The sequence below is a fragment of the Toxorhynchites rutilus genome, chromosome 2, assembly GCF_029784135.1.
Source record: "Toxorhynchites rutilus septentrionalis strain SRP chromosome 2, ASM2978413v1, whole genome shotgun sequence".
Taxonomy (NCBI): Eukaryota; Metazoa; Arthropoda; class Insecta; order Diptera; family Culicidae; genus Toxorhynchites; species Toxorhynchites rutilus.
This window is the reverse complement of record NC_073745.1, coordinates 258,675,067-258,739,992: the sequence shown is the minus strand read 5'-3', so window position 1 is coordinate 258,739,992 and position 64,926 is coordinate 258,675,067. Positions and strand designations below refer to the sequence as shown.

The 64,926-nt window shown below is 37.6% G+C and overlaps 1 protein-coding gene across 9 annotated transcripts; it reads left to right on the top strand.

Moving 5' to 3' along the window:
• Positions 1–19,489: 19,489 nt before the first annotated feature.
• On the top strand, positions 19,490–53,699 carry LOC129770073 (troponin C, isoallergen Bla g 6.0101-like). Of its 9 annotated transcripts, none has more exons than XR_008742028.1 (7): positions 19,506–20,016; positions 20,190–20,214; positions 26,061–26,327; positions 45,166–45,297; positions 45,371–45,391; positions 45,877–45,986; positions 46,039–46,250. XR_008742028.1 is itself a non-coding variant. In XM_055772691.1 (6 exons), exons 1-6 carry the CDS (start codon positions 20,005–20,007, stop codon positions 53,646–53,648), a joined length of 483 nt encoding a protein of 160 aa, XP_055628666.1. In that variant the 5' UTR covers positions 19,490–20,004; the 3' UTR covers positions 53,649–53,699. The 9 variants fall into 9 exon arrangements, 6 of the variants coding, with proteins under 6 accessions (XP_055628666.1, XP_055628669.1, XP_055628671.1 ...); XR_008742026.1 differs by having other exon boundaries at positions 19,507–20,016; positions 45,866–45,986; XM_055772691.1 differs by lacking the exons at positions 45,877–45,986; positions 46,039–46,250 and adding an exon at positions 53,623–53,699 and having other exon boundaries at positions 19,490–20,016.
• Positions 53,700–64,926: the final 11,227 nt, after the last annotated feature.

The window sequence follows — 64,926 nt, the reverse complement described above, 5'->3', positions numbered from 1 at the left end:
AAATGAGGTATATAGTGTAGGATATAACAACCATCTTCATTTAAAAGACTGGCCATTTGAACTTTATTGTTGTGTTCAGACGCGAAACATTCAAAAAACTAAAATTTCAGTGTTTCATAACTATAGAACCAGATGGAAAAAAAACTAACGTCAATTTCACATGAATTACGATAAGTTTCTAATTCGTAGGTCATCTGTATTTCTCAATCAGATCAAACAACCCATTCGGGGTGGTTTTGACCAAGTTGCGCCATGTTGTAGTGTGTATCTCGTTCTACGCAGAGGATATTCCTTGTTTAAGCTCTTCAAATCGCTTGTAAGCTGCATCTACTATTCATACGATCATTCCTCATAAGTTCTTGATAGGGTTTTGATCTGGTAAACAAGCTGACCAGTCCAGAATCTGAAGCCTCCATCAATAAACCATGCCTTGACTTTACGGATATTGTGAATTGATGCCAAATTACTCAATTATCACGGTGTTTTTGATGCAAAAACAGAAGAAAAAGACTTTGAAGTACTGCATTGCACTTCTGACTGTACATTGTTGTTGATGAAAAAGCTATCTGAACCAGGCCGTTTTGAAAATATTTTCCTCAAACCATCCAACTGACACTTGCAAAGTTACGAGTTGAAAAATTAAATGACACGTCCCGTAAGTCCTTCTGGTGTGAAGAAATTCTATTCAATTTGGATTTTTTTTATTGGAGAAGTTCTCCTGAAATAGTGAAACCCATGGCTTTAGCTTCCACATTAGTTTCGGGACCCGCAACTTTGAAAATGGAATTTTTATGGTTTGAGGAGAATTTTCTCAAAAAGGCCTGGAAGTGATCTGATTGAGAACTAAAGATGACCTAAAAATGAGAAACTTATTGTAATTCATGTGAAAAAATGACGTTAATTTTGTAAAAAAGTGAGAGTTTTTCCATCTGGTTCTATAGTTATGAAACACTGGAATTATAGTTTTTTGAATGTTTCGTGCCTAAACACAACAGTAAAGTTCACATAGTCAGTCTTTTAAATGAAGATAGTTATTATATCCTACACTGTATATCTTGGTTTGCCCGGTTCAGGGTGTTTTCACGCAACTAATAAATGCAAATCGATTTTTCTACATGAAAATCATATATAATCAATACATATTTTGGTTTGTTGAAAAGTTCCAAGTCTCTAGTTTCTGATACTACCATAAGCCGTTGAAATTACTCAAATGTTTATGTTTTTTAACGATTTTCCTCAAAAAGAAATTATAATCATGGTTTGTCCACCTCTGATCATGGTTGCCCAAAAAATGATCATGGTTTGTCCGGTTTTAGAAATCACCATTCTTGAATGGAAAAAAATCGAATTTTCAAGTAGATGTTGTATTCATCATTGCTTGAGTTTACTGTCATCATATTGATCCATTTATAGTTTAGTCTTTCTTCAGAATATTGCCTTTTATTGGGCATTCTAGAAGTGTTCAGCTCAACACACTCAACACAGAGAAACTTTATTTTTGCTATGCGCGAAGGATGCCATAAACAAACTGCAGTGCGCCAAGCGGTTGCCATAGAAATCATGCGGACAAAACAACATTAGTAAAACGGACAACTCATGATCAAAATTGAGGTCATCGAAATGCATTAACTACATGGTTTGGCTATGTAAATCTGATACAAATGGTGTGCTAGCATGATGTTTAATTTTGAATTAAATTTATCATGTTTATTAAACGGTTTTATTTAGCTTGCCCTGTAAACTGTTTGTATGTTTGTAACATGTTTGTCTGTAACGCTTTACCACATTAATAGAAATTTGAAACCCTTCCTGTAGACCGATTGATCTGAAATTTGGAACACACCTTTATCTCTGTAGTCATTATAAAACTGCGTATTTCATGATCTTGAAAATCCAAGACGGCGACCGCTACAAATGGATTTCCATTATCCACAATTTGCGACTTCATCATATGTCCCACGATTTTATTTCAGTCTTATCAATGCCCTGGACTAATGAAGGAGAGGTGTGATAACTGCTAACTGCTACTTGCCTAATTATTTTCTAGCTTTTAGTACATTATTATGTTTAATCACAATTAAACCGTTGATCTTAAAAAGTTTTTTTTTCACTTATTTTATTTTTTGAATTATTGTTCATCAAAAAAGGAGGGGTAATTTTTCATTCAAACAAACATATCTCTGTATGGAAAGGACCTACATGAACGTTGTAAGAATGAAATGAAAGCTGTTTGGCAAGGTTAATTAAATTTGCTATTAAACTGGTTAGCAAATTTTTTTGTAAATTCATGAAATTCCTGTAAAAACAGAAAGAAGTCGATTTTTTATTCCTTTTCAATATCTTTGTCCACTACAAGGAAACTTCGATATAGCGTACCCTCGTTATAACGTACCCTCGATATAACGTCACTCGATATAACGTACACATCTCCAAAGTGTAAAGGAAAATTTTTTCCAATATTTTTTTTTTTGAATGACTTAAAAGCATGATTCGCTCTCGTATGCATTGAATATTTGACATGGTTAACAACTCAGGCTCCACATTTCCACACAGAACTGTTCCCCACACTTGCCAATATCCCAAATACAACTGGAAAACTTATTGATAAATTTTGTCAACGTACTCACGGCTGTATTCACCCACTCCAACCATTTTAGAAACTTTGCAGTGCCTTCGCGCTTTTGAGGAAACCAGATGTGCGGCGCCTACCTCCGAATGCTAGACCTTCTTGAAACGCTTTCGGTTTGCTGAAACATAATTGTCGAATAAAAACTTGTCTTTCCTGGCTCGTTTAATGTTACTGACTTTAGAACTCTATCTGATGTTGTACTTTCGCATAATTGACTTAATTAACATCCCTTGAACCGCGTCCTCAAAATTCCTGAAAAAGCGATCCAAAGAACAACTGATCGCTATTCCCCCAGAAAAGTCATTTCGAACTTTCGGAGCCATTTTCACTGAGTACATTTCATATTAATATTAAACTTAAATCAATATATCACAAACAATGCAGTGCTACCAACATCCAACAATGGAACAACATATTGACACTGAATTTTGAAATAACAATTTGTACCTTTATTCATTAATACAACTGTACACATATTTTGAAACATGCGAAACACGAGATTATTTTTATGAAAATTACAACGCCCAACGGCCACTAAATGATCTCTATGAAACTGTAAGACCGACAGGATTATTTAATTAAATGTTAATGAAACTCTAAGTATCGATTCTGAAGTAAATTTCTATACATTGAAAATTTATACGTTATATCGAGGGTGCGTAATAACGAGGATACGTTATATCGAAGTTACCCTGTATAATTTTGTATAAAAAAAACTCTATATATCATAAAGAGTAATTAAACTAAACTGAATGAAACACTATCAGAAGGTCTTTTACTTTTTTAAACGGATAAGAACTAGAAATATCTACTTCCGGCTCATTCAGACTTCACGCGAACAGATTTTGAGTGTAGTTATGCGTATAGTTTGTGTGTAGTTTATGAACCCTAAAACATGTAGAACCTTAGACAACACTGTTCCTGTTATTTTTACTAGACTATGCTTTTTGAAAATAGTATTGGTCCATCTTACCCCGTCATGGTCTGTTTTACCCCACGGGCTTATCCCGCCAGCAAAATAAAGAGTAATTTTTTATCATTTCGAAAGTTAATAAAAAAACGTCAAAAAAGTTATGCAATCAACAGTTACACATGTTTTTTAATAGTAGATTATTATATACTCAATGATATGCAACACAACAAATAGGGGAAATCCTAGAGGACGTTTAACTAAAATAGTTTTTCTTATGGGGGCAGCCTTATTCCGTCTTCTCCTACTGCAAAATTGATATTGATCCGCGAAGCATCAAAATTTTCGCAGAATTCATTCAAAATATTCATTTAGTTGTCAAATCATTCTCAGCGTGCACATCGCTTTGCATATAACCTATGGAACAGGTCACAAGATCTGAGGAACGAATTATAAAGATTCCATATCTTCCAGGATGTGGAATACTTATTAAATTATTGTATTCAAACAAACTATAATGAGCAAAACCAATATTTAAAAAAAATCACAAGTTGGTATTAACCATGCAGAAGATGAGGAGAATAACCCCAGCTTCTGTTTTCACTGTTAATTTCATGGGAAGAGTATCAACTTTATATAGAGTAAAAGAGTCGCTGAATCATTAATCTTAATAACCCTATTTACAACTATTGACAGTTCTTTGTATACTTTGCACAACGCTCAACATTGTTCGGAGCTATGCTGTAGCATATTTTTTATACTGACATTTACGTTGGGTGATGGATGATTATGAGCATCTGATTAGCCTCAATTTTCGTAGATAATAATTCGATGAATGTGTAACACAAAATGTTGTCAAAACATACCTTTATGAGAACGTTCCTTCATGGCATTGTCATCATGCCGGTCTTCTTTCAAGGGAAAACGTAATAAGATATTTAATCAATATTCGTATTAAATGTGATGATTCCGATTTTCGACAATCTAAACGTGAGAAGAATATATGGCGCAATAGAATAAATAATACTGAATAGGATAGGAGAAACAATCAGAGCTACTTAACAAACTTTCCAAGTGTTAGGAGGATCCGATGAAGGATAAATAATGATGATTTCACATCTAATAAAAACCACTTAAACTTAGTCAACGGGTCCAGAAAAACCGATAAACCGAACCTCTAAAATGCATTCCTTATGTAAACTTCACCAGTTTAAGCGAGGCGAAAAACATATTCCACAGCAATTTCATCGGAAAGTTTTGCTCTTTCTTCCAGAGAGTGAAAAAGGGGGGAATTTCCTTCCCAGATCGAAAGGGGGTTACGAAACGGATCAAAGGTAAAAAAAATAATACATGAATTTTGGGTTGGAGCTCTAGGAATGCTAGCGATGCCGTGGAATACAAAAAAGCAAATCAAGCAGAATCCCAGCCCACATTTCGGTCGTCCCCGTTACCATTCCCCATTGCCAGCCCTTATGGAATGGTGGTCCAATGGAGCGTGTTTATTTTAGATTTTCACGCTAAATTGGCTAACCAAGAAAACATCTTCAGTTGAATGGTTGTGCAGTGATGAGCGGAAGTGTGGACAGGAAGATGGGGGATGTGTAATTTCGCTTTTTCCCCGCCCTCTCCCATTCAGCTGGATGTGGGCAGATCGAAGTAAAATGAAAGCGAATTTTTTTCCGGTCGAAACTTATGGGAATAATAACCTTTGAAGGTGTACTTTTTGGGAATGTTACATTCATCGAACGATTATACACGCTTACTGTGGAATGTTGATAACTGCGAAAGTAACTATAAATGTGATTTTCGATTGATCTTTCTGAATTCATTTCCTATATTTTCGCTAATATATTTGAAAAGCTAACTGATATGGTTTCGAGCTTCTGTGGCGGAGACCTACCTAAAACCTAAGACCTTTCTATATCAAAGCATCTATATGCGTTGTTGGTGTGAATCGTGCCACGCCTGAGAAAGACACGGTGTACGTAGGATAAGTGTACCAATTATGGAGTACATATGTCATCAACTTGCAGAAATTGGCGAATACAGGTAAACTTCGATATAACGTACATTTCACTTTCAAAATTGTACGTTGTATCGAATTGTACGTTATATCGAAGCATAATAAAGTACTCACAAACGTAGTCTATAATACATTATTGTGTTGCTGTTTTAGTAATAACTGAATAACTTCAATCAGAAGACGAAGCCAGCCTTTCACATGATGTTTCCCTTCGTACTGTTGATTAAAGCTTGATTCATTTAGAATCCGGAATAACAAAACCAGCTGTATTTCGGAATTGATTGAAGATACAAAACTTGTTTTAGCATCATAATACAGATAATTAATTGTTCTATCAGAACAAAAATATTGAAAAAAAATTTTCTTTACAGTTTGGAAATGTGTACGTTATATCGAGGTAAAATGTACGTTATATCGAGTGACGTTATATCGAGGGTACGTTATAACAAGGGTACGTTATATCGAAGTTTCCCTGTAAATACTCTATTTTAGTTCAAAAGTATACAAAGGTTTACTTTTTCTAGCAGTTTGAACTCTGTTTTTGAAGATTTTCACTAATATTTCGATGATTAATCGTTGTATAAAAAACATGCTTGAAAGTGCCACTTCCATGTACCCATTATGGTAATAGTGTTCCTGGAGTTTCGCAATATGTGTACCTAAGAGTACCTATTATAGTCGGTGTCACATGGATTTACATTTTTTCCGACACGGATTAACACAGGATTCAAATAATACTTCAATAAAGATTTTTAAATAAAACTATGACTCTAAATCTTGTTCCTAGTATGCAATACTATGTCGTTGATTCTACAATCGACAAAAATTATGGGAACGGAGCGTGAAATCGAAGTTTTTAAGTGATTTTAGAAATGCTGAAACTTTGTGAAAAACCAACGCATGAAGATAGTATATTATTTTAAATATTGATATATTATTTTGAAGCTTCATTTAAAGCTTCAAGTTTTGAGATGTAATACTTGAATGCTTCTATCTTTTTGTGTGTAAGTGTAGTGGATAACAATACTGAAAAGAAAATTTCCCTTTTTCTAATGAATACTTTTTCAATAATGCGATTATTTCCAAATCAGAAGGCAGTTTTGTAAATTCCAATAAATACTGTACAAGGTTCATTATTTATTATTCACTAGCTGACCCGGCAACTTCGTCCCGCCCAAAATTGGTTTTTTATTATCAATACCTTCAAACATTCAGGTTTTCTTACTAAGCGCAAGATCATGAGTCCAATCGCAGAACTGTTGATTGATCTTCTAATCGACCCCGTTGAATTTACCTATTATTAAAAAATTCCTAGTACTTCTACCAAAACTCATCATTATAATATCAGATTATTTTTAGACACAATTCTCGTTCAAGATTTTTCAAAAACTTGCAAATAACATGTTTCTCCGTTAGGGGAAAAGGGGGGAATTTTGACCACCTAAGCAAATCGCCTAATATTTCCAAACCAATACGGTCTAAATGAAAAATGTTACATTGTATACTGAGCTATACTTGTTTTCTCTCAATAAATAATGTTTAATCATTATATAAAGCTTCAATCTACCAAATATATCATAAAATAAAAGAGATGATTTCTGGACATTAAAATTTGATGCGGGGTGATTTGGTCCAGTGTGTATTGGCCAGATTCCAGACCAGAAAAGTTGGATTGACACCATCTCGAATTCTGCATGAATCTTTTCACTGTTGGTCGAGCATTTTCAAACACTTTTGATGCTTGGTCAAAGAAAATCCGTTCTCGATGGCCTGTGTTGCTCTTTCAAGCTCCTCCTTCTTCCAACGTTGTCTGTCCATCCTCTTTTTGTAATTCAGAGGCATCTTGAATCAATTAGACCAAAAAAGTCTCAAACATGTAGGACCAATTCACCCCACAGAAACGTGACCATGTCACCCCACACAACACGCAAAAATTAAAATGCAATTAATTTCATTTATTGTTATTAAACTTACAGTTTCGCTACATCAAATTGTTCCTCTTCTGTAGACGAACAGAACTGTACTGCACAATACATGAAAAGTTTGTTTAATAAGCGGGAAAAACCCTAAAACCACTATCGGAAAACTCACATTTTTTGACGATCAAAGTGCTTGACGTGTTTATGCTACCGTTTACCTCTACTTGTGAAGTTTTACCAAAGGTTTTTTACTTTAGGTACATACGGTTCAACAATAGAAGGAAATGACATTATAAAAAATCCAAGTTGAGCTGTAATTTGAATAATATTAAAGGGGTGATTTGGACCACCCCTTTATACCAAATCACCCCGTGTTACCCTACATGGAATAAATGTTTGATACAGAAAATATGATAGAACAAAGACAGACCCCTTCCCTCTTCTCCCCTTAGAGAGGGAGAAGGAGTGTCTATTCACCATAGAAACTTTTCGTGCCCCCTAAAATCTTCACATGCCAAAGTTGGCTCCTTTTGCTTGATAAGTTTTCGAGTTATGCAGAAATTTGTTTTTCATTTGTATGACAGCCCACCCATAAGAGAGGGGGAGGTGTATCTAACCACCGTTAAAATATTTATTGCACCCTAAAACCTTCACAAGTCTAATTTGGTTTTATTTGTTTGATTAATTATCGAGTTATGCAGAAATTTGTGTTTCATTTGTATGGCAGCCCCCCCTTAGAGAGGGGGGTCGAGAGTCTAACCACCATAGAATCATTTGTTGCACCCTAAAACCTCCATATGCCAAATTTCGTTGCAGTTGTTTGATTAATTCCCGAGTAATGTAGAAATTTGTGTTTAGTTTGTATGGCAGCCTCCCCTTAGAGAGGGGGAAGGGTCTCAAACTAGCATGAAAAACTTCCTCGGCCCCAAAAACCCCTACATACCAATTTTCATGTCGATTGGTTCAGTAATTTCCGAGTCCATAAGAATCAGACAGACAGAAATCCATTTATATATATATTAGGCTGTCAAAAAAGTCCTGCGGTATTTTTTTTGAATTTTCATTTATTCATAAAATTAGTTACAATCATCTGTTTTAAGTCAAATATGCGCCGTTTTGTTCGATGACTTGTTCCCAACGAGATGCCAACTTCATAATACCCCTGTTATAGAAGCTCGCTTCCTTATTGGCAAAAAACTAGGATAGCCAATTTCCCCGGGCCTCTTTTGTGGCTAACTTCTGACTACCTAGCTCGTTCGCCATGAACAAAAACAGGTGGTAGTCACTTGGTGCAAGGTCCGGACTATACGGCGGATGCAAAAGAACCTCCCATCCGAGCTCCCGGAGCTTCTGGTGCGTCACCAAAGAAGTGTGTGGCCTGGTGTTGTCCTGATGGAAGACAATACGGCCTCTGTTTATCAAAGATGGCCTCTTCTTCATGAGTGCTACCTTCAAGCGGTCCAGTTGTTGGCAGTACAGGTCCGGATTGAGCGTTTGGCCATAGGGAAGCAGCTCATAATAGATTATTCCTTGACAATCCCACCAAACACACAGCAGAACCTTCCTGGCCGTTAATGAGGGCTTGGCCACCGTCTGAGCCGCTTCAGCGGGCTTCGACCACGACCGTTTGCGCTTCACGTTGTCGTAAGTGACCCACTTTTCATCGCCAGTCACCATCCGCTTCAGAAACGGGTCGATTTTGTTGCGATTCAGCAGCGATTCACATGCGTCGATACGGTCAAAGATGTTTTTTTGCGTCAACGTGTGTGGCACCCATACATCGAGCTTCTTTGTGAATCCAAGCTTCTTCAAATGGTTAATAACGGTTTGATGACTTATCCCCAGCTCTTGGCCGATGCTACGGCTGCTACTATGCCGGTCTTTCTCGGCTAATTCAGCGATTTTGTCGCAATTTTCGACGACAGGCCTTCCGAAGCATGGCGCATCTTCGACGACCTCTACACCAGAACGAAAACGTTGAAACCATCGTTGTGCGGTGGAAATGGAAACTGTATCGGGTCCATAAACTGCACAAATTTTATTGGCAGCTTGAGTGGCATTTTTGCCTTTGTCATAGTAGTACTGTAAAATATGTCGGATTTTTTTCGGATCATCTTAGATTTAATTTTCAACAGATTGGATCAAACAAATATGCTTCGATCGGACACGCTGAGTGCTATTTCACAACACTACTGAGCGTTCAAAAGCGTTCTATGATGTACAATTGCACAGCGTGAAAACGTGAGATAGGGGAAGATGGGGTTAGACCGTCCGGCGTGGTTTTATAAGAAATCCTCAGTTTTTTGGCGAATATGTTACGTAAGAAGCATGATTAGCCTATTTCTGTAGTTTCGAAATACTTGGCAACACTTGAGCGCACGAAAGATCGAAATTGTAAACAAAGCAAAGTTCTCGTCCATTGCGGTTGCAAGCGATCTAATGTTCAAGGCAACCAAAATAAGGATTTTTTCAGCAAAAACTGTGTGTTCAGTTAATTGTCAGTGTCCCAATCCTACAGTAGATTGTTCCGGTTCTTTCTGCGTTAAAAGGTATGTAAAATGTAAAATAAAATGCGTGGAAAGTGTAAAATAACGCAAAAGGTGCTCTGGGGGGAAGACAGACCATTTTCGATGGGATAAAAGCGCCATACGTTGTGATATTGAATGATTTTCATATCAAATAAAATACCATCTTTTTGCTCGTCTCTTTACACACAAATGCCACGAAAGTACATAAGAAAGTTGTCGAATAATCGTCCTTTTAGATTCCGATAATTTGGTAAATTTTTCACGAATATTTGCAAAACTCTGCACGTGGAATATTGATGGCCTTTTCAGAAGTTTGTGTGTAGTTTATGAACAACCCTAAACATGTAGTACCTTAGACAACAATGTTCCTGTTATTTTTACTAGACTAAACTGTTTGATAATAGCATCGCTCCGTCTTACCCCGTCATGGTCCGTTTTGCCCCGTGGGTGTTTGTACAAAATGTTTGTACCGGAATTGAGACATTCATAGTTACACATGCTAAAGAAAAGATTGAAATATATGTCGTTCATCTTTTTTGTTGTTGTTTTTTTTTCATCTGTCAACAATATCATTTCTAAATAACTGAAGGTTCGTGCAGCCACACACTTTTTTTTGGTTAAAAATGGTAAAATTGGGCTTACGAAAAACGTTCTGCAGACATAATTGATGTTTTGCTATAATCTAATTTGCTTAGAAAGTTGTTCGTTTTTAACATGAAGTTGATCTATTTATATAGTAACTAAACCATGATGTAACTTGAAACAAGTTGTTCTAATTTTTGAAATTAAATACAAAAACGCAAAAATCATACAAAACTACTAACGTTAAAAACGTCACAAACTCTTATGAAACATGAATGCTTTATTCAAATGTCACATACATTCTGTCGAACATATATCAAGAATTTGTGTTTTTAGAGAAGATGCTTTATTAAATGTTTAAATTCATATGATCGACTTCAAAATAGGCTTTTTCTTAAGGAGTACATTTTTTACCAACGAACAGTCCAGTCATCGAAAAACTTTTTATTAGTGTATTCAGGAGTTGCCTTCAGTTCACGTAGTGAATTTGTTTTTATGTTCTTAATGCTGTCAAAACGGGTCCTACGAAACGTTTATTTAAGTTTCGGAAATAGAAAAATGTCACACGAGGCCATATCTGAAGAGTGCGGAGCCTGCTCAATCACATTTCTGTCATTTTGATCAAAAATTAGTTCACAATGATCGAGTTGGTACATAATAGTAGTGCAGTTATCCTTCTACAAATCTAGCCGTATCGAGATAAGAAAGTTAGATTTTTTATTTCATCGAAAATGTTGGTCACCCTTTTTTTGGCAACATGAAAATGAGCGCTCTATTATAGGTAACAACTTTGTCGAAGACAGTTTTTGTCTAGAGAATAACTATCGAGCTCTAAATGCTAATTTCCACTTAAATGCATCTCCTGGCATCTCCTTGATCGTATTTTCTGAGCTCATCAAATGCACAACAAAAATTATGTTTCGAAAATTTCACAACTGGTCAAAAAAGCTTCTAGAGAAAAGAAATCGCAACAAATTTCAATAAAGACTCCAATCCGAATAGAACATTCCGTAGACCACCTCCGGCTGGTGTCACAGGTTGAAGCGGAAACAACAACAACCAGAAAAACTGAGCCAGACAGATCGCGCGTGGTGTGTATTTACGCTCCCATCGCAGACTCCGCCGAGCGTGCACAGGAATGTAAATTTTCAACGATGTTATCATTCGTCATGGTCGGATAGTGTCAATAAAATTCCATTCCGCCCGTAGAGCTGTGTGGACACCGCAAGAGAACCTTATTTCTTTAATAATCTTATTTCCGGCGGGTCGTTTTAGCTCACCGAAAATGTTTGATATTGGATGGGAGTGCATTATACGACAGCTGTGTTCGTATTTGACCATCGAGGATATTCGCCTGATGAATGGAAATAACAAATTAGTGATACCGTGATCGAACTGTCGTTTGATTGTTTGAACTGTCGATTGTTTTTTAAGAATGAATTTTATAAGGATGATTCTATGGATGTGATGATTTGACAAAACACTTTAGAAAAGTGAAATTCTCGCTAACTAAAAACGAATTAAGATTGAAGTAACATTGACCGAAAAGAGTTTTTCAAAACATTGTATATACCTTTTTTTCCTCATACATCTTTGAATACAATATTTACGGTACCTTTGAATGGGTCTTGTAATTTTTGCCGGTATAAATAAAATATGGAAACGAACACTTCATATCGTCTTATACTGTTATATACTTATCAGTTACCAGAAAACAGCAACGAACAAGCAACAACATTGCACGAAAAAAAAAATCCAGGGTAAAAATCCTCGTCCCTCGTTATCACAGATGTGTGATAACCATTGTCAAGTGTCGCATATCGTTTCCCTTACTAACGCCCCTTATCATCCCTGGGATATCCCCGTGAGGGCTATAAAACCGGTTATTTTGCGCTTGTCGTGCGAAAAATGTCACTCACACTTAATATGTGTTACCCCGTGGAGGGAAGCGGTATAAATGACATTGGATTCGAATTACGACAACCTCGGTACAGAATTTTACTGTTTTTTAACTGCTTTATTACTAGAAATGAAAATAGCGGTAATTGGAATTAAGTTTTATGATTTTATACTTCTATCATAATTCGTTCTGAATCTGTTATAAAATTATTATCACATTCTTCAGATTATTAACCCTTTGCATTTGAGCGGCACCCAGCTGATTTAACAATAAACCTACTAGATCGGTCAAATGACCCCTTTTATTATTAATATATTTATTTTTTTATATTTGTTTCATTTACTGCTCGATTTTTTTCTAATCTCACCCCTTAGAAGGGGTGAAAATGGGCAAAAAAAAGAATATTATTTTCTTTCAAGAATTATGTTTAGAAAACAATTTTTCAATAAGCTCAAGATAATTTGACAACATGTGAGTGTCTTAAATGATTATTTGAGTTACGAAAATAGTATCAATCTACCTAGAAGTGCGATGGAAATGATTACATTTGAAGACTTTTATTAATTCTACCGACGGCGATGTCTTCTGTCGTGATACCGGTTCCTGGAGGGATATCAATCTTCTTTCGTCGCCTTCGTGTGCCGCCTTCTTCAAATATATCTCGTTTTGCATTGAGGAAATCCGGTGAACTTGGAACGTGGTGAACTTGGAACGTGTAAGATGCTCTTTAGTAGTGGGTTCACGGTAATCGGATAAATGCCACATTTCTTGAATTCCGAAATCAAGTTGCTTGATTGTCTTTGAGACCTTTAAGGATCTATTAGCGGCTTCAGCAATCCTGGAAAATGTGAATTCTGTAAGGTTGTCGCTAAGAAAACGCTTTTCTCCCTATACGTGCAAATAATTTGCCTCCAATTCCTCTTTAAAGGTCCGAAAAAAACCACGTCTAGGGGCGATGTAATGAACATTAAATTTGGAGGATTGCTACTAATTGTGAGTCAACTAGTAAATTTTTGCATGTACATTGCAGCTGTTCAAAACAACAATGATTCATCTAGACAAGGTATTAAAGAATCATTCTATGAAATGTTTTACCTTGTAGGGTAGAGCAGGACTAGTTGGTCATAGGGGTAAGTTGGTCAGTGACGACATCTTGAAATCTGGGAGTTCAAAAAATTAGAGAAAAATAGCGAATTGCCGATGCAATAGAATAAGCAAATTAGAAAAACTTTTTATTAAGTAGGTTAAACAATACGAATATAGGGTCGATTTTTGTAAAAATTATTCACGCCGCAAGTGTGACCATTTTAAAAATGGTTGATTATCATGAAAAAATTGGTTCCAACGTAAAACGAAGGTTTTTGTATGAATTAGTTTAAATTGTTAATCGAAATCGATTTCAAAATATATTTTTATTGACTTTTCATGAATATTGTTTATCATATATGGTGGTGCTAGTTGAGCATATGAATATCACCGTTGTAAAAATTGATCGTTTAAGAGCAACGCATATAAAATTTTCAGGGATACCGCGTTTCATTACACAAGCTATGAACAAATAAAGAAAGCATATGCTTTACTGCTAAACCCTGTGTATAAATGATGATGATGATGATGATGGCCCACCTCATACCCCTACAAAGGTTTGAGCAGGACGATTTATCTTACAGATAATAATTAAGTTTAAAAATATCAAGAGAGCAGTATTATAGAAAAAACAAAGCGAACTGGATCTGTTGCAGGCATAAATATCTATTAATAGAACAGTAAAAATAGGCACAAAAAAAAGTAATTGTTTATTTTTTTTCCTCATTTTGGATTTCGGTTTTGAGGATTCCGACGCTTTGCCTTGGAGCGCTGATGCTTCGATGTGTTGTTGTGGGGTTCGAAGAGACAGACGATGGTTCCTCATGAAGCTAGAATCAAAATCTCCTCCTGCCAATTTTGCAAATTGCTGGAGGTTGTTGCCTTCCGTAAAATCAAACGCCAGACGCCGTAAATCTTTTAGAGTCATACCATATTAAGCTTTGTCCAGTGCCCTGCAGTGATCCGCCAGATCCTCAGACTGCTCACTCGTAAATACCTATCTGAACCGCCCTAGGTGCCCGCTGACACATCCTAGTAGAAGTAGAAATGTCAATAAAAGAAGATTCAAATCGTAAATCACTATCTGATATGAGCCTCTTCCTCATAGCTGATTCAGAAATACCGAGGTCTACCGCAATCCGACGCTTCGAGACTCCCTCCCGAAGCCTCTGTTGGTAATTTTTTAATCGAATCGAATTTTACAGTACGGTTATTTGAACATTTCTAGAGTGCATTTCTTCAAATCAGCTTTCTTCTTGTGGGTTAAACATTTTTTTGAAAACATTTTATAATTTTTTTTCAGAGCAAAACGCTAGTGCAAACTTTTGCCCCACAGCCAGTACGTACCTTTGCCCCATAAGCAATTTTTGAACTAATCGACTTTTTGAAAAAAGCTCTTGAACTTTTCCACAAAAACGAATACGCACTATCATCTACTATAGAATGAAGATTTCCTTGACAGTGTAGTTTCGAACTTTCCAGTTATTTCAGGTAAGTAAATCGTCATCTCCAAAACTGAAAAAAATAGATCAAAACATTGCAAAACTCTTTTTAGCTCATAACTTTTTGCCACTTTCATGAAATGTATCGTGTTTATATGTGTGAGCTGCTGGTGTAATAATGTATCAAACGAATACACTGTTGTAGAATTTTTGTGCTCGTTTGCTTCAGAAAGGCCAATGCGCACTTTTGCCCCGTGCGTACCTTTGCCCCGCACTACTCTACTCGAAACGGAATACCAGATTCAGGTTCCTTGTTTTTCATCCAAGTAAGATCTCTCATAATCATGAGGAAGTATTGAACCTGATGACTTCCGGGAACGGCTAGCCATCCGACGTTCAACTCGGTTGAAAACACTGCGTACTGGGAAATTTGTAGCAACGAATATTGCATCAATATTCAATTTATCAAAATGATAAATCGACCTTGTGACCTGTGACCTGTGACCTTCTCAAAACGAGGGTTCTCGCCGGGTCCTTCGTCCACATTAATTATGATTACTGGTTTCATTATTCATTTATGCAGAATTGTCTCAAATTCAGGCCCATTTGAAATCGATCCCATGAGAGAATACCCCTCCCCCACCCCCTTCACGCGTTACTCTATTTGTTAGAGTATTCCTATTCTATCGATGTACAACACATGTCGCCTTTTTTCGGCGTAAGATTATTCCTATTGTTGGAATGTTCACAGTTGGGCTATATACACAGCGTGACTGTTAATATGAGCCTTCCATTGTTATGCTACAAATAGCACTAACTACCGATGCAGCAGACCTTGATGTGAGCGGTAAGGGACTGGTATAACCGACACATGATGATTGTTGCGAGGACGTAGTATTTAGCTAGAATAACACACAAAGATACTCAGGTGAGGGTCCTGAGTTATGAGCTCATGATTGTTTGCTTAGTAGCGGACACGCAACCAATTAGGCTACCAAGACCCCCTATTGGTACAACATTTTACAAATAGACCCCGTTCTCGCTCATCTCTCCTAGACCATGGCGTCCAATGACGCGCTCATTGATGTTGGAGGTAATTTTTGCGTTGCAGTCGCCTAGATGAAATTGAATGTCATCATTCAGAATCTTCTTTACCACGGTGTTCAACTGACTGTAACAGCTTTCTTTCTCCTATTAATCGAAAGCATCGATTCGCGCAACACAGGACCACAGTGAAGTTTCTAACTCGTGCTCTAATTCTTCCGACAGTTATTCTTTCACTAGCTGACCCGGCAAACTTCGTCCCGCCCAAAATTTGTTTTTTGTTATCAATACATTCAAACATTCACGTTTTCTTACTATGAGCAAGTTTATAGGTCCAATCGCAGAACTGTTCATTGATCAATCTTCTAGTCGACTCCGTTGAATTAACCTTTTCTATAAGAATATTTTTTACAGAAAAGCCCTAAATCGGACAATTCCTTCCTCGAGTTCTGCTCCTATCAACACATTTGGCGATACTTTTTTATTGGTATAGATAGAAGACGGTATAGGAGTGCGTTTCATCACATTAAAATCCATTTCCAGTTTCGAACAAAGGTCAATTTCGCTAGCGCAAACATCAAATGGACTAACAGCACTTGTCACTATGTAAATGTAGAACATATGGGAATTTCATTTTCCGAATTTTCCCTTTTTCCTTCAGAGTTTTCCTAAAATTTTTAATTGTCATGTTTGGTTGGAATATTTTTGGTTGAAATATGTGTAATATTTTTATGGGACCCCCTCTCCATTCCAGAGGAGGGAGGGGTGTCATACCATTATAGAAACATTTCTCATACGTAGAAACCCTCACATCCCTGATTGTGCTTGATTAGCTTTCGAGTTATGCAGAAATTAGTGTTTCATTTGTATGACAGACGCACCACCCCCCCACCCCCCTTTAGAGAGAGGGGTGGAGAGTCTAACCATCATAGAAACTTTTATTACACCCTAAAACCTCAATATGCCCAATTTGGTTTCATTTGCTTGATTAATTCTCGAGTAATGCAGAAATTTGTGTTTCATTTGTATGGAAGCCCCCCCTTAGAGAAGACGGAGGAGTATCTAACTACCGTAAAAACATTTTTTGTGCCCTAAAACCTCCACATGCCAAATTTGGTTTTGTTTGCTTGAAGAATTCTCCAGTTATGCAGGTAGAGGTGGAGAGTTTAACCATCATATAAACATTTATTGCACACCCTAATACCTCAAGATGCTTAATTTGGTTTCATTTGCTTGAATAATTCTCGAGTAATGCAGAAATTTTTGTTTCATTTGTATGGCAATAAAAAAATTCCACGTGTTTGAATACAATAGTCATTACTGCAATTGCAGATTTTCCATAGCAAACAGGTAAAAATATCAACAATTGATCTCACCATTCATCACAGAACATATTTGGACACCTATGCTGAATGGAAATAGCAATCAACGCCCGTAAAACTAATGCTAAGTAGATTATAGCTACCGTCTCGCAACATCGAATAGGTGTGAAACCGACGGTGAGAAAATAAACTCGAATCAGTTCTATTTACATCAACCGATTCTGTGTATTAAATGAGGAGGGAAATCATTCGTTCTCACTAATCCGGGGGAAACACAGACAAATAGATGAATCAACTGGAAAATTCTCCCCGGCTCTTCTCCGACTAACAACTCTCCCATGGTCATATTCTTGGTAAACCAAAACAACAACATACTATGTGGTATGGAATCGGCGGAAATTCCTCGAAGCTTTTCTTTTCTTTGGTTTTCCCCGCCAGCCCACGCGACGGCCCATTCTGCCTACTCCGTCCCCGCGCCCCTGTAGCATTGCATTGTCATACCATTATAGAAACATTTCTCATACGTAGAAACCCTCACATCCCTGATTGTGCTTGATTAGCTTTCGAGTTATGCAGAAATTAGTGTTTCATTTGTATGACAGACGCACCACCCCCCCACCCCCCTTTAGAGAGAGGGGTGGAGAGTCTAACCATCATAGAAACTTTTATTACACCCTAAAACCTCAATATGCCCAATTTGGTTTCATTTGCTTGATTAATTCTCGAGTAATGCAGAAATTTGTGTTTCATTTGTATGGAAGCCCCCCCTTAGAGAAGACGGAGGAGTATCTAACTACCGTAAAAACATTTTTTGTGCCCTAAAACCTCCACATGCCAAATTTGGTTTTGTTTGCTTGAATTCTCCAGTTATGCAGGTAGAGGTGGAGAGTTTAACCATCATATAAACATTTATTGCACACCCTAATACCTCAAGATGCTTAATTTGGTTTCATTTGCTTGAATAATTCTCGAGTAATGCAGAAATTTTTGTTTCATTTGTATGGCAATAAAAAAATTCCACGTGTTTGAATACAATAGTCATTACTGCAATTGCAGATTTTCCATAGCAAACAGGTAAAAATATCAACAATTGATCTCACCATTCATCACAGAACATATTTGGACACCTATGCTGAATGGAAATAGCAATCAACGCCCGTAAAACTAATGCTAAGTAGATTATAGCTACCGTCTCGCAACATCGAATAGGTGTGAAACCGACGGTGAGAAAATAAACTCGAATCAGTTCTATTTACATCAACCGATTCTGTGTATTAAATGAGGAGGGAAATCATTCGTTCTCACTAATCCGGGGGAAACACAGACAAATAGATGAATCAACTGGAAAATTCTCCCCGGCTCTTCTCCGACTAACAACTCTCCCATGGTCATATTCTTGGTAAACCAAAACAACAACATACTATGTGGTATGGAATCGGCGGAAATTCCTCGAAGCTTTTCTTTTCTTTGGTTTTCCCCGCCAGCCCACGCGACGGCCCATTCTGCCTACTCCGTCCCCGCGCCCCTGTAGCATTGCATTGGCGCATCGTACGCAATTAGGACACGACTCGGAAAAGCGACGTTGGCACGTATAATAAAATTCCTCATCGATACCGCCATTAAGCCGTGGGGCGACGACGACGCCCGTAATGACGACGCGGACGAACACCGGCGACAACGGTCGCCGCAATCGCAACCGCGATTCTACACAGGAGCAATCCAGCGCGGGGATGCTTTCGCAGGGTTGAACTCATCGCGCCGAAAACCGGCTTTTTCGCATATTTTAATTAACACGTTATATTCCATTCCAGCAGCATGGCGGACCACCCCCAGGGGATTGAGACTCTGAATGTCCGACGATCTGGGTCAGCTCGTACCACGGCAGAATAACGCCAGTCGATAGAGAGTGTGTGTCGCGTTTTGGCCCGCATGTGGATCATCTCGCAGGATCGCGCGCGTTGTTGCTGCTGCTGCTGCTGCCTATCGCCGCGGAATCAATTTCGCGATTTTTCTTTCATTTCAATCGTTCTTTTTTTCCCATTTACTGCCACTTATGCCATTGGAAATACTCGTCGGCGGTGGCATTGCTCGGCTGGTCAGGTCTCGGTGGTTGAATCCGGCGTTTCGGCGGATTCTGCTTTGTTCGTTGGAGTGGCGCACTGTTTAATCCCGGATTTCCTCGACGCGAAAAATTCCTGCACCCGTTCCGCTCATCGATCAACACTGGCAGTTATGCGCCGTTTGCTGGCGCAGTTGCTAGTTGGCTTGTGATTTAAAACAAAATTAAAATAGACAGCATTACAATTGATCACAGACGAGGAGCAGCGCGAGCGAACGTCGCGTGGAAATCGCGGACATTTTTAGCAATCAATTGTAATTCGCGGCTGTATCGATTCGAGAAGTGCAGAAGGGAAAAAAGAGCAGATTCGGCGACAAAAGGCTAGATCGCGTCTGTCCCAACGATTAATTGATTTCTCGCCAGCGGCCAAGTCGTGCCCAGAAGAGAAAGGAAAGATACACTTGGCGAACGGTGGCGGAAGCGGTGAAAAGTGATTGATAGTTGTGATTGCTTGGTCGCCATTCGCTAATTGAAAGTTTGCACCTAAGGATCTATTCGTCATGGAGAAAACGGTTAGTATCTGATATTGTCCGGTGAAAAATGTGGAATTGGATGTCGCCGTGACGCAGTTGGCGCGACGGCCAGGTGCATCCTATAAATAATATTTCCAACCGCGCGTTATAAATGTTCGCACCAAGTGCTGCATTATTTGCTGACATTTGTGTCTCTTCTCTATCATCCACAGGAATTGAGCAAAGAACAGCTGAAAGGTACAGTCATGAGCCATTCGCAGTTACCATCAAATACCCGAAAAACACATTTTTAAACAACAAAGTGTCAAAAAATCGCGTCCACCAGAACCCCTTGGAAGAGAACGAAACTCGAAGAAAATGAACAACAGGCAGTCCAGTGGTCAGCAATTTGGAAAATTGTATCAGTGGTGAAAAACACGCACCTCGCTGGTACCAGTGGAAAACAAAAAAAAAACCCAGCGAAAATCTATAAAAATAACACTCGTTAAGAAGAGAGAGAGTGAAAAAAAATAAAAATTCCGACATGAAAAAAAGAACATAAGCCGCTTATGATAAAGTGCTTCGATCACGGTTGCGATGGTGGTGTGATAAATGAATAGCAATATAAACTCTGCCCACAGCTGGGAATGTTGAGTGAAGTGAGTGACCTTCGAAAGTTCGTTCCTGAAGGGTTCTGGTGTTTGGGGTGGGCCGGCCACAGCAATAACAACCGTATCTACTGGATGCTGGATATGTTGCGAATGCCTAGTGTTGTTTTTTGTTTCTTTCTCTCCCGACTGGACAGTCAATTATTTAGAAATAGAATGAGGATAAATGAGGTGCGAAATGTCAGCGTGACCATTGAGTGTGCGCTGTGTCCACGAATTCTATGCGATGCTACATTTGTGTTACCTTTTATTATGTCTGGAATAGTTTGATATAGAAATATCATTTATGACACATGAGTAAAGCTTTTATGATTGATAAATGCAGCAATTAAAACAACAACGTGAAGTAACATAAATTAGCTGACCTTCCAATTTGAATGAATGGTTAATGTATGCAAACCTGCACACATTCGATGTATTTGTTTTTGAACGTGTAATACACTGCGTTTCACAACTATAGAACCACTCATATTTTCTGAGTTTCCAGAGATATGTAAGAAGTCGGTTGAATTGAAGTATATAGTGTAGGATATAATAACTATCTTCATTTAAAAGACTGGCCATTTGAACTTTATTGTTTTATTCAGGCGCGAAAGATTCAAAAAAACTTAAATTACATCGTTTCATAACTATAGAACCAAATGGAGAAACGCTCACTCTTTACTAAATAAACGTCAATTTCACATCAATTACAATAAGTTTCTAATTCGTAGGTTATCTTTAGTTCTCAACCAGATCAAATAACCAATTCGGGATGGTTTTGACCAAATTGCGCCATGTTGTAGAGTGTATCTCGTTCTACGCAGAGGATATTTCTCGTTTAAGCTCTTCAAATCACTCATACTGATTGTAAGCTGCATCTACTATTCGTACAATCTCTCCTCACAACTTCTTGATAGGATTTTAATCTGTTAAACAAGAATTGACCAATCCAAAATCTGAAGCCCCCCATTCAATAAACCATGCCTTGACTTTCCGGATGTTATGAATTGATGCCAAATTACGCAATTATCACGGTGTTTTTCGGGCAAAAACAGAAGTAAATGATTCTGAAGTTCTTCATTGCGCTTCTGACTGTACATTGGTGTTGATGAAAAGCTATCCGGACCGTTTTGAAAATAGTTTCCTTAAACCATCAAACTGCCGCCTGCAAAGTTACGAGTTGAAAAATTACATGACATGTTCCGTAAATCCTTCCAGTGTGGAGGAATTCTATTCAAGTTGCATTTCTTGTCAGAGAAGTTCTCCTGAAATAGTGAAATCCACGGGATTAGCTTCTACATTAGTTTTTGGACCCGTAGCTTCGGAGATGAGATTTTTATGGTTTGGGGATAATCTTCTCAAAATGGTCTGGTTTAGGAAGCTTACTATCAACACGAATGAATAGCCATAGGGGGTCTCCGTAGCCACATTGGTTGCACGTTCGCTTAGTAAGCGATCGATCGTGAGTTCATAACTCAGGGCCCTCATTGACCATCATTGTGTTGTTACAGAATAGCTACGTCCACGCAACAATCATCAGCGATGGAGATCGATCCACGGTCGAAATAAGATCGATTCATCCATACAACTGCTCTGCTCTGCCAGACCAGACACATCGGGCTACTGTTCTATAAATAACTCAACAATGATCAATCAACTGTCTCCGCTGTCCGGTGGTCCAACTGGATAATGGAAGAACAGAAAGAATACTCTTACGCCTAAATGGCTACTGTGTGAATGTACCATATGTAATGGTATAGAAGGAATACTGGCGAATGGCAACTGTGTAATGTGCTAATTATAGATATGATAACCATGTGACATGTACACGATTAAAATTCGGCTCTGTTACAGCTAAAATGCTAATGAGCCTAAAATAAATAAATGGGATAAAAAAAAATGAATAGCCAGAAATGCAATGAAGTACTTCAGAATTATTTACTGCTGTTTTTACATCATAAACAATGTGATAATTCGGTAATTTGGTATCAATTTATGAAATCCAGAAAGTTATGGCATGGTTTGATGAATAAGTGCTTCGGATTCTGAAATGGTCAGCTTGTTTAACAGATTAAAACATTAAATAAATGAGTGATTTGAAGAGCTTAAACGAGTAGTATCCTCTGTGTAGAACGAGATACACACTACAACATGGCGCAACTTGGTAAAAATCACCCCGAATGGGTTATTTGATCCGATTGAGACCTAAAGATGACCTACGAATTAGAAACTTTTTGTAATTGATGTGACATTGACGATTATTTTGTAAAGGAGTGAGCGTTTCTCCATCTGGTTTTATAGTTATGAAACACTATAAAAAACAACAACAATAAAGTTCAAATGGCCAGCCTTTTAAATGAAAATAGTTATTATATCCTACACTATATACTTCAATTTAACCGACTTCTTACCTATCTCTGGAAACTCAGAAAAAATGAGTGGTTCTATAGATGTGAAACGCAGTGTATGTATAAAATCAATAGTTCGCAATAATTCGAACTCTAAAATTATAACATTGAGTGCGTACAGACTTATAGAAGGAACCAAAAACAAGAAGAATAGACAAATTTTTGCCAACTTTGAAGTATTCTAACTTCGTCACATTCAGTTCAATTCAATTCTTGTGGCGCAATTTAATTGGAAAATCCAAACAAATTAATGGTCAGGTACTATTACCACTAAGTCCCAGGGTTACCATATCTACAGAATAATCTGTATCTATACAGATTTTTCAGTATTTTTGAAACCAAGAATCTGTAGATACAGATTACAGATTTGTTTGCTTACCATACAGATTTACAGATTTCTCAAAATAACGATCCTTGATTATGGCTTGATTTCAATAATATCTTTTTCCCAACTCATCAATTTTATTTATATAACATTCGAGTCAGTCTGTAGATTTTGCATCTAAATCTTATATATAAAACAACATACAACACATACGTCATCGCAAATTATAAATTGCTTTTTATTTTCTACCAGCTGACCCGGCAAACTTCTTCCCGCCCAAAATTTGTTTTTTGTTATCAATACCTTCAAACGTTCACGTTTTCTTACTAAGCGCAGGTTCATGAGTCCAATCGCAGAACTGTTCATTGATTGATCTTCTAATCGACCCCGTTGAATTTATCTTTTACAAAAAAAATTCGTAGTATTTCTACTAAAACTCATCATTATGATATGAAGATTATTTTCAGACAAAAATTCAAAATTTCTCAACCACTTGCACTCAATTTGCTTGATTAGTTCTCGAGTAATGCAGAAATTTGTGTTTCATATGTAAGGCAGACATAAAACACCCCCACCCCCCCTTAAGGGAAGAGTGAAGTGTCTAACCACCGTGAAAACATTTATTGCGCTCTAAAACCTCCATATACCTAATTTGGTTTCGTTTGCTTTATTAATTCTCGGGTAATGCAGAAAATTGTGTTTCATTCGTATGGCGGCTCCCCCTTTGAGTGGGGGAAGGACTGTCTAACCATCATAGAAACATTTATTGCATCCCAAAACTTTCACATGCCAACTTTGATTTCGTTTGATTGATTAATTTCCGAGTAATGCAAAAAATTGTGTTTCATTTGTATGGCAGCCCCCTCTAAGAGAGGGGGAAGGAGTATCTTATCACCATAGAAACATTTATTGCATCCTAAAACCTCCACATGCCAAATTTGGTTTCATTTGCTTGATTAATTCTCGAGTAATGCAGAAATTTGTGTTTCATTTGTATGGCAGCCCCCCCTTTGAGTGGGGGAAGGACTGTCTAACCATCATAGAAATATTTATTGCACCCTAAAACTTTCACATGCCAACTTTGGTTTCGTTTGCTTGGTTAATTTCCGAGTAATGCAGAAATTTGTGTTTCATCTGTATGGCAGCCCCCCCCCCCCTTAGAGAGGGGGGAGGGGTCTCAAAATATCACGAAAACCTTCCCCGGCCCCAAAAACCCCTACATACCAATTTTCATGTCGATCGGTTCAGTAGTTTCCGAGTCTATAAGAATCAGACAGACAGACAGACATCACTCCATTTTTATATATATAGCTTTAACAAAATTAACACGATGTGCGATGCTAAAACGATCCATATTGTAAAATGGCAGACATTCAACTAACGATATGACGCTTTGATTGACAGCTGTGTCAAACGGTTGTCAGCGCAGGGCTGTATACTTTCGGAAGCCCGAAATGGAAAACCCTGTATTATTTGCATTATACCAGTATGTACTAGTTTATTGTAGTTCTATTGTCATTTTCTTGTTCTGACATCCGAGATCAATTCACAATAGAACAAGTTTCACAGAGCAGCATAGTTTTCAGTAATGTTTTGTCTTTATACGGAAGAGGAAACTGGAAAGAGAGATTTGCGATCAATATCTATGTTTTGCAATAATTTGAGGAAAACAGCGACATAAACATTAATTTGTCTCAGATAATGTTCCTTCAATACTGCAGAAAGGGTAATGGAAACCACTGACGCGTTCGGTTGGGGATTATCCTCGCATGCATTCCCCCTTTGTATTGATGAGACAATTTGTCAAACTTGGTCTCATGCCGAAAGTCGGAAAAGTTTTTCCTGGCAGATAGAATATCACGTTCAATTTTGCATTTATTGCTGTTGTACTTTGAAGCTCAAAGTTATTTTCAGTAAAAATAGGGAAAGCTTTGATGAAGGGAACATTCTTCGAAAGAACAACACTTCGAAGAATGCTTATAAAATTAAACATGTCCAACATGTTCGGACAGAAATACAATTATACTATCTCATTCTCGGAAACTTTTGATTTCTTTTATGACTAGAGTGAATAAATCAGAATTAATTGAGATGTGTTTTTTTCACTACCCTTCAAAAAAGTATATAAATTTATAGAAGGAATATAAAATACTATAATAATCATAAACACGAATCATGTTTTCAGGTCAATTCACACGTCCCAAAAACAGTTTATCATTTATGACACATCATGCAAAGCCACACCAAATTGCACCATTCAGAATGTGCGGTGGGAAACTGCAAATGAAACTCATTCCGCTCGTGCACGTGCTCTAAGATAAAGTTAAATTGCGTAGGCGTTTCAGTGGCACTGAAACTAGTGCTGCAGGTGAAGGGAATAATGAACGGAACGTCAAGGACGAAGCGTCTTGCATTTAAAAATAATGATTATAAAAACGAATTTTAATTTCGATACTTATTCGTCTACGTTGGTATTCATCGTTTTACATGGAGTTCCCATTAACTATGCGAATAAAGTAGCAAAATGATGCATTTATTGGATTGAGATTGTTGAACGTAAAAGAACTGGTGGAACCAATTTTACAGAAAAACACACTTTGCTACAAAGAATATTTTCATTAGCTTTAATACAGAAAAAAAACTTCGCAAACCGTTTAAGACTAATAAATATTTCTTCTTCGTTTTTCTTTGTGCACACGGAAAAAAAATAATAAACCACAGTCCTGAAAGAAGCCTTCGATGCTTTCGACAAGGACAAAACGGGCAGCATTCCAACCGATGTCGTCGGCACAATCCTGGAGCTGCTGGGCCACACGCTGAGCGAGGAAGAGCTGGAGGAGGTGATCGACGAGTACGACGAGGACGAGTCGGGACAGCTGGAGTTTAATGAGTTCGTGGAACTAGCGTCGAACTACGTCGAGCCGGAGGAGGATTACGATGCGCTAAGGAGCGAACTGCGCGAGGTTTTCATGATGTACGATAAGGAAGGTAAGTGAAAAAAAAGTTTCGGGTTTTTTTTAAATTTTTCTTTGACTCGTGCTCTGCGTTACGTGGGAAATTAAGAAGCTGCTGAAATATTCAGCGTGGTGTATAATTAGCATTGGCTGAGGCTCGCAGGCGAAAAAATGGTACGATGAGAAGTTGTTTTTATCTGTTCTTATGGTCGTGCAAACAATCTCGGAAAGGTTGTTGGATTCAAAAAAAACAGTTATAAATTATTCTACTGAAAGAAAAGAGATTCTATTATTCTTAGTGGGAGCGACCTTTCGGTGATTACCTTAGACAAGTCCATGAATCGAAAACTCCTTGATATAAATACACCGCGAAGACATACAGGTAGTGACATGTTCTAACATTATTTCATAGACTGTTTTCATCATGAGAAACGATTCAATTTTCAGTTTTATAAAAACTTCAAAATATATAGTTTTTTAAGTTTTGTTGAAACATTTTTTCATACGAGTGTATCCTACGGGGCATTCGGTGGTTTCTTTATTTTAGAGGCTCTTGTTAGACGTGCGATAGGAATAACATCTGCGACTGTTTCGGTTTCTATGAGAGTTGATGTTCTCTGACAATCTCTTACTAAAATATAATGTGTACGTGGTTTTGAGTGAAACATGTTTCAAATCCTAAAAAAATACAGAAAATAAAAATTCAGCCACGTTGGGTGCCTCACGGTGTTGCACACACACAGCACACTTGCAACACGGATTCATCGATAAAAATGCGACTTTATGCAAATGACGTAGGCCACATAATTGGACTGATTTATCTTGTGCGTCATTTCGAAGCGACCTACCTAATAACATTCTGGAAAAGGTAATATAATATTTCATCTACGTTCTTCGCCTGAATACATGATAAAAAGAGGCCTTTTACATTGGCAACGAGAACGTTTTTGATAAATCATCCAAATTTTTCATAATGCTCATTGGGGCTAGAAAACTTCATTTTTTTTAGTTTCAACCGAGAATTCAAGCCTGCGCTATTTTCGTAGGATTATTCTCGTTTTTAGGCAGCTTGACATTCGAGTCGCGATCAGATAATATGCTCGATATTGTATCAGCCATCATCGCATTTACATAGAATTGCGGCCTCTCTAATGGTAAAGAGATGCTCATGTGACGTGTAGTGATTTGACATAAGCCAGACACTTGATGATAGCGTAGAAATGATTATGTGTAGGTGATGCTCCAGATTCTCTGCCAAATAACCAATGTGTACTGATGAGGCGATACATGCAATTATTTCTTACTATCGAGCGATAGGAAAGGACGTATGCTAAGGTATTCATGGGCCTTGGATTTCCTACTGTAACTTAACGACAGCAAATATAAGAAGCTTCTTGATACAAAACGATCCACGATAGAATCCAAACACAAGGTTTTTGGATCTGTTCTAAATAGAACTAATTATATTGGAGATCTGGCATTCTTACGGATTCAAAGCTCACGTTCCAAGAACATGTTTTATTCGCATGTTTCTAAGCATTTAAGGCTCTTGGTTCTACAGTGGTAGACATTCGTTTAGCCGCATCATATTTATCCTCAATATTTTTAAAAATAAGTCAATTCTTTGTACAGTTTTGCTCAGAAAAGACGATTATTGTTTATTTTCATCGAATTCATTCTAAAAAAAAAAGTATAAATTCACTTTTTGTTTTCTAAGTAATTCAAATATGTGGAATCAGGGTGGACATTCGTTTAGCCGCATCCTAAAATTTCAATAAAAGAAAATTTGTGCGGAAAATTTCGAGTTCAACCGGTAGATAATATTAAGTATGTTCACCTCCATTTCGGATCACTTTGAAAACTCGATTTGGCATCGAGTCAGACAGCTTTTAAAGTATTGCCATTTTGATTATAGCCCTACATTCCTGCTGAATTACTGCTTTGAGACTGGAAATGTTGTCAAATTGTCATCCGTTTGCATAGACCATCTCGGCCAAGATTCTCCATAGGTTCTCTATAGGATAGCAATCGACCGCCAGCAGGTCATTCAAGAAGCGGAATGTCCTTCTCGGCAAACCATGCCTTCGATTGCTTGGAAACGTGGATCTATGCATAATCCTGCTGAAAAAACGACATCCTCGGTAGCGTTATTCTCAATATGGCCAATCAAAACGTCTTCCAGTAATTGAAAATACTTTTCGGAGTTCATTCGGGTGAAAATGAAACAAATGAGAAGATGGCTGTGATAGGAAACGGCTCCCCACACTGTCAAACTTCCGCCCCCAAAGTTTCGCTTCGATCTCACGACATGCCGTTGACTTAAATTGTACCAATAGCAACTGTAACAGCAACCCGGAAAACCCGCGTCCGACTTCAATTCGTACCGCCCAATAGCAATGCTGTCTTGTATACGGAAATTGTTGGAGAAAATGATCTTGTTTCGCCTTGATCGATGGGTTGAAACGAATGGCCTACTCTCAGATACACAATATGGGTTCCGCAGGGGCAAGGGGACGAATGATTGTCTTGCGTTGCTTTCTTCAGAAATTCAAATGGCTTACGCCGGAAAAAAACAAATGGCTTCAGTATTCTTGGACATGAAGGGGGCCTTTGATTCTGTTTCAATAGAGGTTTTGACAGACAAATTACACTCTCGGGGTCTGCCGCCTCTATTGAATAATATGTTATATAACTTGCTTTGTGAGAAGCATTTGAACTTTTCTCACGGAGATTCGGCAGTAAGTCGGGTCTCTTACATGGGCCTCCCCCAGGGCTCATGTTTAAGCCCCCTTTTGTACAACTTCTATGTAAGCGACATCGACAATTGCCTTACACAAAATTGCAGCCTAAGACAACTTGCAGATGATGGAGTGGTCTCTGTCGTAGGATCAACAGAATCCGACCTACAAGAACCCTTACAAGATACTTTGAACAATTTTTCAACCTGGGCCATTGGGCTAGGGATCGAATTCTCCACGGAGAAAACAGAGATGGTGGTTTTTTCTAGGAAGCATAGACCAGCAAAACCAAAGCTTCAACTTTTGGGTAAACCGATCACTCATGCTATGTCATTCAAGTATCTTGGGGTCTGGTTCGACTCCAAATGTACTTGGGGGGCCCATATTAGGTATCTGAGTAAAAAATGCCAACAAAGAATAAATTTTCTCCGTACAATTACCGGCACCTGGTGGGGAGCCCATCACGAAGATCTTATAATGTTGTATAGAACAACTATTCTCTCAGTGATGGAGTATGGCAGTTTCTGTTTTCAATCAGCTGCCAAAACACACCTCATTAAACTCGAGCGAATTCAGTATCTTTGTCTCCGTATTGCGTTGGGATGTATGCCCTCAACACATACCATGAGTTTCGAGGTTTTGGCAGGCGTACTCCCACTAAAAGATCGCTTCAATTTATTATCTCTTCGGTTCCTCATCCGGTGTAAGGTTATGAATCCATTGGTGATCGGAAATTTTGAGCAATTGATCGAGCTAAATTTTCATTCTAGATTCATGAGTTCATATCATGAATTCACCTCTATGCAGGTTGTTCCTTCTTCGTATATTCCCAACCGTGTTTGTTTTCCTGACTACATCAATTCCTCTGTACATTTCGATCTGTTCATGAAGGAGAAAATCCATGAAAATCCAGATTATCTTAGATTGGGGTTCGTTCCTACAATCTTCAATGCAAAGTATGGGCGTATCAATTGTGATAATATATACTTTACTGATGGGTCCTCTATGAATGAGTCCACAGGATTTGGAGTGTTCAACGTATTTTTTAGCACCTCACACAGTCTTCAGAATCCTTGCTCGGTATATATTGCTGAATTGGCAGCGATATACTGGGCGCTGGACAGCGTCGCCTCACGACCTGTTGAACACTATTACATTGTAACGGATAGTCTTAGCTCTGTCGAAGCTATCCGTTCAGTGAGGCCGGAAAAGCACTCGCCGTACTTCCTTGAGAGAATACGAGAAATTTTGAGTGCTTTATCCAGACGCTGTTATGTCATTACCTTTGTCTGGGTCCCTTCACATTGCTCAATTCCGGGTAATGAGAGGGCTGACTCATTAGCAAAGGTAGGTGCAATTGAAGGCGATATTTATCAGCGTCAAATCGCCTTCAATGAATTTTACTCTTTAGTCCGTAAAAATACCATCGATAACTGGCAACGCAAATGGAACGAAGATGAATTGGGCCGGTGGCTTCACTCGATTATCCCTAAGGTTAGCCTCAAACCATGGTTCAAAAGTCTGGACTTGAGTCGGGACTTTATTCGCACCTTCTCCCGACTCATGTCCAATCACTGTTCGTTAGACGCGCTACTCTTTCGTTTCAATCTGGCCGGCAGCAATATCTGCGTTTGTGGCCGAGGTTACCACGACATCGAACACGTTGTTTGGTCGTGTGAGGTGTATCTTGTTGCCAGATCGAATTTAGAGAACTCCCTTCGGGCTAGAGGAAGGCAGCCCAATGTGCCGGTGAGAGATGTGTTGGCTCGGTTAGACCTTGATTACATGTCCCAAATATATGTTTTCCTTAAATCTATCGATGTTCGTGTGTGATTATCCTTATATCCTTATACCCTCCATTTCTTCCTTTGTGAGTAATTGGTCCGCTTGCTATAAACAGAAGAATGAAATGTAAATTCACAACTGATGTACGAATAGATTTAAGAATTGAGTGTGTGTGATTATCAACATTGTAATAATTTCCTTATACCCCATCCTTTTCCTGAGAAAATGTCACCCTTTTAATCTCGAGTCCACCACGAGTAATCGGTTTCCCACATTACTAACCATAGATTTAAGAAAATTGTTCATATATATAGTTTTAAAAATATATTTAAGATTTCGGCTCCTTTAAACTTATGTAACTGAGCCTGTAAAAATAAACGAATTTATAAAAAAAAAAAACTGTAACAGTCCGGACCATCCAAATTGAACTTTTTTCGCCGGAAAATACAACATTTCTCCATTCTTGTTTACATTCCATGTATTGCCGGGCGAAAATGAGATGGTTCTGCTTATGGGTGACGGTCAGTTTCGGCTTCCCTTGAGGTTTCTTCCACATGATGTTTGGTGACTCATTCAAGATGCGCGCAATATGCCTCTCCGTTACTGAAACAACCGATTCTGCCTTAATGTATGAGCAGGATATCGTTTCCTGGTTTCTTTGTGTCTGATTCGACCTTTAAGACGCAAAGTAACTTTGGTGTTCCCATTTGTTGGTCATTATATCCCATATTTCTGGCACTATTTAAAGAAATTCCGCACCACTATCTCAGATAGACCAATTTTTGTTACGATCGAGCGATTAGAAAACTTTTGTTCACTGAATATCTTTATTATTTTCTGCCCCTCTTCCATCAATAGAATACCTTTCGCCATTCCTTTAAATTCTACGTAAATCACTAATCTGACCAACTTCTTACCTTGCACATCTAATATTTATCTTGTAAATTGAACATTCCCAAGTATTTTTTCAAAAAACACAGATAAAGGCTTGGTGATTATGCGAAAACTCGATTTTTATGCCCTGCGGCTTAGCGTATGTCTCGGGAAAAACGACGTTTGTTGTTTATACTATGTATATGTTATGTGTGTGTGTGTGTGATTGTGACGTGCTCAATAAAAGTGACTTAAATATACTATCACTACAGCAAATAAGTATCCCGATAAGAAGAACATTCCTAGTTGTTTTGTAAGTGTTTCATGTTTTTTTTTCAAGTGCGGCTAAACGAATGTCTATCACTATATAACCAAATATTTCACTGATATACATTGCTGTTTCATGCTGTTCTCTAGATTGCTGAATTTTGGAATACATCTTCGAAATGAAAGCGTCTGACGCAAATGATTACGCTTCGTTTTACTTGAATACCTCAGAATCTCCCTAGCGACGAAAATCATTGCAAGTTTCAAAGGATCGAATATGCTCTGCGAACGGAGTAATACTGCGAACGTTCTTTCGATGTACTTTCGATCAAATTTAGAGAAATATCAGTTGCACACAATCACTTCGACATTTCCGTTTCAACATCGGAAGAAAAACGACAGGTGGGTCATGTCGGGGACCTAACCGGAGTGTCGTAGGACTACACAAAGGATAGGATAGCCTTTGTTAAATATATTTTTGAAAACTCTTTTGTGAAAGGTTTGGTGGTCCTGAAAAGCGCCAATTCTTGTTCCCGCGATGTCGAAATTCGTGTCCTCGTTTTGCCAATGCACTTTTCTAGACAATCTGAATGCAGCCACAGGGAATTTTGCATCAATATCATCACTGTGTTCTGGATCTATTTCATGAAATCGATGGGTTACGGTTGTCCATTAGATGACAACAGAATGAAAACTCGTGGATCGTTGTTTATGTTATTCGTAGAACAGTGGCCTTGAAGTTTTCGCAGACTGCAGACTTTTTATTGTCCAAGCTATGTTGTATGTGTAACAATAACGAAAAACTTAGAAATCATTCGAATTTTTCATTGAATAGCAATAGCAAATGCAGCGTTCGTTCTACGGACAATTTTTTTCTCTAATATTGCAATTGAGGCTCCGCTCGTTTTCAATTTATTGAATATAAACAACCTTTTCGCAATTTCACAGCTTTCTCGATTGATCAGTCATCCAGCCAGCGATAAAGCGATAGCGAGGTTTTCCAAATGGCCTTTCTCAAGGCCTAGAGCTTAGTTTAGTATCCAAATTGTCATTTTTCAAGGCTACGGGAGAATGAACTGATAAATTATTTGATTATTACGATTAACACCATAATCATCATTATTCAAGTCACAGCCCGAGGAGGTTATCTGGCGCAGTGGTAACATCCATACTTCTCACGCTAAAAGTCACGAGTTCAATTCTCACTCCCGACACTCTACCAAAAATGGAAGTAAAAGTGACGAACCAGCCAAAATGTGTTAAAAGCCACTATAATAGAAAAAAAAATTATGGGTCTGAGCCTAGGGGCACGGACGGTATCCTGACATAGGACTATGATTGTGTGAGGTAACTGCTTTTGAATTGAGTTTTTTTATTGTTCAACATCTGTATTTTTTCTCTATTGATATATCAAATGGAAGCCCTGGAAAATATGTATGAGTATACCCTTTTGAACTTATAAATCAGCAGCCAGCTAAATTCATTAGTTGCATTTTTACATAACCAAACAACATGCTCGGTATAATGACATCTTGGACCACAATTACATAAATTGTTAGTAGCATGACCTACACGATAAAACGTGAATTGAGCACGAATTGATTGGACTACTACCTGAATTTCAGTCTGATAAAATCTCTATCAAGTTTAACCTTTTAGCCAATAACATAAAATAACATACCCATTGTAATAGTATACAGTATGGTATACAACACAACATATGCCGCATTAACGATTTTGAGTAATATGCGTTTGTAAACTCTTAATGAATCGTTACATTTTTCGTAGAGTGACCCCCTTTATAGAAATCAAAGACATAGTCCTATGTCAAAACAGTCTAGCTACTGCTAGCAGACATCAGTCTTTCTCAATGCTGATGTCGTATATATTTTGCTCGATACAAAGGGTGAACGTAGATAATGCAAACAGTGGTTCAAATTTATTCGGTGGAGGCGCCGCGTCGATTACCATGCTGTCTGATGGAGAGTGCTTCTGTATCTCTGTGCAAGGATTCTTCATGATTCGATTTTCGGCCAAAATTTTTTTCGTGATGACATGAGATCTCGACGTTTCATGCATTTTGAAGTCATTTGGCATCGAAAATAAAATTTCGATTTTCCAAATTTCCTTTAATGACAAACCCATTAATGACAAACCCATTAATGACAAACCAATTGATTTATGAAAAAGGTCCAACGCAATGTAATGTTTTTCGTTGGAGGCAGTTGTTAAACGAAATCTTGAACAATTTGAAGAGCTCAAACTATTCTTTTCGTTCCAAGTTAAGTAAACCGCCAATCGTATATTGATTCATTTAAACGATCCTATGACTGAACCGATTATGCTGTACCTATATACATTAGTTGTATTTGCATATGATGTAAAATTCTGATCATACGCGAGCGTAACAAGAACAAATTTATAACACATGCGAATTGGGACTCTTTTGGTATTAACAAGCACAGTAACTCGATGTTGAAAATTCCTTAATATTTTCCTTCGTTGATCACATTTTTTCACATATTCACTTTGGAGAGCTTTAACCCTTCTCTTCGTTGGCCGAGGTATTTTGATTGCTTGTAATACTTTTCCGTTTACTATTTTTGACAGCAGAGGCAGCCGTGGCAGTGTTCCGAGCTCTGCAATACAATTTTTTGACGTGGGATTACGTCTTACCGGAGTATATGGGGGGTAAAATGAAAACCTGAACACAGAACATGCAGGAAAAAATGAAAGATTCCATATGCTTATAACTCGAACATTTCTTACTGGATCGGAAAGATGTTTGTATCAAGTGATACGGAATATTTCCACACTTCTATCGCAATTAATAAAATGTTATTTTTCATTAGATAAACAATTGAATAACTGTGAAATGTCAAGCGTTATCAAAGCGCCCTAACTGTCTAGTATTGATTGGCCCGATTTACGGTTTCCCGAACACAGACTTCAAAATCAATGTACCTGTGGGAATCCGCTTAGCAAATATACATGCAAGTACGGGAATTTTTGTTCCAAAAAAACTGTGTTTCCCTAACACGGACTTCTAAATCAATGTGCCTGGGGGAATTCGCTTTGCAAATACATGAAAGTCGAGGGTATTTTTCTTCCGACTGAAATGTGTTTCTCTAACACAGACTTTGAATCCAAGGAGCGTGGGAGAATTGGCATTGCAAATTCATGCAAGTTGGGGGTATTTTTGTTCCGACTGAAATGTGTTTGTCTAACACAGACTTCAAAACCAAGATGTCATCATACCAATCGTAAAAGGACTCATTAAATTTACTTGTAACGAAGAACATAATCTATCCAAATGCATGAATTGACCTCACATGGCATTATACAATCTTTTTATTCACAAATCAAATATAAGGCTGTCAAAAAAGTACTGCGGTATTTTTTTTTAAATTTTCATTTGTTCATAAAATTAGTTACAATCATCTGTTTTAAGTCAAATATGCGCCGTTTTGTTCGATTACTTGTTCCCAACGAGATGCCAACTTCATAATACCCCTGTTATAGAAGCTCGCTTCCTTATTGGCAAAAAAAACTCGGATAGCCAATTTTCACAGGCCTCTTTTGTGGCTAACTTCTGACTACCTAGCTCGTTCGCCATGGACAAAAACAGGTGGTAGTCACTTGGTGCAAGGTCCGGACTATACGGCGGATGCAAAAGAACCTTCCATCCGAGCTCCCGGAGCTTCTGGCGCGTCACCAAAGTGTGTGGCCTGGCGTTGTCCTGATGGAAGACAATGCGGCCTCTGTTTATCAAAGATGGCCTCTTCTTCATGAGTGCTACCTTCAAGCGGTCCAGTTGTTGGCAGTACAGGTCCGAATTGAACGTTTGGCCATAGGGAAGCAGCTCATAATAGATAATTCCTTGACAATCCCACCAAACACACAGCAGAACCTTCCTGCCCGTAATGAGGGCTTGGCCACCGTCTGAGCCGCTTCAGCGGGCTTCGACCACGACCGTTTGCCCTTCACGTTGTCGTAAGTGACCCACTTTTCATCGCCAGTCACCATCCGCTTCAGAAACGGGTCGATTTTGTTGCGATTCAGCAGCGATTCACATGCGTCGATACGGTCAAAGATGTTTTTTTGCGTCAACGTGTGTGGCACCCATACATCGAGCTTCTTTGTAAATTCAAGCATCTTCAAATGGTTAATAACGGTTTGATGACTTATCCCCAGCTCTTGGCCGATGCTACGGCTGCTACTATGCCGGTCTTTCTCGGCTAATTCAGCGATTTTGTCGCAATTTTCGACGACAGGCCTTCCGGAGCGTGGCGCATCTTCGACGACCTCTACACCAGAACGAAACGTTGAAACCATCGTTGTGCGGTGGAAATGGAAACTGTATCGGATCCATAAACTGCACAAATTTTATTGGCAGCTTGAGATGCATTTTTGCCTTTGTCATAGTAGTACTGTAAAATATGTCGGATTTTCTCTTTATTTTGCTCCATATTTGCGACACTATAACTCACGAACGACTTAACCAAACAAAACACTGTCAAGGACTATATTATAGCGCGCACCTTTCCAACAAGCTATAGTATGACTCGATACAATGAAGACAACTAGAGCTACGCGCTTACAACGACACCTCGCGGAAATACCGCAGGACTTTTTTGACAGTCTAATATATTGAGCTAAGCTAAGGTAGTCCCACGTCAACTTTGCGGTTATATCATAGACATAACCCACCTATTTTTTTTTTCTTACCCATTGTTAAAGTTTGCTAAAACTTACATTGTAGACCCATTAAACCCAAATAATAATTGTATTGATATCAATACAATTTTATTTTATTGATTTTCATGACATGAAACGCTATGACTCAAGTATGGTAGATCAATCATGTTTAGTAAATCAATCATACAAATTTATATTTAACATATCTCCAAAATGGATGCTTTAAGAAGTCTTATCATTGCGAGCTTTATGGCTCGATATACTCAATTGAATCATATTACTTTATCGCTCTTGTGAATAGTCGAGATTTCAAGATTCAAAAATCACTAAAATTTGCCATTAAAGATTTTTTTCTATGAATTTCTCCATCATAAAAATGCGATCAACATCAACAATTTTCACGCTTAAAATATAAAAGAAAAGGAAGAATCGTTCTCGAGCAATTCCAAATTTAATGTTAATTTTCAATGAAAAAAATCTCAATGCATATTTTGAAGTTTCCTAGAACTCGGTCGAATACAGTTTTATGTACAACCAATAGTTTTTGAGTGGAAATTTTTTAATGAAATTTCATGCTGAAACGCATACGCAATTCTCTTGAGTAAAAAAGTGTTTCTGCTTGTGGGAAATTCTCAGTCTACTAAGCCAAACCATCAATTTCAAAGACTGAAAATGTGTTAAAATGTGCTGACAGAATTTGATGAACCGTCTTTGCAGTGATATCCTTGCGTCGCTGCTCAAGAGTAGCTATGCCAACTAGCTGGCAAAGTTCCTCATAAGGTGGTAAAGCATCATAATTTCTCCAAGGTAGCATACAACAAATTTTACGAATGAAGCATTTTTGTATCCGTTCGAGACGAAGTATCCAATAGTCATAATGCGGATTCCAAAGAACACAGCTAGACTCAAGGATGGAACGTACTAAAGAGCAATAGAGAGTTCGTAGAGTTCCAGGATCACAGAATTCTCTGCCAATTCGAAAGATATTTTCAAGCTGACGATACGCTTTGTTGATGATATAGATGTAGTGCAGTCTAAACGACATTGGGCTATCCAAAATAACACCGAGATCCGTGACGATGTCACTGCGCTGGAGTAACGAGCCATTAATGCTATAGTCAAGAACTATGGGCTGTTTTTTACGAGTAAAGCTGATAGAAGTGCATTTCAGAACAGAATACTGATAGTCATGTGATTCATGCTGCACCACTCCGCGAATAAGTCAATAAATTTTTGGAGTTGCAGACAATCTGAGGCGGTCTCAATTGGCAGATAAATTTTTACATCGTCAGCGTCGCATAACCTGGAGTGACATTGCGCATTTCGAAACGAGTGATTTTTGTTCGTTTCGACCACTTTTGCCATTATGAATTTCGAAGCGAGCTCGAGACTAGCGAAATAAAAAAAGGCAGTAGTAGAGTTTCGAGCAAAGTTTGACATTAGGTCACATTGTGTTCGAGCATTTTTTAACTCGAAACGAGAACAAATGTCTCGACAAGAAATGGTTGATCATCGTATAGGAAAATGTTCGTCAAACGTTGATTTTAATACTGAACCTTACATCAAAGAAAATTTCAATTGCATTTCCTTTGGTTTTGACGTCTATTTGTACAAGTATGTGAGTATAAATACAATACTTTTATTTCAGCACTATGGAATCACAAAGAAATACAATAAGCGTCACATTTGCAGTACATTTGTTCATTTTCCGTAGGCCTTAGAATGGGTATATGAGTACCATCAATACCGGGTATCTTGAATTTGTCGAAGAAATATTGCTTTGTTTCGTTAAACGATGTATCCAATCCGATCCATTTTTCGCATTAGCTTTTTTCCAGAAGTGACATCATTTGATTGAACACTGATGAAACTGTTGGTTGAGCCACACCAAGTGAAAAATTATCTCCTTCATAACATTAATTTGGTACGACCAGAAGCCAGATGATTCAAAACGGCCGCTAATTTCAAAGCTGCAGGAGTAGCAGTGCTTCTGAAAGTTGTTTGGAACACGGTTGTATCCGAAATATTTTTAAATGATTCTCGACTAAGTCTAATATACTGCCGAAACTTCATTCACTCAATTCACTCATTTTTACTTAGCGAAAGATAGTCACTTTTATACCTCAACTCCCGCCTCTGTGGAATAAGCGAACTCTCCTGTTCACTATCGCCATTGTCAAAAATCATTTCGCAATCTTTTCTTTTTAATCACAATTCCAATATAATATCAAATTGGATTTGTTTTTCAGCATTGTTATTTGCAATAGTCGTGAAGTGTGCTTTGTTTACAAACCCAAAAATTTGACATTTCTCTTCGAGACAAATTTTGCTCGAAATCTATTACACTGAAAATAATAACTCGAAAAAGATACATAATGCTAAAATCAATTCGATTCGAGTTTGAATTATCTCGAAACGAGTTACTCGTTTCGAAATGCGCAATGTCACCCCTGGTTCCATGAGGCAGTAGTCGAGTAATGTCGTTAACGAACAGCGAGTATAGCAAAAGTCCTAAAATGCTACCTTGCGGTACTCCGAAACCATTCTGGAACCACCTCGATTGGGAAGAACCCACTTTAACGGAAAATTGGCGATTGAGTAGATATGTGCGTAGCCACGAAAGCAGGCCAGATGATACTCCTAATTTGTTGAGTTTTGCCAGCAAGATTCCATGATCCACACGGTCGAATGCCGCTTTCAAATCAGTGGTGTCGATCTGATTACCTTGTTCCATAGTTCCATAGAAAGCACAGCGATGTGAATTCCAATAAATTAGTTGAAACTGATCGGCCAGGGTAAAAACCATGTTGAGCAGTGGAGATGTAACTTTTGACCCGAAACAGAAGATGTTTATAAACAATGGCCTCAAACACCTTAGAGCAAGCGCACAGAGAAGTGATTCCGCGATGGTTCTCCACACTGTGCTTGTTGCCTTTCTTGAACACAGGAAACATGAATGATGATTTCCAGCTATCAGGAAACTTTTGCCTTCTTAGAGAGATGTTGAATATTGAAGCGATTGGAGATTTCAGTGTTTCACAACATTTTTCCAACAAAGCAGCAGGAATACCATCAGGCCCAGGGCAATAAGACTGTTTCATTTTATATACTGCGTAAGAAACGTCCTCTGCAAGAACGGAAAAAGTACCAGCTGAAAAACACTTGCAACGAAACGCAAAGCATTAATTGTATTTTATGGTGATATTGATTCCTCGCTGAAAACACCCATGAAGTATTTTGCAAAAAAGCACATTTACTACTGATGGAAGTCGCCACTTCTTCATCAAGAAACATAGTCGACGGCAGGCCTTTCTCTTTACGTTTACTATTAACATATCGCCAAAAGTTCTTCGGGTTGCCTCGAAGATTACGTTCCGTCTCACGCACATAGTTGAAATATGATATTCTGTTCAACGTATTGTATTCCCGGCTTGCCAACTTGAAACGATGACAGTTGCGAGCGCATCTGAGTGAGTGATAAGCGCGAAGGCAGGTATTTTTGTGGCGTTTGAGACGGCCAAGTTCTTGATTTCTCCATACCGGTTTACGGCGTGGACGAACCCGTGGGACATGTTGCATGATTAATTCATGAATCATAACGGTGAAGCTATCAACTGCATCATCAGCATCATTACAGTTCGTCAAAAAGGTCCAATCGGCATTGCAAAGTGCAGCATTAATTGCATCATAATCACCACGCCGGAAGTCAAACGCATTGGGATCGAAATCATCGTCAAATAAGGCACCGATAGGCTTGTCAAATCTAACCATGACGGGCGGGTGATGAGGGTCTATATTGCACAGCATGTTAAATGCAGTAGTCACTGGTTAAGCTAACAAGGAACTATGATTGACAAATTTGAAATCCAAGAGCCTACCATTTTGATTGAACATTGGATTGATCTGGTAGAGACCGCTTAAGGCAACGCCATCTAAAAGACAGGAACTGCCAGCATTTACAAGAGAATGCTGAGTATCGAAAACTAAATATTAGGCTGTCAAAAAAGTCCTGCGGTATTTCCGCGAGGTGTCGTTGTAAGCGCGTAGCTCTAGTTGTATTCATTGTATCGAGTCGTACTATAGCTTGTTGGAAAGGTATTTTTGCGCGCTATAATGTAGTCCTTGACAGTGTTTTGTTTGGTTAAGTCGTTCGTGAGTTAGAGTGTCGCAAATATGGAGCAAAATAAAGAGAAAATCTGACATATTTTACAGTACTACTATGACAAAGGCAAAAATGCATCTCAAGCTGCCAATAAAATTTGTGCAGTTTATGGACCCGATACAGTTTCCATTTCCACCGCACAACGATGGTTTCAACGTTTTCTGGCTGGTGTAGAGGTCGTCGAAAATGCGCCACGCTCCGGAAGGCCTGTCGTCGAAAATTGCGACAAAATCGCTGAATTAGCCGAGAAAGACCGGCAACATCTTTGACCGTATCGACGCATGTGAATCGCTGCTGAATTGCAACAAAATTGACCCGTTTCTGAAGCGGATGGTGACTGACGATGAAAAGTGGGTCACTTACGACAACGTGAAGCGCAAACGGTCGTGGTCGAAGCCCGCTGAAGCGGCTCAGACGGTGGCCAAGCCCTCATTAACGGCCAGGAAGGTTCTGCTGTGTCTTTGGTGGGATTATCAAGGAATAATCTATTATGAGCTGCTTCCCTATGGCCAAACGCTCAATTCGGACCTGTACAGCCAACAACTGGACCGCTTGAAGGTAGCCCTCATGAAGAAGAGGCCATCTTTGATAAACAGAGGCCGCATTGTCTTCCATCAGGACAACGCCAGGCCATACACTTCTTTGGTGACGCGCCAGAAGCTCCGGGAGCTCGGATGGGAGGTTCTTTTGCATCCGCCGTATAGACCGGACCTTGCACCAAGTGACTACCACCTTTTTTAAATTTATGTCCATGGCGAACGAGCTAGGTAGTCAGAAGTTAGCCACAAAAGAGGCCTGTGAAAATTGGCTATCCGAGTTTTTTGCCAATAAGGAAGCGAGCTTCTATAACAGGGGTATAATGAAGTTGGCATCTCGTTGGGAACAAGTCATCGAACAAAACGGCGCATATTTGACTTAAAATAGATGATTGTAACTAATTTTATGAACAAATGAAAATTAAAAAAAAATACCGCAGGACTTTTTTGACAGCCTAATATATGTTGTTTGTATTCCATTTCCAAGAAAGGCCAGCGCGGTTGTAGTCTCCAAACAGCAATCTATCATCATTAGAGTTAAGAGCCTCATTTGCTTTATTAGTTGACGATATATGACGTTCGATCACTTCAGTTTCATTGTATAGGTTGGGTGGGACATAAATAACACCGATCGCCAACTTAGAGGTCCCCGTCGGTTGCCTTTAACAATAATAAGTGCACCGCCTCCAGGCGACTTATTACAGGAACATTCGACTGAGGCAAACGTGCAGCGACGTCGGCAAATGATGAGCTATTGCTGAAAGAGACATAATGGGCCTGATCACGAACGTCACTTCACGGTGAAACGAAGTGAATTGTATACAACGTTATTTCGGCTGCCACCGCGTGTGTAGAATCCGGAAGAGTTCATCCGTCGTGACAACTTTGATGAACTCGGTGTTATTATGAATACCACGATACTGTCATGTCACGGAGAAAATCAAGTATATTTGTCACTATTGTTTTAAGTGGTGAAAACTAGTCACGCGGAATGGACTAAGTTTAATTTCGTTTCGTTTTTTTTTTGTTAACATTTTGAATCTTGTCTTGCTTTTTGGGAAAGAAGAGATAAACAAACAGCAATTTATCCGTCTGGTGGCATTTTTGGAACGAGATTCTGACGTATCCAAAGGACATACATTTGTTTATTTGTATTCGGTAAATGCACTATGGCATGTAATTAAGGACCAAAGATGTAGCTCCCGTAGGCCCATCGAAACATGGCGAGAGGTCTACTTCCGATTGTCTTGAATGAATAGAATTTTTTTGTTTCTATTCTTAGGATTAGCCTAACAGAGAGTTGCAACACCATACAATGGCAATGGAGGCTACTTAATAATCTCTTATTAGAAAGAATGATCATTACTCAATCAATCGATTCATTATTATGATTAAGTATAATATTGATTTGTAGGTATTTTAAGTATAAAATAATAACTGTAAAATTTTTCCAACATTGCAGAACAGGTTTTTGTAATTCAAACATTCGCAATTGGTGGACAAGACCCGAATCAGGACGGTAGTTGTAACAATAAGGCTATTGTTTTTTATTTCTTTTTACGTAATAGATATTTCCAACGATATTGTTCTGAAGACATTCTTTGAATGAAAGAGTATTAAAAATGTGATAATAAGGTTCAAACAAGGAAAAAATTAGTCTATCATTGCAAAGTATTCACAAGATACTGTTTTTTAAATTCTTCTCTATTTATATTTCCATAATTTTGATATCCGTCTAAAGGAATCCTGAATTACTTCCTGCTTTTGGCAAATTCCCTGAAACCCATCACTTATTTTATATGAAGATTATGCTTCTGACCGACGCTGCAGACCAGTTTCAGTTTAAATAATTAAATCAAACTTCATGTCCCGTATATCAAATTACAGAAATTCAGAATCCCATATGGGAGTAGCTCAGATCATACTGATCGTGAGATGGATAAATTCGGGTTTTCTATGAGCTAGAGAAGGAATTATTATACAACAAAATTGTAGAAATGGTTCTTATAAAATGATTCTAACCTTGACCTATACTAAATGCTTCTCAATATTCAAACGAGTAAGACAGAGCTAAGAAAAAGAGTATGCGAGATGTTCATCATTACATATAATAGTCATGTTTTACCTCTAGAGTAATTTATAGAAGGGAACATAAAATTACATTCCCATTTGTTCAACAACTACATTATTCACGAGCAACCAAGTATCCCTCATCTTTGAACCTGCGTTTGATTCAGCAAATTAACGCACCAAACAAATGGATCATGGGATGAAGAATAGAGATGGCATTGATATACCGAATCATCGAGGTATAATTGCAAACTTGTCATTCTAAACATACGCTTAATTAAATGGAATATTCAATCATACACTGTATTAATTTGACCTACATAACGATCAAACGTACGAAATTATGCAGCCGACATAACGTTCAAACGCCCGAAATTATGCAACCGACATGTCTCTTATAAACGCGAATGAACTCTTTCACTTCACGGAGTTTATTTTTACACGCAACTGTCCGTGACAACGATGATATACACAAAAAGATTAAGTGAAGTGTAAGTGACGTGAAAGCGTATGTGGGAGTGATGTTCGTGATCAGGCCCAATGATCTTTTTGTAAATTCATAAAAGGCATTAACTCAACTGGATTGGGGGCCTGGTGACCTCCGAAGTCCACCGATGGAAGATCATTCAAGTTTGAGCTGGCTGACTAGCTGATAGAGTAGGCGTTGATAGGTCGATTCGTGGAAATACATAATAGATTAAAGATTAAAGTATGTACGTAATCATTAGAAAATAAGAAAAATTTCATGCGAATTCTGTGTATTCAATTTAATGTGTGTTTGTACTGTTTGGTTGAAAACTACAATTCTGAGATAAAAACATAAACTTGGTTGAGTTTTTCGAACCCGGCACTGCATCCAAAATTAACTAAACATCCGGAAAATGAAATTAAGAAAACAAAGAAGTGCTGTTTAGCTGTGTCAAATTTTTATTGTCAAATATATTTTTTAGAAGTATATTTTAGGTGAATTTTAATAGCCAATAAGACAGAAACTCTTTTACCAATTGACATGTCATTTTCGTTTATTCTGCTGTGGTATTGATTTCTGAGAGGAAGATTGTTCGTTTTTACCGTACCTTATCATCTTTAAACAAATAAAATTTTGCACAAATCAACATTTTTTCATGGAAAAAAAATGGTTTGAAATATTTGTTTTCCCGGGATTTTCAAAGGTTCAAGTTGAATATCGATTTTCATTTTGTTCATAACATATTGGAATAGAAAAAATAACTGTTCAACTCAAGCAGATTCTAATGCTTGCGGCGCGTAAACAGAAATAAAATCAGCAGTTGTGTATGCAATCGATTGCAATCATTGGTCGCAGTTGTTACACTTCCGGCATCATACTATCTTTTCGATTAGGTAGCCGAGAAGTCGTGCCAAGAGATATGCTATTAGATAAGATGCCACAGTCAATATCAAAGCTACTCGTCGACCAATGCGGACACATATTCTATTCCTATCGAGAAGCAAACGTTGTTGCTGATAGTCGATTCGGTTTACGTCGATCGAAGTGTGGGAAATCTTCTGCAAGCGGCTGTAAACACGATCATCGTATGTAACTACTCGCTGCACTCCGTTTCTGAATCGCTGCCAAAAATTTCGCGAGCGAGCTAGGATTAGCTGGTTTGACTTGAAAGGCCAATCGCCGAGTAGAAATTGGCTACAATGTTGAGCACTCATGCACATCCGTATTAGAATGACTGAACGAAACGACTAACGTTAGCATTTTTCCACTTTCAGCTAAGGGCTTTATTCCAGTAGACGCATTCAAACAGATCCTGAGAGAATTGGATGGCGCGGTACCAGAAGAAGAACTAGACGATATTGTGGATGAGATTGATGCCGACGGTTCAGGAACGGTAGATTTTGAAGGTAAAACAATAAATTCTCTCGTGATGGATTAAAATAAACAACTAACGAATACTTCTTTCTTTGGGTATTGCAGAATTTATGGAGGTCATGACAGGTGAATAGACATTTTCCCCCTCTTCTTCGTTCTCTGTTGGCCGCTGCATTAAGCTTTCGCCGAGCTTTTGCACACCCTCCTAACGAATTGGCGATTTCGAAATTAATCGAAAGTTCTGAACATGTGGTAAATAGCAAAAAACAGGCACACTCAATGGAAAAACAACAATATGTATTAATTCAGCTTTTAACAAGACGAGGTTGTGATCTGTGCTGTGACTGTTTTATGTTAGCACATATGTTTGCTGGCGAAAAAAACGCATATAATCCAACATTCACGCATACATCATTGCATTTATTTTTTGTGTTACAAATAAAATACATATCATTTTCATTTCCACAAGACATACATTTTTCTTCGTTTGAATGGTTAGTTTGTTGCTTGTAGGCTGCTCATCTAATGCGTCATTTTTGCATTTTCTTAAACCACCACAAAAAATAAACACACGCACATCCCACAACCCATTTCTTTTAGGCATCATGTAGAGATGTAACGTCCTGTGCGCGTCCTGCTTGCTCGTTTCGGCTGGTGTTCGTTAGTTTTTCAGTCGGAAAACCACAACAACCGAGCCGGAAACAAATGTGGCTTGTCCTTGGTTAGTTGGGTGTAGTGTGAGTTGTTCGAAATGCAGGGTTTGATTTTTATAGATTCTCCCGGAGAAGTTTGAGAGGTACAGGAAGTTTCAAGGAACACATCACAAATGAATCAATCGTAGGGTAAACAAGCTGTAAAGAAAGTCTGTCGCGCTACTGTTACCCAAAACTTCGAACAACTCTGATGTCCCTAGTCCTGAAGCATTCACGTTACACTGGCAATGCTTATGCTCAAGCTTATTTGACTTATTTTACCTCTTCCCGGTTTCCAGGTTTCTAGCCTCAACTGATGCTTTTCTAATATTTACGGTTTGTAGGTTAAAGTAAATTACAGGTGGCAACGTTGCGATAAAAAACGGAAAGGTTCGATATCAATAACATTAGGGAAGAAGTTTCAATCTTTGAGCAAATTAAAATATAAAACAGGCATCAGTACATTTTTTTCCGAACAAATATCAAAAAAATAAATCGCCATTCATACATAAAGCAAAGGAATCATCAGTCGTGTGAGGTTCTTAGTTTTACTGCTCTAGTTATGGAATAAAGATAAGTTTGTTAAGAGTCGCATCATTACTTTTACTCTCATACATCTCACAGCGCCTTAATCATGATCAATCGCGTGTCATACTTCAGCAGTGTCACAAGCAAAATTTGTTCAAGTGTGATTTTAAAGCGATTTTCTATCATCTTTAACAACACGCAGGAGGAGAAGATTAATAAAGCCGCGTCCTAACCCGCGTTTAACCACCAATCAGCTGCGAGCTACCAAAAAAAACGGTGAGTTCGCGAAGCCGTCCATCGCTCTGCTTCCATCTATCTGTATCGGATATATGCTTACGGGCACTAACTATCGATTTGAAATAAACGCTTTGAATTAAATCAAAACAGACTTTCCCTCGGTTAAATGTATCTCAAATGACAGTCCCAAATACGCAGACTTCCAGGATGTGAACTTTCGGTGAAATAATTTTCCAAAATTCATGCAAACTGCCTCAAACAATGTTCGCCGGATTTTGCGCCGTTTTGAGAGATGGCGCACGTGGATAGCAACTGTAAGAGCTTGTTTTATTTTTTCACTGCTTTTGGTTCGGCTTTACTTTCTGGTTTTCCTGTACACACGGTTAGCGATGTTGATCACGTTCTGCGCATAAAAAACACTTCTGTTCATTGATTAAAAGTTTGACCGCAACTCAATTGAGACTTTCAAAGAAGGTATTTTCAAGACTATGACAATAGACATATGATATGAGAGCCTAGGAACAAATTGTGATGAAATATTGATGAACTACACCACTACATAGTGCACTGCTATGTAGCTTTGGTTTCGATGTGAACTGAACGAGATTGGACAATGTCTACGTAAACCTCCCATTTAACGGGTGTTCAATAAGAAATGAGAATTTTTTCAGTGATATAGTAAAATAAAAAAAAAAATATGTCAAGCTATTCAGTTTTTTTTTTATTGAAAACATAACGGTTATTGTTCAAAAAAAAAATCTGTGAATGTTGGCAAAGGGACCGTGCAGCGCAACTTGGTAGAAATGCACTCACAACAGCGCTAGACGGCACTGACATCCATGTTTCAAACGTAATTCCAGATCCTCGTGATCAGCTGCTCGGTGTCCGTGGCCCGCCAATTATTCTTGTACACCAGGGCACTGAGGGAACCGGAAAAATCATCGATCGGACGGCCCTGGGGCAAGTTGATCGGGTTCCGTTCCTTGGGTACGTACAGCATCTGTTTTCCCTCGTGGTACGCCAACGTCTTCTTGGCGTAATGGAAAGACGCCTTGTCCGGCCAGAAGTCGTACTTCCCATCAGAATGATGTTCCTTTAAGAACGGAACCAGAATCTTCTCCAGGCACTCCTCCTGGTACACCTTCTGGTTGATGACAAGTCCGCTCGGCTTGTTAAACCAGAGCTTTGAAATCCCTTAGTCGGAGATTGCAATGTACAGCATAACTTTCTTCTCAAACTTATGCTTGTATTTGCATATTTTGCATATGAAGGGGACGGTTTATTCAAAATCTGTCGAGATGTGATAAAGGTTTACCTCACTCTACTTGATAGTCGACGTTCCAACTGATGTTAACATCGATAAAGTAATGGAAATAGTAACTGAAAATCATCATTTAAGTTTGTGAGTGATATACCCCGAACTATGTGCGTTCACAATATTATTCTCATACCATTTTCTATTATTGTTTGGGAACGAAACATGTTGCCGTTCCATTGGGCCCGGTAGTCTAGAATTTTCCTTAAAAACTCAATGACGTAAAGATCGCTGAAGAGATGTTAGTGCGAACCAATCATGATTTCACGTTTATAAAACTCGTTATAATTGCTAATGATACATGGATTTACGAGTTTGACATAAGAACCAGTCAGCAACATCGAAATTATTTTTATTAGAATCTTTTGACGTTAGAGGTCATTTGCATCTATAAAAAAGTCAATTTGCAATAGGAAATTATTTACAAATGTTCATTTATATGTATTTCATTTGAAATGTCGATTCATCTATCTTCCTTTCTCATTAATTCAAAAGAATTTGTTCAAGTGTAAATATATCTGTTCTCTATTGTACTTTCTCTATTATCCATACAAGCTGATAAATTTCCATCATTGCACATTACGGACAAAGACGTGCATCCTGATATGGTCGGGGTTCTGTCAAAACGAACCAAGCGCCAAAAACATTATTTTGAGATATTTCAGTTTGAAGTTTGGGCTCCCACTAATTGACTGTGTCGGATCAAATCTATCATTTTATCGCTCACGTGTTACAAACAGGATGTCCAACATAAAACTTCCTTTCATGCTGTAAGCACACATCTTCGTCAATTTCTGATTCAGAACCTTTAGAAATATAAAAAAAACAAAGTTATATTTTTGCTTGACACGCAAAACTTGTTTTTTTTGCAGCCAGAGCGAACCAAGTCCATGCTAGCTATTAACATAATATCATTACATAACACATTAGTATTTTGTAACGGCTCTTGACTAATTTCATGAATCTTTATATTGGGTTGGGGAAATAGAAATGTCGTATTTCTGATCGAAATTTGACGCTTTATTTAACATACTTAAAATTATCCAATGTAAGTCAAATATGCGCCGTTTTGTTCGCAAACTTGTTGCCATTTAGAAGGCAACCCATATAAACCCCGTCCCCCCCCCCCCCTTGCACTGTGGTCACGCGTGTTCTAGAGCTTGCCACTCCAGAGTACATTTAAGGCGTGTTATTCGGCATAGAAATCTCAAACAAGTATTACTAATAAAAATGACGCAAGTAATGCTACGTTGAGAAGGCAAAAGTTCCACTGGAACGTTAGAGCCATCCAAGAAGAAGAAAAGGACATCCCATCCGAGCTCCCGTAGCTTCTGGCGGGTCATCAAAGATGTGTGAGGCCGAGCGTTGTCCTGGTGGAAAACAACACCATTCCTATTGAACATTTCTGGCCGCTTCTGGTCAATCGCCTGCTTCAAACGGTCAAGCTGCTCACAGTAGAGAACCGAGTTGAGGGTCTGACCATAGTTGAGCAGCTCATAGTGGATGATTCCCTTCCAATCCCACCAAACACACAGCAAAACCTTCCCGGCCGTCAATCCGGGCTTGGCGATGGTTTGGGCCGACTCTCCGCGGTTCGATCACGCCTTTATTCGCTTCAGGTTGTCGTACGTGATCCACTTTTCATCACCAGTCAAAATGTCTTCTTCAAAAATGGGTCGAGTTCGTTCCGTTTCAGCAGTGCATCGCAGGCGTTGATTCGGTCTAAAAGATGCAAATGAAACAAAATTGGGCATATTCAGGTTTTCGGGTGCAATAAATAATTCTTGGATGGTTAGACTCTCCACCCCCTCTTTAAGGGAGGGCTGCCATACAAATGAAACACAAATTTCTGCATTACTCGAGAATTAATCTAGCAAATGAAACCAAATCAGGCATATTGAGGTTTTAGGGTGCAATGAATGTGTTTATGGTGGTTAAACTCTCCACACCTCTCTCTAAGGGGGGGCTGCCATACAAATGAAATTCAAATTTCAGCTTTATTCGAGAATTAATGAAGCAAAAGAAACAAAATTTGGCATAATGAGGTTTTAGGATGCAATAAATACTTCTAGGGTGGTTAGACTCTCCACCCTTGTCTCCGTTGGGGAGGGGGGTGGTGGTTTTCTGCCATATAAATGAAATTCAAATTTCTGCATTACTCGAGAATGAATCAAGCAAATGAAACCAAATTTGGCATGTAAAAGTTTTAGGGTGCAATAAATGTTTCTATGATGGTCAGACACTCCACCCCCTCTCTAAGGGAACTGCCATACAAATGAAACACAAATTTCTGCGCAGCTCGAGAATTAATCAAACAAATCGAGCCAAATTTGGCAGGTGGAGGTTTTAAGAGGCAATAAATGTTTCTATGGTGGTTTGACACTCCTCTCCCTCTCAAAAAAAGGGGGGAGGGGTTTGAATAACTCAAGAACTAATCAAGCAAATGGAATCAAACTTGACATACAGAGGTTTTAGGGCTCGATAAACGTTTCTATGGTGGTTCGACACTCCTCCTCTCTCTCTAAGGAGAGGCTATGATACAAATGAAACACAAATTTTTGCATAATTCGAGAGCTATTCAAGCAAATCAAGCCAAATTTGGGATGAGGGGCTTTTTTGGTACGTAAAATGTTTCTATGATGGTATGACATTCCTCCTTCTTCTGGAATGGAGAGGTGGTCCCGTAAAAATAATACACATATTTCATCCAAACCTATACCAACCAAACATGACAATTGAAATTTTTCGGAAAACTCTGAAGGAAAGGGGGAAAATGGGAAAATTCAATTCGCATGTGTTCTACGATTGCATAGTGATAAGCGTTGTTAGTCCATTTGATGCTTGCGTAAGCGAAATTGATCTTTGTTCGAAGGTCGAAATAGATTTCAATGCGATAAAACGCACTCCTAGATCTTCTTATATCTATATAAATAAAAATGGATCGCCGAATGTGTTGATAACGACAAAACTCGAGGAAGCAATTGTCCGATTTAGGGCTGTCTTTTTTCTATCATATTTTCTGTATCAAACATTTATGCCATGTAACGGAGAACATGTTATTGGCAGGTGGTTGAAAAATCTTGAACGAGAATTGTGTCTGAAAATAATCTGATATTATAATGAAGAGTTTTGGTAGAAGGAATTTTCTAGTAAAAGGTAATTTTAAAGGGTAGATTAGAAGATCAATCAATGAACAGTTATGTGATTGGACCCATGAACGTGCGCTTAGTAAGAAAACGTGAATGTGATTACGAAAAATAATTTTTTGGTGAGACGAAGTTTGCCGGGTCAGCTAGTGGTATATATATTGACTCACTTTTGCTGTTTATGACAAAACAATATCTTGATAAATGATTATAAATTGATTTAAGAATGCATTACACTTGGTTCGCTTTGGTTGAACGGAATTTTGAAAAATGCTGATCAGCGCTTCTAAACTTCATTGCAGCCCGTATACTGTCTTACTTGCCATATCCCGACGACATTCGATTCCAGGAGCTGTCCGAAGCACAACAATTTGTTGCAGATTTGGATCTGCCTTCTTGGAGAAAACGATCACTATCATCCGATGCCCTATTGTGGGTTTATGGTTCGCTTTGGTTGAATGCAGTTTCGTTTTTTTACAGTCTGCTGCACAGAATTTTTGTTTTGGAGCTGTTGTCAATTATCCGAATGACATGATCATTTTACAGTCGATAGATTATTATTTTCTGCATCCAATAGTGTAAGTAACTTAATTTTGAAAAAAATGCCGCTTGGTTCGTTTTGGCAGAACCCCGATCATATGGTGTAAGAAAAAAATCTTGAGTCATACGGGTCTGACCAACTCCAATTTTAGCTTGAGCACGTATCTCATAAAGAAAGAAGCGATTAATCCATCATTATTTTTTACCGCGGATTACACGAGCTCTAGTCTCTTTATCAAGCTTCCCATTGTTTTGTTGTCTGTTGGGGTCAAACCTAAAAAGTACACTGCTTCATTTCCTGGAGTGCCTGCATGACCATGTACCCAAAACAATAAAATTTCCTTCAGCGTAATATTTCCACAAACTCGAATCCATGGATCTGGAGAGCCTGTTTCGTATGCCCTAAGACTGCTAGCACTGTCGAAATAATACTTTTCTTATCTCAGAGTGCATTTGCTGTCCATACGGTCGTTACCTCACAAATTTCAAGAGATTTTGAATACATGCGAAATCCAGCCAGTAATTCATTATCCGAACCGTAAAAAATGATAATGCTCAGTATATATTCCGTTATTAACACTAGGTTTACGGGACGCGTCATTTTGATGCATCTCGAATGTTATAAGGAAAATTTCAAAAATCGTCTGCATAAAGGAAAGTAAAGGAAATTTGGGAAATCGAATTTTTTTTTTGATGTCAAATGACCTAAAAATACGTGTCGTTATCGTCCACTTTGAGAAACCCTGCTGTATACGATACGATGTGTGAAATTGGGCGTGAGGTTACATACGAAAGGTTTTCATAACACGAACCTCTGATCATGCTAATTGTAATCGCAAATATTCATTACCCTGGGGATATTAGATTGCTTTCCAAGTGCAATCCAGCGATAACACATGGCACATACAAACGGACGGACAAGTCAAGCATGTTTTCTTTATAAGCTGTTAAGGCCACCATCTGCAGTTCCACCTGAGTTGATGTCACATATGATTAACCTGCGCTCAGGTGAATCTTTGTATGGTTTGGAAGGAACAATGGCCTTAGAGGCTATATCACCGAATTAATATTCAAGTTTAACTTCAATTAATATTTAATTTTCTCAACTTGCATGCTCACTGGCTTCGTTTGAATTACCCTTTAATCATCTTTATGTATGTGTCCTTCCTTCACGGTAACATGGTGCATGTTACAGATTTGTTTTGTAATTTTGATTGGTTTTCGTTTCCCGAATCGAAAACGATGCCGAGAGTTTGTTTCTCCAAAAAGCGAAATCGTATTCAATTCTTGAAACTATGTATCATAAACCCTAAACCTGTCTCCTCGAGCCTCACTCGAGGTGAGTCGACTGGGCTTATGACATTTATTTGACTATCATTGTGCGTTCAAGTTGACCCACCCTGTTGGAATTTAAATCCAAGGTCTAAAGGGTAACGGATCGAAACAGAATTCCTGAAGCGTTCAACCCCTTCATCCATTAACCATTCTTTTATAGACATGCTTCGGTGACGAAGACGGCAATTTGAACATTCAAAGAAAATACACAAAAGAGGGGTCTAAAATGAAGAGCTGACATGTAATATTTTTATTCGTTTGTTAACGATCACTAACAATCTCGCGAAGCTTTTCTTTGTTTTTTTCTATGAACTATAATATCTTATCGTGAACAGCTTTATAAGCGCGTGTTATTTAAATATTGATCTTTCTTTCTTTGTCATAATCTCTATTTTTATTGCCGCCAAGCACTTTGGCTTGTACTTTGCTTTTGCCGTGGCATTTTGTCCAAAAGATTAATGCTCCATGAAATTTGAATTTTTGAATAAAGGTAAGTTCCTAAATAGTAACTGTATTGATGATGGTCATGAAATGCCTTTAATAAAAACTATGTGTATCTTACAGATCGAAACCCAGATAAGGAAAGCTAGATCGTTAACCTAGAAACGTTAGAAACATCATATCACATCTTATCAAAATTGGTAAAGTGTTTTCCATCAAAACCATAGTTGGATAATTGATACAAAGTATGTGTTTGTTCTTTTTTTTTTTCAGATGACTGACCGCTTAAAACGTGAAGAAAGATGAAAAATCACACGTTATGCATTACGAATGTTTATTATGTTCTTCGTGTTAGGATAGTTTAAGTATTTTCCAATTTTCCAAGGGGTTTAATTCACTATGCGCGACTGCGTGGTTTGCATCGTTTATCTTTGCCAATAAAGCTGTTAAAAACATTTGTTATCACTTTTTTTTTGTAAAAGGAGCTAAGACATAAATCGGCATATTAAAAATGCGAGTGGTTGAATAAAGCACCTGTTGTTTAGTTTCATTTCTTACTTTTTCTCAGGAGAGATAAGTATCCGTATTATGACCCTTATTTTTAGATTTCGATTCCAAATATAGCGTTTCGACTGCATATTGAGAGACAAGTTCAAAGATATGCGGGTTGTACCACAAGCTGCAGAATACTTGGTTTGAAAACAAACTAATATGACATTGATTCAAGTAAGTTATCCATTATTTAAAACAACGTACCTATTGAACTATCACTAGCCTGGAATGTACCGTTTTCTCTCATATTATTCTCATATTCTCTCATATTTTTAAATGTAAATTTACTAAACATTAATGTTATGAATAATTGAATAACGAAAGAGCTGACTTTTTTGGGGTATAGTCTACATTTTAACATCATTCACAGGTATCGATACATCCTATAATTTCAATAACATAAGTATTTGCGAAAAAATGACAGTCAAAGCCCGTGACAAAATGTTTGCGTTAGAAAATTCCATAAAAAACATAATTAATTTTTGTTTTGTAGTTGTTTCTATCTACTGAATCTACTATGAATGGATGACAAAATGATCTTTTATGCAGAAATCTCAAAGAAATCTTCAAAGTACACCCAGGTTTTTTTTTACGCGGGGATACGTACCTCGTAAAAAAACGCGTAAAAAAACCGCGTTAATTGGAAAATCCGTGTAAAAAACCGCATTAATTGGAAAATCCGCGTAAAAAGACCGCGTTAATTGGAAAATCCGCGTAAACAAACCTCGTAAAAAAAACCGCGGTGTAGTATTAAAGTAGTGTTCGGAATTTGAATCAAGTTTCGACACAAGATTCATATTCCGAACAGTAAATGTTTGAACACTCTATTTACAGGCAAATACAACAAAAGTTCACAAATTAAGGTACAAGGACAGTACAATCCTGGAGCAACAATATAAAAAGACCTAACACAATTTGTAAACAAATGTTTGTAAGCTTTTTCCTTACAAAAGGTCGCAGGCGTAAATCAACGAGAGCAGAAGCAATTATATACTGACACGATTATATATGATTCGATTATGTACAATTTAGGACTCTAGTATATACAGTAGGATGCCAATGAAAACGGTCATCTCTAATTTCAAAAAGTTACTCCATAAGAATTGTTTTCGAAAAAAAAAATGTTGATGCCAAATGTCTTAAAATTGCATGAAACGTCGAGATCTAGTGTCATCTCGATTTTTTTTTGTCAAAAATCGACGTTCTGGAAGATGTACTGTTATCTCGAAACAAAAAAAATTGTAAATTTTTTTTTTAATTTTTGGCGCTTGGTCGTTTTTCCGTCTGAAAAGTCGATTTTAAACAAAAAAATTTTTTGATATAACCGTAAATCTCGATGTGTCATACAATTTTAAAACATTTGGCATAAAAAAAAAATTTAAAATCCCAATTTCCGGTGATTTATCGGTTTTCAAAAAACTCAAATTTAAACGTCTGCAACACAAATAAATGAAGTTCAAATGAGCTAATATTTTGCATAGGGCATATTATCGTGTAAATCAAAATTTCGCAACAAGTTCCGAATGAAAAAACGAGGTAATTATTTTTATTGGCACTTGAAACCATATGTTTCGCCTCGTACTCCGAAAAAAAAGTCCCAGAGAGTCGATTTTTGATAAAAAAAGTTTTTCGAGATGACACTAGATCTCGACGTTTCATGCAATTTTAAGACATTTGGCATAATTTTTTTTCGAAAACCCCGTTGATAAAAAAAAAGTTTAATACAGCGCGAACTCGATTATATACAGTCTCTGATTTCTTTGCACTGTATATAATCGAATCCTGTATATAATCAAGTCAAAAAAATTTTTTTTTATTTGTTTTTTATGCATATATTTTTTCGTTTATTGAAAGAAAAAGAATTTAATTTTTGATTCATCCCCTTAAAGTCAGGAAACACCTTTCTCACATGAAACAATTTTTTTTCCCAGAATCTCTCTGGAGGTGATAGATAATCATATTTGATGAAAAAAATCCTTCTACGCATATGTTCGAATTTCAATAATGATAAAGTTATAGTATTTTTTTTTTGTTTCGTACACTGTTGCCTCAAACTGGCTCTACATTACAAAGTACGCTACGGAATACGATTCTGTTGCTTTCAGTTGAAAGATGAGGAAATTTAGTACAGGATGTAGTAGTGGAACATCTAAATTACAATTTGGAAGCGAAAAATTTAAAAGCTTGGGATTTTTAATGCGCGAAGATCCTACGGGCTGAAATTGACAGTTCTGAGCTACTGGGTCGCATGCGCCAAAAATGCACCTGAACGAGTTCTGCGATCTAGGCAAATTATCCAAGCTACACGCAGGAATACCCGATATGGCTCACACGATCCAATTGATTTTGTTTGTAGACGTCTTCATGTAGCATACAATTTGTTTGATTTTAATGTGTCTACTTGTACATTTCGTCAACGTTTATTTTCCGCGTGTCCATTTTAATTTATGTAGTAAGTTTCATAAAGACCTTGATGTCAAATGATGAATAAATAATAAAGACAATAAAGACAATTAAACTTATCTATCTAACCGCAAGACGCTACCACTCAATGACAAATTTCGGAAAGGTCTATAGAATTGCTAGGGACCTCGCTTTCGCAGACAATCCGCATCGCGAATCATCCGCTCGCGAATGATCGAGGATCTACTGTACAGCCAATTTTTCCCAGTTTTCAAAATTATTGATTGTATTTGTCTTTTATAGTTTACATGGTTTCGGGACAATGCGCGCTATATTTTTTATATTTTATTTGAAAGCTTCTTCTTTCTTGAAAACAGTCATTTGTTGAAAAACAAGTAGAAAATTTTATTTTTCGGACCATCGGGGCCAATTTTACAAATCATAACTCAAAAGCAATAAAAATAACATTTCTGGTTTTTGAATATTTTATATAAGAAAAATCTCAGCTATAAAAAATACATAAAAAATAGCGCCCTTGGTCCTGAAATCATGTAAACTATAAAAACCAAACACAAATGATAATTACTAAAACAAGATCCAATTTCCTTGCGAGTGTAATATTTTCCCAAAAAAGACTAGCAAAAGTATTCGGAATATGAGTCAGTGAAAAAAAATGGTGTTCGGAATTTGAGACAAATGTAATTAAACATAGTTCTAGTTTTTTGCTTTCCTTTTTCCAATTTTATTGTAGTCAACTGAAAAAAAAACGCTTTATTGTATCCAAAAATCAAATTAATTTCGCATAACAGTACCATTTTGAGCAATGAGACGCTGTTTTAATGGCCAACAAAACTTAATTGTTCGGAATTTGAGACAAAACTTATTTTTCGTTTTCGTTGATAAATCTGAAAAATTGAAATCGGCCTACTTTTTTCTCAACATATTGAACTTGGCGATCATCAAATGTGGTCATGTTCAGAGCGACAGTACTTTGCAAAATTCATCGTAGAAATTCTGAGTTTTTGTTGGAATGAATTTCTTCACCACCAGATGGTACCCCCGCAGCTCCCCGGGAGGCGGTCCAACTATTGCAACCGGTAATGGCTTCTAAATGTATGATTATTAGATTGTGTGACTCACTTTCGTCGTGTGGTTTCTCAACGGAGACACCTCGGTGGATTGGTGGTGGTGGTGGTGGATTAATACGCCGTAATTTATCTTTAATTGCAAACGTGTCTTGGAGTTTGCCCCAGTTCGACAGATCGGGCGGACGGATCGCGACATCGAATGTGTTCCTTGGGTCGTTCTGCAATTAAGGTGCGTATGACCAGAGAGACTCCGGTTAGAGGTCAACACCGTTGGAATGCTATGAAGCGTGTTATGCTATCAAAAATTAACGCGATCGGTCGGAGCAATAACATTTCTAATATCCCAAGCTGTCGTCAATTGATCGGTTGCGTATCAATTATTTGGCAGCGTGTCGTGCCACTGGATGCATCACAGCGTGTGAGGCACGATATGACACAGCTTAGAACAAATTTGGATCACGACGATGTCGTGCGGATGGGCCTCAAGGTGCCAAGATGGTCAATTAGCATACCAGAACTGAGTGCAGCGGCGTTGAATAACATGTCTCGCATTGCGACGGCAATTAATCAGCTGAATGATGTCAACTCTCGAACGCGTTGCTGATCGCTGATCGAACGAGTAAAATTATGCTGCGTCTCGTCGGCAGGTGGATCAGCGGGAGGGATATTTTGCATAATTTGCCTCGAGTTCTGCATTGCGCATAAAGCGGTTCGAGGTGATGATAAAATGATGGATGTGAGGATTGCATGTTTTTAAATAGATCTTTTAATGAAGAATTTTACTTAAAAATTGCCTCGTTTTATTTGTGGGCGAATCATGAGGAGAATGTATTTATTGGCACATATCAATTGAGTAAGTGAGGTTTTATCGTAAATTGAACTAATTAATTGTAACTGTAATTTTAACTTGTTTCAATATCCTAGTTAACTTTAATTTGTTTGATAAACATCTTTATGTTTTCTTCACAGAGGAACATGAACATTTCTAAAATCTGTTCAACATAATTTTTATTTAATATGTGTCCTCATCATTTCTTTATAAACTTGATAATTTTCTCTTTTTCTATTAACTGAAGCAGAATTAAAAGAACACTTTTGATAACATTAGATACATTCAGATACATTAGATTCAAATAGTCTAGAACACGTATTTGAGTCGCTTTCAAATCGATGTGAAACACCTGTTGAAGCTGGAGGAAACCGCTCCGAATAATGCAATCAACCAATATTAAAACAAATGGTTTAAAAGTTCATTTTCACTAGCGAAAGCTTATTGACACACTTTATGCCATAATGTTTTGAAAAACTTTTACTGTTCATTGTTGTTTTCTTCTTTTCAGCTTCGGGGCAGAAACAAGTCATAGGGGCTAATATCGGTCGAATACAGTGAACATGGTGCCCTTTTTATTATTTTTATTTTGGTAACAGTTTACGATGTGCAGCATATACGTTGTAAACCTTCAGCACGGGAATAGCCGCTATTCTGGGCATTTCATCTGATCGCAATAGCGATACAACTTCAGATACTTATTTTATACATCACTAGCTGACTCTGCAAACTTCGTCTCGCCCAACATGGTTTTTTTGTTATAAATACTTTCAAATAGTCAAGTTTTCTTACTAATCGAACGTACATAGGTTCAATCGCATGTACGTTCATTGTCATTGGTTAATTTTGACCCTTTACAAATTCATTTTACTATAAATTTATTGATTGATTTTTTTTCACTCCGGATCATCGAATTATAAAAAAAAGGATTTTTCTCTCGGTAAACGTTATATAATTATGATTTGCATTTATTTATTACACGATTTTATCTAGATTCATACGTTTGTATTGTGACTTTGTAACTTTTATCTTTTATCTGATTTTATCTAGATTCATACGTTTGTTTGTGACTTTGTAACTTTGTAGCTTTGTAACTTTGTAACTTTGTAACTTTGTAACTTTGTAACTTTGTAACTTTGTAACTTTGTAACTTTGTAACTTTGTAACTTTGTAACTTTGTAACTTTGTAACTTTGTAACTTTGTAACTTTGTAACTTTGTAACTTTGTAACTTTGTAACTTTGTAACTTTGTAACTTTGTAACTTTGTAACTTTGTAACTTTGTAACTTTGTAACTTTGTAACTTTGTAACTTTGTAACTTTGTAACTTTGTAACTTTGTAACTTTGTAACTTTGTAACTTTGTAACTTTGTAACTTTGTAACTTTGTAACTTTGTAACTTTGTAACTTTGTAACTTTGTAACTTTGTAACTTTGTAACTTTGTAACTTTGTAACTTTGTAACTTTGTAACTGTGTAACTTTGTAACTTTGTAACTTTGTAACTTTGTAACTTTGTAACTGTGTAACTTTGTAACTTTGTAACTTTGTAACTTTGTAACTTTGTAACTTTGTAACTTTGTAACTTTGTAACTTTGTAACGTTGTAACTTCGGGTATCGAATGAAAGGGCTTGACTGGTAGAACACAGTTATTTATGAAAAATTCAAATCCAAAGTGGCCGCCACGACAAGATGGCGCCATATATATTTACTTCACAACCCCAAAAATATGAGCATCAAATGAAAAGGCTTGACTAGTAGGACACCGTTATTTATGAAAAATGCAAATCCAAAATGGCGGCCGCTACAAAATGGCGAATTTCATATTTTCTCAGAACCTCACCAATATGGATATCAAATGAAAGGGCTTGACTAGTTTTTTTTCGAAATGACACCAGATCTCGTTTTTTTTCGAGATGACACCAGATCTCGACGTTTCATGTAATTTTAAGACATTTGGTATCAAAACTTTTTTTTCGAAAACCCCTTGGGTGATTTTTCGATTTTCGAAAAACTCAAACTTTGACTGCTCTGTGCCACTCTTCCTTAAGTCCGATTGAGCTGATATTTTGCATAGCGTGTTTTTTCGAGGCGGTGAACATTTTTTATGGGGTAACTTTTTGAAATACGAGATGACCATTTTCATTGGCACCCTAATGGTCATCGACGTATTTCATTTTATTTCATTTAATTTTTTTTTTTTTTTTTTGATGCAAGTAATACTACGATGAGAAGGGGAACGTTGGGAACGTTAGTGCTATTGAAGAAGAACATGGAGAGAGTCGTATGAACGATGTACGTTAACGATGAATGTGCGATTCGATGAATTATTGTTTTTTCTTCGAATCACAATTTCTCTCTGATTTGAAGTATATCGATAAATCCTTGTGCTCATTCAAAAATACTTCCAGCTCGGCGGCGATACGCCTGGCTTTAGTGAGGTTGCTTGCGAATGTGTGGATGATAGTTCGATCTAGTGCCATCTGTCGTTTAACAACATAAATAAATTCGTTCTGTTTGAAAAACGATCGACGGTCAAATTATTTGAATATTGTATGTACAAAACTATTTGAATCGCGATTAAATATGAGGTATGGGGGTTTAAATTTGTGGTTATATGTATTGTTTGATGCAAAATTTAAGAAAAAAAAATTCAGTTTTTTTCTGCATAGAGGCACTCTAATCGGTATTAAATATTTAGTAATCGGAATCCTAGCGGTATCGTATATAGTTTACAACCTATTCTCATGCCTACTAAGTGTTTTGTGCATAATTTCATCAAAATCGGTCGAGCCGTTTCGGAGGTGTTCGGTAACAAACACCGTGACACGAGATTTATATATATATAGATTCAACAATAATATAATTGAGTATCATAAAATGGAGTCTAAAAGTACGAGCTGATTCTGTTACAAGCATATTTTTTTTACAATTGAATGTCATAAATAGGTACAAGCTTCTATCCATATTCGCGAAAGGAACCAAGCCAATCTGAAATCACTTATGACAAATGTTTTTCAACGTTACTCCTAAACATATATTTTTACCAAAACGATGTATTTGGAAAAGTTGCTGAAAACTATAAGCAAATTCATAAAATTTCATGAACATGGTTGTATAACATGACAAACATATTAGAAGAGCATATTTACTATAGAAAATGACAATAAATTAGGAATATTTTATTAAATATCTCGATGATAGCTACATTTTGAAGGAGATTGATGTGGAGCTTTTTTGTTTCAAATCACATCATAATTGGTGGCTAATAAAGATTGTCAACATACAAAAATTTTATGTTTCGAAAATCCATAAAAATTCGATGTTCTACAAAGTTCATCAAAAATAGTTTTACCGTCTGGTACCCATTTTTTTAATTTCTACATAACTTAAATAACATTTTAAATGAAAATAAAATTTAAAAAATTTTAAAATATGTATTTCAGATATTCCCTTTTTTCAGAGTATATTTTTTCACGTTTGGACTTCAATACTCTATAACTCTTTCAAAGACACCATTTCGGTAGGAGTCATAGTTTTTACGATATAAATTGTCAAAGATTTCTCTTACTAAAATCGGTAGGCCCTTTTCAAAAGTAACACTTGAGTAAAAAAAAATCCCATATGCAGTGGAAAACTCATATTTCCTCCAACCCAAACGGAATACGAACTTTCATTCGAATCAAAAATACTAATGTTTTGTCATTTGTCGATTTCATTCGGAATTGCTCAATAGAAGCTTCATATCAACAGTCCCGCTGTATATATAGTCCAACTGTGAACATTCGAACAATAAGAATATTCCAAATGACTGCTGTGTAATATACAACAAAATCGTAAGATAAGAATGTACCCGAATCAATTCGGCTCTGTTACAGCTGAGTTGCTAAATGAGCCTAATAAAATAAACAGATGGGATGAAAAAAGGCGTTTCAAAAAACACATAAATTTCGACTTCTCACTCAGTTCCTCTAATTGTTTTGTCGAGTATATTTAGCTTTACTTAAGGTGGTATTCTAGTGTAGAGTCAAGAATTTGGGACGTGTTTTTGAGCTACGAAAATATAAAACAAAGAATATTTTAAATATACATTATATCATTATTTGTTTACCTATCCTTTAACAATAAAACAAAAATTGAACGGAAAAAAAATATTCATGATTAGAAAAGTTACAAACTGATGAAGTGAGGAGGTTCTAATAAAAGGTATGCCATGGCGTACACGATTCCAGCCCTTCTGGTTTTTTGGAACAAATAAATCGAACAGATTTTTTTTTTCTTTATTATAGTGACTTTCAACACATTTCGGCTGGTTCGTCACTTTTACTTCCATTTTTGGAAGAATGTCGGGAGTGAGAATTGAACTCGTGATCTCTGCGTGAGAGGTATGGATGTTAAAGGGTGTGTCACATCAAATTGCATCACGGAAAAAACGCTGTAGAAATTCGCCCAGTAGACCGATCCTTTTGAAAATTTTAGACAGTAAAATAAAAACTATTAAACAACTTTTGGCATTTTCTTTTTATTCATACTTCGAGCCCAAGCCCGTATGCTCGTACCTTCCTCTCTACCCCGTCCATAAGGTTCTGTACAACGTCAGGTTGTAGTTTTTTTTTGAACAGAAATCCATTTTCTCTTGAAGTCCGCCTCCGATTTGACAATTTTTGGGTTCTTCCGGAGGGCCTGCTACATAATCGCCCAATATTTCTCTATTGGGCGAAGCTCCGGCGCGTTGGGCGGGTTCATTTCCTTTGGCACGAAGGTGACCCCGTTGGCTTCGTACCACTCCAACACGTCCTTTGAATAGTGGCACGAAGCGAGGTCCGGCCAGAAGATGGTCGGGCCCTCGTGCTGCTTCAATAGTGGTAGTAAGCGCTTCTGTAGGCACTCCTTAAGGTAAACCTGCCCGTTTACCGTGCCGGTCATCACGAAGGGGGCGCTCCGCTTTCCGCAAGAGCAGATCGCTTGCCACACCATGTACTTTTTGGCAAACTTGGATAGTTTCTGCTTGCGAATCTCCTCCGGAACGCTGAATTTGTCCTCTGCGGAGAAGAACAACAGGCCCGGCAGCTGACGAAAGTCCGCTTTGACGTAGGTTTCGTCGTCCATTACCAGGCAATGCGGCTTCGTCAGCATTTCGGTGTACAGCTTCCGGGCTCGCGTCTTCCCCACCATGTTTTGCCTTTCGTCGCGGTTAGGAGCCTTCTGAACCTTGTATGTACGCAGGCCCTCCCGCTGCTTGGTCCGCTGGACGAATGAACTTGACAAATTCAGCTTATTGGCGACATCCCGGACCGAACTTCTCGGATCACGTCTAAACTGCTTAACTACGCGCTTCTTAAGATCTCATAGTTGCATTCACTCCAAAAAAAGTTTTGATACCAAATGTCTTAAAATTACATGAAACGTCGAGATCTGGTGTCATCTCGAAAAAAAACGAGATCTGGTGTCATTTCGAAAAAAAACTAGTCAAGCCCTTTCATTTGATATCCATATTGGTGAGGTTCTGAGAAAATATGAAATTCGCCATTTTGTAGCGGCCGCCATTTTGGATTTGCATTTTTCATAAATAACAGTGTTCTATTAGTCAAGCCTTTTCATTTGATGCTCATATTTTTGGGGTTGTGAAGTAAATATATATGGCGCCATCTTGTCGTGGCGGCCATTTTGGATTTGAATTTTTCATAAATAACTGTGTTCTACCAGTCAAGCCCTTTCATTCGATACCCGAAGTTACAACGTTACAAAGTTACAAAGTTACAAAGTTACAAAGTTACAAAGTTACAAAGCAACAAAGTTACAAAGTTACAAAGTTACAAAGTTACAAAGTTACAAAGTTACAAAGTTACAAAGTTACACAGTTACAAAGTTACAAAGTTACACAGTTACAAAGTTACAAAGTTACAAAGTTACAAAGTTACAAAGTTACAAAGTTACAAAGTTACAAAGTTACAAAGTTACAAAGTTACAAAGTTACAAAGTTACAAAGTTACAAAGTTACAAAGTTACAAAGTTACAAAGTTACAAAGTTACAAAGTTACAAAGTTACAAAGTTACAAAGTTACAAAGTTACAAAGTTACAAAGTTACAAAGTTACAAAGTTACAAAGTTACAAAGTTACAAAGTTACAAAGCAACAAAGTTACAAAGTTACAAAGTTACAAAGTTACAAAGTTACAAAGTTACAAAGTTACAAAGTTACAAAGTTACAAAGTTACAAAGTTACAAAGTTACAAAGACCGTTCTTCACCTTCCGGTCGATGGTTAGGTTCTCGAAGTATCGTTTTAGTACTCTGCTGACCGTGGATTGGACGATTCCCAGCATCTTACCGATGTCCCGATGTGACAACTCCGGATTCTCGAAATGAGTGTACAGGATTAATTCACGACGCTCTTTTTCGTTCGACGACATTTTTCCAAATTTACAAAAAAATTGACAGTGAAGCATGGACAACGTGATCTATACACTCTTATCTGATTTTAAAGCGAAGCCTGAAGATATAATTCCTAAAAATTAAATTTCTACAGCGTTTTTTCCGTGATGCAATTTGATGTGAC

Coding starts and splice junctions, on each gene's coding strand:
- LOC129770073 (XM_055772691.1), top strand. Junction 20,215..26,060: donor GAGCAAAGAACAGCTGAAAG/GTACAGTCATGA, acceptor AATAAACCACAG/TCCTGAAAGAAGCCTTCGAT. Junction 45,392..53,622: donor ATTTATGGAGGTCATGACAG/GTGAATAGACAT, acceptor TGTATCTTACAG/ATCGAAACCCAGATAAGGAA.